General features: G+C 38.8%; 1 protein-coding gene across 2 annotated transcripts; it reads right to left on the bottom strand.

Annotated features, from left to right (window-relative positions):
- Positions 1 to 6,444: 6,444 nt before the first annotated feature.
- On the bottom strand, positions 6,445 to 47,686 carry Gimd1 (GIMAP family P-loop NTPase domain containing 1). Of its 2 annotated transcripts, none has more exons than XM_028760339.1 (3): positions 47,365 to 47,686; positions 17,498 to 17,892; positions 6,445 to 7,409 (listed from the first exon to the last, which is right to left on the bottom strand). In XM_028760339.1, exons 2-3 carry the CDS (start codon positions 17,888 to 17,890, stop codon positions 7,149 to 7,151), a joined length of 654 nt encoding a protein of 217 aa, XP_028616172.1. In that variant the 5' UTR covers positions 17,891 to 17,892; positions 47,365 to 47,686; the 3' UTR covers positions 6,445 to 7,148. The 2 variants fall into 2 exon arrangements, with proteins under 2 accessions (XP_028616172.1, XP_028616173.1); XM_028760340.1 differs by lacking the exon at positions 47,365 to 47,686 and adding an exon at positions 24,552 to 24,575 and having other exon boundaries at positions 7,149 to 7,409.
- Positions 47,687 to 72,089: the final 24,403 nt, after the last annotated feature.

Raw genomic sequence — 72,089 nt, forward strand, 5'->3', positions numbered from 1 at the left:
GCAGCCCCATGGGGAGAGCAACAGTGTCAACCAGCCAGACTTCCCAGAGCTCCTGGGGACGGACCCATGGCTCCAGCGCATATGTGGCAGAGGATGGCCTGGTTGGACATAAATGGGGAGTGCCTTTGGACCTGAGGGAGTTCGATGCCCCATTGTAAGGGACTGCCAGGGCAGGAAGGTGGAAGTGGGTGGGTGGGTGGTGGAGGGGCAGGAGGAAGGGGAAAGGGATGGGGGTTCTGGAGGGGAGACCTGGAAAGGAGATAACATTTGAAATGTAAATAAAATATCCAATAAAAGGGAAAAAAAAAGACTGAAAGAGTATGGGAACTTCTGAAGTTGGAGGGATGCTTTTTGCATCATCATACAGCTACAAACCTATGGACACCAGGGAGTGCAATGTGGTGGCTTGACTGAAAATGACTGCCTTGGTACTGAGTGGAACTCTCCAGGAAAGGTTAGGAAGTGTGGCTTTGTTGGATGTTCCAAAAGCCTATGCCAGACCCAGTCTCAGTCAGTCCCCCTCTCCCTCTCCCTCTCCCTCTCCCTCTCCTGCCTGCTGATCAGGATATAAGGCTCCAGCACCATGCCTGTCTATTTTCCACCCTGATGATCGTGGACTGACAATCACACTGTAAGGAGGGACTGTCCTTTATAAGTTGCCTTGGTCATCATGTCTTTTGACAGCAATAGGACAGTATCAAGGACAAAGGGTTATAGTTTGTTAGTAATGGATTGGTGTGTTGAGTTGACAAATCGTCAATTACTCTCTTTGTTTTTATGTCAATTTATTACACGCTACGGTTACCTAGGAAGAGGAATCTGGATTGAGAAAATATCTCTTATTGCCTGCACACAAATCTGTAGGGCATTTCTCTACATGGCAATGACTGACGTGGGAAGTTCCAGCCAAGAGGAGGAAGCCAGTAGGCCACATTCTTCACTGGCCTCTGCTTCAGTTCCAGCCTCTAGGTTCTTGTGGGTCTGTTCCCAAGAAAGTTAAATGATCTCTCCCCTAATATAACGATAAGGGGAAACATTAAGTTTTCTCTCCCCAATTTGGACAAAATTAGCAATTTCTGTTTTCCATTTGTTTTTTTGAAATATGAGGAAAGTAAGGGAGTGGATTATGACCCTAAGTGGCTGGTAATATATTCGCTGGGCTCAAGAGAGATAGATGGTTAAGATGGATAGATGGCTTGTAATAGGAACAACTCCTTCGGGATACGCCCAATCACAGAAGAAACCTAGTTGATAACCCTAAATGTTTTAACGGTGAAATGGAAGAAAAAAAAAATCTCCATAGAGCTGCATGTTCAGGCAGTAGCTCACTGACTGGGACAGGATGGAACAGCATGCTCTCATCTGTTTGTTGTACTTTAGAGTTGTGGATTTTCTTCTGAATACGTCTTGGCAGCGATGACTTGTAGGAGTTAACTCCATAAGTATTTGGAACAATGAAATAATTACTGATTTGAAAGCAAGCCATCTGGGTTTTTTCAGAATGTGAGTTAATTAGGGAGACTGTATTTTTCACTCTAATGTATCCCTTGTTTGTATTTTGTTCTTTCATCCTTCTCTTCTACCCCACCCTCCTCCTGACAGGCTCTATTCCCAGTTCTCCAGATCTCATGTGAAGTGTTCTTTTTTGCCTTCATCATCATCATTTACTATCTGGTGAGCTATTGTCCTTAGCAACAAGAGACAAACAACCCTGGGGCTCTGGAATCACAGAGAAAATGAATAATCCTCTTTGATGAGGGGGTGACTAGCCTTGCTCTCGATCTACAGTGCCCACAGAATTATCCACATATCAGTTAATGTTTGTTCATCTGCCTCCAGGGCCTCTCTGGAAAGGCCACTCTGGACAAAGTGTTACATTTGTTTTTGTAAATTGCCTCATTAGAATATTATACATCCCCACAGAGAAATGCTTTTGATATATACATCCCTTTACAATTTTAGCCGTAAGATTACATATTTGGCTGACCCTGGTTCATTAAAACCCTCTCAGATTTTCACACCTGGGAAATTTGGAAAGAGCAGAGAAGAGTCATCCAAAATCAACACCATGCCTGAATTCCTCTTTTAAAGACCAATGGAAAATGCAAACTAAAAGCCACTTTCAATAAGTTAAAAAAAGAATAATTGTGATTGAAATAACTTCTTTCTATAACCTTCATCTTTCATGTGAAAAGATAACATTATATCCTTAAATAGCAGATATATTAAAAACAGAAACATCCAAAGCTTGTGAAAGGAAGCTTATTTTTAAAGCAAATTAAAAGATAGCAATACTGTTATCAGTGCCTGGCTATCCTACTACCAGCTGCCCCTGTCACAACAAACCAGAAGGTAGAGATCAATGGCTACAGGAGATACTTTTGTTCCAGCCCTAATTTGAGAAAAAGGAATAGAGACCATATGGCCCATAGAAAAGGAATTCCCATTTTAAAATGGAGAGGTGGTTCAAGGTATCTTTGTGCTACAATAGATGGGGGAATTTCCTGCTTGATGCTCTCCGCTCTCCTGTGGGAGTTCTGTGAAGGCCAGGGATGGTCTGATTCTTTGCAGTTTTCCAGGCCCTTCTGCAGTCTGCATCCCTATTAACATACTGGTAAAGGAAGGCTGTCCCATCCAGTGAGGGCACAAGTATAAAGGGTTAATTTATAACTGAGTAATGGAGACTGGTGAGTCTTCTGGGGCTTTGGTTACTTCCTGGTTCTCTCTCCACTGAGGGAAACTATTACTTCCTAGTATGGCCCCTCTCCTTTATAAATTTATTTTCATCTTTTCTGCAATCTTTAGTCTATCCTCTTACAGTAATGCTTGAAAATCTTAGATTTTTCTTTTCCTTTGAAGACAAGATATGACGTATCTAAAAGCTAGTAACTGGTAAAGGGAAGAAGTACTTTAAGATAAAAGGCAGAGTACCCATAACATGCTCTGGGCCTGGAGAGATGGCTCAGTGGTTAAGAACATGGGATGTTCTACCAGAGGTCCTGTGTTCAGGATCCAGCACATGCATGGCTGCTCACAAGTGTCTGAAACTCCAGTCCCAGAGGATCCGACACCCTCTTCTGACCTCTGAGGGCACTGCATGGATGTTGTGCATGAACATACATGTAGGAGAATCATCCATATACATATTAAAAAAAAAAATGAAACAGTGTGAAGGAAAGTCTCTAAAATGAGCCTCGACTTCCACTGAGCCTTCCGCAAGGCTGACTAACTGCTGAGAATTTGAATGATGTGAAGAGGTTGGAATGTTGTAAGTCCAAAGTCAAACTGGGTCATCCTTATCCCGCTTTAGAAACCATTTATTTTCCTCCTCAGAATCAGGCTTAACATCTTTGTGGCCATTAGGTAAATCCATTGGAAAGTACACATGGTCCTAGTTTTCAACCAATGGGCAAAGATTGCTGTCAGTAGCATCTGAGGCTCACAGAAGAGTTCCGCCTGCTTTGCTGTAACTTACCTGCCTACTGCCTCCACCATGGTGTCTGAAAGTGCCTTGATTTATGATGCTCTTCATTCTGTTACCATAAACAAGTCATTGAACTGTTATCACCTTGGAACATGGCATTTAGGGTATGAAATCTGCTCCCGGGCCAAGGTCATTCACATTAGGCTCCATTATAGAATATCAGGGATGCACTTTGAGGGGGCAGTTGTGGGGTTTTTGCTTCCACAGTAGATTAAAAAAGGAAAAAATTAAAAGTAGGCATTGAGCCAGAAAATGTTCGTTGAGGCTTTATATCTAGAATTAAGTATTAGAGCTGGGAGTTTTGGGGGTAATCACTAAGGTCCCCCAAAGAGTACATGCTAATGTGTCTCTGACCCCAACTTTTCAGTAACAACAAGGATACTATCCTAAGAGCTCAAAACCACCAAGATTATTATCCTATGAGCTTTGAAATGTTCAAAGAAATTTCCAATCTAAAATTCAGCAGAACTCTCTTGTCATCCAGATGAAGCTAGCATCTAGATTAGACATCTGAAGAACACAAGCAAAGAGTGCAAATAACAGACTCTAATAGAAAGGCAACAGGACACCAAAGTACAGCTTCCAGAATACCATTTATTTTTCCCAGAGCTAATCTTGCTCACACAGGTCTCTTGAGAGTCACAATTATCTCCAAAAAATGGCTAAGATTGTGGATAAATATAGGTACTGTCATCGAAAGAGGTGCACAACTCAAGCATAGCAGCAACAGTTCACTTCAGTGAGTCGTTCCCCATACCCAGCAGACACAGTATTTACCTCCCTTCATCATGCTGATTATTATGAAGATGCAATACTAACATTGCGTAGTACTGTGTTCCAGGGTATGGTTGGAATTTAATAGTGACTATGCAAGAATGCAGGGTATATAAGGGGAAACATCCACTTGAGATGTTGAGGACGATGAAGACAAAGGGAAAGCATGGTAAAGAAGAGAGTTTCTAGTACTGAGGAGGGGTCAGGAGTGGAGGGCAAAAGGCAGGAGTCAAATCAGAAACAAGTTTTATTTGAAAATGCGTAATGAATTTTAATATTATGCATGCTGATAAATAATCTTTAAGATGACATAATTGATAAACTATGAGGGGTGTTCAGCTTAAGTAGTATGAAATGGCTCTTGAAACAAACGGGACAGCCCATAAAAGGAAATCTTGGGCTAATTGTCTTGCAAAACACAGCTATATGGTGGAAAGAACCATTCCTAAGATGTTTTCTGTGGGGAGAATGATAGAAACATTAAAGAAGAAGGAAGAGATGAGAGAATTCTGTAGGTCTTAGTTCCACAGTTGAAAGGCTTATCCGTGAGATGTTTCTTGGTTGAATAAATAGTTGTAACTTTGCTATCAAGCAACAGTAGAAAACATACACTATCCTCATTCTGCATATGAATTCTAGTAGAATTTCCAAAAAGTTAAAGAGAAAAGTAGGATTGAATACTAACATTATCAAACTAGAAAAGTTAGAAGAAACAGCAGGGAAATGCAAGAAATAACAGGCACATAAAATAAATAACAAAGGCCAAATGAGGAGAAGCACCCATGTGCTTTAACAAAAGAGATAATTCAATAGCAATATTATTTGACAGAAAGCATGCATATAACTGAACTACAAAATAAGCAGGAAAATGTTAGAAATATCAACCTGATAATAGCAGGAAATCTTCTAAGAAAAGAGAAATAACACGGAAAACTTGAACTTCTATGTATCAAAGAGGTTAGCATATCACGGAGTTGGAGAGATCCCTGGTGCTTCTCACCCAGTTCAGTATAACTATTGTAAATTATGACATATATTTTGTTCTCTATTAAAGCTCTTCTGTATCACACATATATGAAATGCATGCCTACCACTTTAACCTCACACCTCCCAAGACCCGTCCATCCTTTGTTGCTTTGGTTTCGCCTTCAACAAGATTGAACCTAGGGCCTTGTGCAAGCTGGGTTGCATCCCTAGCTTGTCTATGATGTCTTTAATACTGACTAGAGAAGTACAGACTTCCCAACATTTAAAAATGACAACTAATTGAAGAAGTCAAATACTTATTATCCTGATTTGATCATTACGTACTATATGACAAGCAATGAATTACCACAATACACTATAGAGAAGTACAAATATTATGTATCAATTAAGCATCCATTATGATTAAGTCTTTCTGGTGTTGACAGCAATATAATGAAACGGTGGGAGAGAATTAAGGCTGAGTCTCTGTCACTGTCCACCTGTAGCTGTCTACCTAAGAAACAGGAAGTTAATGACTAACTTAATAAATATTGTCTGTGCTATGGTTCAGATAACAGTAGTCCTTTGAGAACTGCCTTGGAGGAAGCCCACTAGTTTCTAATGGAAATTACTACTGGTTTTCACAGTAGGAAAAATAAAGTAAAATAAACCATGAATTAGCTTTATGAAAAGAGTTTATGAGTTAGTGGGTGTCTGGGGAGATTCATATATGATCACATGCGAAAGGGATATGATTCTATGTTTGTGATAGACATAGCTCTTGATAACTACAATTGCTTTATTTTCACTATCACCATCCCATTAAAACCACCCTGAAGAGCTCTCTCAAGTGGCCAAATCATTCTGGTACTCATAGCAATGTGAACAAGTAAGAATCATCACTTCGCAGTCAAGTCTGCAGGTATAGCCTACTCTGATAACTATTGTAGGGATTTACTGAAGGATGTGATCTGAGTTTTCCTTAATATTTATAAACCAAAATGGGGTTAGCTGGTCTCTCTAAAGCAGAAAAGAGAGCAAACCTGGAGTCTCTGTCACATGACAATTCACTTAATCATTGCAGTTAACTATGGAGAACACATTTAAGTGTACATTGTGTACACAGTGTACATGAGAAAACATACTCTGGCATGGTTACACTATCTTCCTTCTCTTGCATCAAGTAAGCAGTGACATACATCTCTTATAAAGAAAGAAAGTTTATTCATTAACAATTATACTCACAAATGCAGTTATGAGTTCATACATTACAAGAAATTTTGTCACTTTCACAAGGTACACATCCAATGAAAGCAGCTTCTAAATCAAGCAATAGCATTACCAACATCTCTGCAGCTACCCCCACAGCATCCTTTTACTTTGCTGATTCCCAGCACTTCTTCGCACCAGAGAAGTTGGGTTGCATTCGTCTTTGACTGTTGCTGACCTTCATACAAATGGAGTCATTGAGCACATTTCATGTCTGGCCTCTTTCTCTTTCTCTTGGTGTTGTACTTAGATGGTTGATTACTACCATTACAGGTGATTGAGCTTGTTTATTCTCACACTGTATATCTCAGTGGATTAATATCACAATTTGAATATCATTCTATTAATGAACATCTATATAGTTTTCCGTCTTTAACTATGATGAATGGTAGCACGGTGAGCATTCTTGTATATGCATATTTCTAAATGCACAAATGTACACTTTTCTGTTGGATAAATACTTATGAGTATAATTCTGATATCAAGAAATGTTGAATCCTTGATATTAGTTTTTATTTACAATTTTTTTTCCAAAATGGCTCAATGGCTGAATAGGGAATTCTCATGCCCCATATGCATGTGAAGAAAGGCAGGTTTTAAAATCAGATTTCGGACCCTGATTAATACCCAGTGCTCTTTCCTTTTCAGTTAAATTTTATGTAAAATTAAGAACTTGAAAATGATTTTCTTTTATAAATTCCATGATTCTTTCTAAGATTTTAATTCTTTGTTCACTACATAAGTTTCCTCTTTCATACAGGAAGATATATCTGTGCTGAACAGAATTTAGCAGGGTTAACAGTGTGTCAGAAGCCTCTTGCAAATATTCCTCTTCACTCAACCCAGACTCTTCGAGTTTTTCTGCATGGGTAAAAAGAACAGTCGTGTAATTCTTCCAGGAATCTCCCAGAAGTTCCTGAAAGAGAGAGAAGTTAAATGACTATTTGCCTTGGACTCTACTCCTCAAAAATGAGCAAAGCCGTTACTAAAGTCCAATGTCGTTAGCCAACAGATCCATGTGTCATGATGTCTCTGAAAGGTGATATCTGAAATGGGAAGCAACTATGAGCTCAAGTGTTGTTAGCACATTGAGGAAGATGGATGGGGTTTCTGAACAACAGCAACAAAAAGGCTTTGGTTCTCTGTTTTACTTTACTGTTATAATTGATATGCAAACGCTTAATGCAGCAGTGCATCTGGCTACAGTGAATGTGGTATGGCCAGCGCTCAGTGATCGCTTATACTTACTCCACAACCAGAGACCCTGTTAGAACCCCTCAAGTCCTTTAATTGATGGTACCTTGAGCAAGGTAATTCCTACAGAATCTTTTTTTTTAATTTTTGGATGTTATAGTATCACCACTAAAATATCTACTAAGGGATTAAAATGACATAATCTGGCTGTGCTTTATTGATTAACCAGATGACAAGTAACGGAAAAGCTAAGATCAAAATCTATTTGGTGAGTTGGAACAGCTACACAAGATTACTGTAATCCTCATGTTCCTCTTTCCATATGCCTGGAGTCAAAGGCAATTTATCAAATGGCTTCTTCTAACGTGCTCGAAAAGCACTGAAGACAGTTGTCCCGTTGTTTAGTGATATGTGCAAGCTGGTTGTGCAATAAATTCTTGCTTGATGAGTGAAAATTAGCTGATAGAAAGCAGAAGCCATGGCATGTGGCATATTGTTCATGTAATGCAAAAGGCATCTAGGAGTAACCATTTAACTCTTGGACGTTTCCAAACTTACAAGAAATCATGACCAAGTGACAGTAAAGTGACATTCTCTTCCTTCTATATGCGCCTGTGGATGAAATACTTACAGAGGCATTACTGGTTCATAACACTGTTTTTAAAATACAAAATGTCCATGAATGAATATAGCAAGAGTTATCAAGGACTTCTAGCAATTAGAAGCAAGCAATCAAGCAAGCAAGCAAAAATGAAGAACTGGTGTCAGATATTAAGCTTTTTAGGTCACAATTTCTTTTCATCTCTCATCTCCCCCTTCCTCACTTCAGTCTGATTTGGTTTGGTTTGAGTCCTTTGAGATAGATTCTTACTATAATCCCAAGCTGACCTCAAACATATCAACCCTGCTTTTATCTCCCTAATGTTGGGTTAGAGGTGGGCATCTGCCATGCTTGGCCATGCCTAACTTTTTGATGCTAAACATGAATCTTTGCCATAATACTATTACTCTTCTCGTTGTGGCATTGAAAATTGATACACGAAGATGTTGAACCATATTGTGGTCGTGTTTTTATTAAAATAGTCTGGGAAGCTTTGTCTTTAAATATATACATATACATACACATATGTATACATACATACATACACACACACATATATATGTATACATACATATACACACACATACACACATATACATATACACATACAAACACACACATGCACACACAAAACACACATATATAGCTATTTATTGTATAAGGAGAAGAAAAGAGTGGGACGAAAGGAGTAAAGGAGAAGATAGAAAAGCATCTGGACAAGTATGTCTAATATGAAAATACTCATATTTTCTGAGAACTGAGACATGGATTTTAAGTCAGAGATAGCAATTGCCATTACTACTAATTACAACCATGAGAGCAGCCAGACTCCCACCTGAGCCATTTATTTAAGCATATGTTACTGAAACTTAGCAGTGACTTCTTTGAAGGTACATTATCTGCGTCTGCATTATCATGAGAAGGTTTCAAATGGACATTGGGAATTCTCAACAATATTTTAGAATTATGACCCTCCTGATTGAGTCAAATAGTAGGCTCAATTAGCTTTGTTTTGAGGGTTCAGTTCTGAATTTTATTCTCTGGGACACAATCCTGTACTTCTGAGTTCAACAGCTCACTGTGGTGGCTTTCCCACAGACTGTGTTTTCCCTCCTCAGTTGAATCAAATCTCTGCAAGGCTGAGATCACCTGTTTGCCCTTTCCTAATCAGAATCTGTCTACCAATACCACAGAATTATGGGTTCCCCTAAACTATACTGTTTCAAAAAAACATGAGCCAACTTTCTAAGATAAGTATATCAAAAAACATTATCTTAAAGGTAGATACATGAATTAACAGGAAATTCACAAAATGGTGCTCCATTTCTCACATTCTCGTCTGCTTTTCAATCCAAGTCCATTAGAAAACTTGTGTTTGTTTATTAAAGGTCATAACTCTATAAATCTAAGTATCATAAGTATTATGATGTCAACAACCCACTGTAGATGATGGTAGCATGTCAAAATAAAGGACATTTGTGGGACTCTGTTGTGCTTGCAGTGTATTGTACATATCTCTGGTAGAGAAAAGGCGCAGGTTGCAATGTGAATAAATGGTGAGATTATATTTGAACTCTGTCCTTCCCCTAATTCAATGCCCAGTTCTAAACCTCACCCCCCCCCCCCCGTTCCTTACTTAGAATGTGACCTTATTTGGAAAGAGTGTCATAAAAGATGTGATTAACTTAAAGTCATTAGGTTTACTTCTGATCTAAATGTATTAATGTCCATGTAAAACAGAAAAATTTGAACAGAGACACAAATATAAGGAGATGGTGCCTTCAGTTGACTGAAATTAGTCATTTGCAGCCAGGAGAAGCCCAGGACACATTGTTTGTCCCCAGCTCTCAGAAGAAACCAACCTTGCCAATTCTGTGATTCCAGACTTCTGACCTCAAGAACCAAGAGACAATAAATATCTATTATTTGCTACAAAGGAATTAACATGGCCCTGCAAGATGGCCTAGGGGATAAATGTGCCTACAGTTTGAGCCTGTATGTCTGAGTAACAAAAAAAAAAGACTCCTTAGGAGAAACCATGTTTTTATCAAGAGAACAAGCTTTCTAGCCTGGGTAGAAACCTAATGACCCAGCTCTATTAGGCCAAGGGACTACCTCTTGGAATGTAGGCTCACCTAAGCCATGCTAAAAAGATAGGTGCAATAATTTTCCCTTTAGTAAGATACTGTGTCTTTCCTTCCCAGAATCACCCAGAATCTTTCTATTTCTTTGGAAAGTATGCTCTCCCTAACACTTTGACTTTCATTTTGGGGCTCTCTTACTCTTTCTTGAAAGGATCCCTCCCTACCAATTGACTGCTTTCCCACCATGTGTCTGATTTCCACACTTGCATAAAGAGCAAAGGGTGTGGCTTCTTCCTTCTGTCCTTCGTTGCTCTCCTCAAGCAACTGCTGAGATTTTCAGCTTGCCTGCTCTGATTATTTTTTTTAACTAATAAAATTGTCCTTGAGTTTTCATTTGAACCCATTCTTAAATTATTTTTCTGAGACTAAGAACTCCACAAAGGGACCTGGATTTCCTCTGTATCATCAGGCAACCATGAAGGAGTCCCCCAAATTCCAGTATCATGATGACCTAAATTAGGTCCTTAGAACCCACATGAAAGCCAATCCTAGTTGTCTTCTGTACTCATGCTATGGATGCACACATGTGCATATGCACACACCACACACACACACACACAGAGAGAGAGAGAGAGAGAGGCAGGCACACACACACAATGATGATAGATAATGAAGTTTAAAAAAGAAATAACAATTGAAGAGTAGGGATTGTATGATATTGGGGTTTTATTTCCACCCAGGTCCAGATTCTGATCTTTGATCACACTCATATCTGAGAGTTTCTCACTTTTGAGACTCAGCCTACCACTCAGGGGTCACGCTAATTGTCATACTAAAATATCTATGTACAGGTTGGTAAAGAACTAGTGCTCTTAGCCCTTGAGCACCACCAAACCCACCGTCCTGATGGCTCTCGTTTGACCATCTTGCCATTAGATATTTCTGAGTAGTCGCCAAAACAAAAGTTCATGCTAAAATACTGCTTTGTACAATATCGCTTAGCAGAATGCTTTTCTTACTACGTTAATACTTTAAGAAGTAAGTAGTGCGGCTCTCTTAGTTCCTGGTTTTCTGTAACAACATGCTTCTTTGCTTTTATTTTTTCCTCTTCAGGTGGTTCTTATACTCCGAAGTTATCTCATTCTGGATAAATGAGTGGAAGCACTAAGTGCCCTGCCACTCACAGGCCCATTTGTTCAGCCACTGGGAAATTTTTACAGATTGATAATTTTTTTATGAAAGGATATTTACCTCTTAAACTGTGAGAGAAGTTGTTCTTTTGAATTACTGCCCAACCCAGAAAAGAATGGCTGATTTACTTTATAATCTTTAGATTGGTCTTTGGCCAGGAAATAGTTGAATGTTTGAACATAGTGTCGCTTGGTAATAGTCACCATGTCAGAAGCCAAACATTTTCTCTTGGGGCCCAGAGACTGAACAATGATGGCTGATCGATGTCTCAAAAGAAACTCAAGGGCAAAATAAGTAAAAGATAATAATTTAAATATAGTCCTAAGCCGACTGGAAACGCTAAAACCACGGATTGTCTGGTTTCACAGTGCTAGTGGGTAGGAGGCCGTCTCGTCCTTTTGGGACAGCGAGTTAGGATATAAACTTTGTTTTCCAGGAACTCTTCATTTTCTCAGGACCTCACCAGCCCTGCCCCATTTGTTTGTGGTTGATGAAATCATAGCATCTGGACCTTTCAGGGGGAAACTTTAGAAAAAAGCCAACAATTACATCAGCTGAGAAAAAAGTTATCAAGGAACAGGAGAATAATAAGGATCATACATGTGGTGTGTGTGTGTGTGTGTGTGTGTGTGTGTGTGTGTGTGTATGTGTGTGTGTATGGTATTCCTTTACTCTCATTCTACTTAAAATACCAGTTTTTCTTTCCAGAGAGTTAAAACTTAGTGATAACATCTCGAGTCAGATTCAGGGAATAGTCAACATTAGAAAGCATCTAATTGCCTAAATTGCCTCCTTTTAAAGATGAGAGTTTTAAGGCCTTGTGGCTTAATCAAGTGGCTCAACTGGAAGTCACATGGCTGATTACGCACAGACCTGGGCCTTTAAGAAAGGTTCCCAGACTTCCAGAGCCTTGACTAATAGTTATATAGAATGAGAGTCCCCACAGGTAACACTTAGGTGTGCCACTGTCTCAAAGGATTTACTAGCGCCGGACTCATGTCAAAATCCAAAAAGAAATTTGAGTTAAATACTTTTAACACCTACTGCTTTCTTTTCTTTTTTCTTTTCTTTCTTTTTTTATTTTACTTAGCACATTGTTTATTGCAACTTATTCATAATAGCTAAATTACGGAACCAAAATAGACACCTAGCAACAGAGCAACGAATGGATAGTGAACATGTGGTATATACACTTAATGAAAGTTCTTCAGCCATAGAAAAGAACTAATTCATATCATTTTCAGGAAAATGGGTGCAACTGAAGATAATCATATTAAGTGAATTAAATCCATATTAGAAAGACCAATACACATGCTTTCCCCCATTTGCAGCTTCTGGATTTTATGTTGATAAAATTATGTATATTAATATGACATGAAATTAAACTGCTGAGAAGGAATAAAAGAGGACTAATGGGAAGAGGGAGCAAAAAAAAGGGAGGAGAAGGGTTTGGAGGTAAATATGCTTAACATACAATATATACAAGGTTTCTCATTGTGACCATTCCTCTTTTTGCGTACATGACTGTCTGTCCTATCTCAAAGCAAACCACTATATTTTACGGTCAGACCTTATCCCAGTACTTAGTAAAAGTAGGAGGATTTGGCACTTACTTGGTACTTAATGTGCATTTGGAGTGAAAAACCCCTAAAATGTAAACCTTGTGTTTTCTTCTTTTCCATCACTCAAACTTACTTCTTCATTTCCATACTGTGGGATCAGTGTAGCAAATGGAAACCACTCCAGATATTGGTAAACAAGCAAGGATTTAATGCTAGAAATTCAATGTTTGTCAAATGGTCAGATGAGCTAAAACTTTGTTCTCTAGGTTAGAATCCCATGAAAGACCACCCAGGAAACCACTGGAATGATCAGTTCAGCATCCTGCTAACTTCGTACGTGTGTTCTTAGGACTGGAAGCCACCAGTGAAGCTGACACTCAGGACATGGAGAGAGCTTCAGCTTCAGAAGACACTTGGTACACCCGTGTCCTTGTTTTCCAGCAGAAACAAGAAACAGCCAAAGGAAAGAAAAAATGGCCGTTGTCTCACTTTTGTTTTTTTAATCATTATTATTTTGGGGGGGCTGCTTGGCAAGAATCTGACATGGGCCGAGGACAAAGAAATGGACTGCTTGGCAGGAATAGAACATTGGCCAAGGACAGGGAAGTGGGCTTCAGGCAGGAATCTGACATTAGGCTAGAACAAAGAAGTAATTTCAGGCAGGAATCTAAATCTTAGGCTACAACAATGAAGTAATCTCAGACAGGAATCTGAATTTTAGGCTAGAACAAGGAAGTAGTCTTCAGACATAAAAATGACTTTGGGTTAGGACAGGCAATTTGGCTCTGATATTTTGGCCATCCTGATAAGCCCTTAGAAACCGTGATCACGTGAGTGTTCATGGAATTTTTTTTTATTGCCTTGGTTGTTCTATTTGTGTTTATTGTCTTGCTTGTTCCTTGACTATTTGCATCTATTGTATTGCTAGTTCCTCAACCTAGAACTGACCTTAATACTTGCATGTAATTAAAATGGTATAAAAGCAAAAAAGAGGAGGGGAGATGGAATAAGGGGTTTCTGGAAGGGGGAAAAAGGGGAAAGGGGATGGCATCTGAAATGTAAATAAATAAAATATCCATCTACAGCTTTCTAATGATGTTCAGAGAAGTTCCTTGCCCAAGGTCACCATGTAAACAAGTAGTTAAGAAGGAGTCTGAACACAGGTGTGTATTCCAGACACCATGTTCTTCGCCTCTGTAATAAGCCATGCCTCGATGTGCTTCACTTGAATGACTGAGCATCTCAGTGCAGAAGAGTAGCAGTTATAACAGGACCACTTTGCCATTTTCAGTGGCTCTCCTATAAGGTGATCGAAGTGCTAAGAATGCCAGATTTACTAACACTAGTGTGTAGAAGTCTTTAGTATCAATAAAATCAGCATTCTTTGTGACTGTGAATCAAAAACAAGAAAGACTCGTAATGTTAGGCTTGTCTTTGAGTAAGTTCCGACTGCTAAATAGACCCATGAGGTTTGTCTAGTACAATCAGACCTGTCACTGGCCTTTGTGAACCTATTTATGAGCAACCACTACAACATAACAGCAGAGCTGTTGATTCTAAGCTAAAAATAATTTCTTAATTTCTTAAGCCTGCTCGCTCACAGTAATTATAGTGTCTATGATAGATTGTACAAAAGAATATCGATTCTACTCAGTTCATAGTTTCAGTGCCTAGAGTGACTTTGTCTCTCTCATGCTAGTTCTTTATTGGAGGAGTCTGAATTATGTCTTCTCTGATATATTTACGGATTTTCTTTTTAGCATTCAAATAATATTCCTACAAACACTCACGTGAGGCAATTCTCTCCTTTCTCATTTTGGAGGATATAATTCTCATCTCTAAATTATTATGGACCTAATATAAATAAAGAAGAATATCATTTGGAGGAATGTTTCAATTGTTACGGCTGGCACCCTATGACTCCTCTGCAGAGTATTAAAGCACAAACCAGGAGACAAAAGAAAAAGCATGGGAAAGATGAAGCCAATCCTTCCATGCCAGGATTCCTCCCTTTTCTGGAAAAGAAAGGATAGTTACTCCGTTCTCCTTGTTTATCAGCCAAGAAGGAAAGGAAACCCAGGGTAAGCCTGGAACCCATGGACCTTAACCCCTTTGACATCTGCTCTTGGTCCTGCCAAATATGAAGATATCTGGCAGCTGCTCCTGATCTGGGAGCATACATCAGGCTGCCATGAGTAACTGAGACACATTCAGGAAGAATGTTATAAACATCAAGCCTGTGCCTCAGAGTCCATCACTGGAAGACAAGAGGTGCTCCAAGTAGGTCTGTAATCTCTCCCTGCACTCATGGGGCTGTTCTGAGGATTGATAAGCTTTGTCTGATGATATTCAGGAAAAAAGAGAAATTATTTATTGTATTAAAAAAATCAGGATCTGAACTTTGTTTCCATCCATCTCATGTTGGTCTTCATTTCATGAGACAAAGACTCAAGGAAGACAGCTGTTGGAGAAAGCTATGCAGAGACCATCTCGGAAGACAAAAGACAAGAATGAATTAAATCACACTGTAGGAAAACAGTGGATTATGATGTTTTGTATGTTGACACTAATCCTGTGGCCCTTTAATACAGTTTCTTATATTGCAGTGACCCTCTAACTATAAAATTATTCCATCGCTACTTCATAACTGTAACTGTTTGCTACTGTCATGATTATTAATGTAAATCTGATATGCAAGATATCTGATATGTGATCCTGAGGGGGTTACTACTCACTATTCAAGAACCACTATTTTAGAGGAATTCAGTCAGTTATTCTACAATCAGTCATAGACAGAATTTTTTTGACACTAATTTACAGGAGATAAGCCTTAAATCCTTGAGAACCTTGATCTTGAGAATGTTTGTAAAATGTAACCCCTAGATTATCCACACCAGAATCAGCTGGGTAATTTGTTGAAAATTCAAACTCATCCATGACTGTTGAACTAGCCTCTCAAGAGTGAGATCAGTGTATCTGCATTTCCATGTTTTTATATGGGTTTATGAAAACAAGGTGAGGTTCAAAACCACCAACTGAAATGCTCACAAACCATGCAACATCAAGAGAACAACTTGTTATTATTTATCAACAGATGCATATCTGTTCACTGATGATTATCCCATGTAGCACTGTGAACTTTCAGGAACAGGAAGCCGAAGTGCAAAAAGCTCATAATGTAGACGAGGTAGATAAATGTCAGGAATGACAATGTGTTAACTGCTCAAACAGCATAATGTGTAGGAGGAGCAACACAAGACTTAGCATCGTGGCAAAGGTCACAGGAAAGTTGTGCATGATTCACAGCAAAGAAATCTGTGATTTCCCATATTTACCTGCTACAGCACGCATATATAGTTCTCATTCCATCCATGAACTAGAAGGACTTCAGGCAGAACCTAGATGGCATATGTTGTATTTGTTTATACCAGTTCATTTGCTCACTTGTCATCAATTGCTAAGTTGGGGGTTTCATTCATTTCATTCCATCAAAGGGTCTAGGTAAGGGAAGGGGGTTGACATGTCCACAGCTAGGAGGGATAAAGAGTATGTATTTATACTGCCAGAAATAGTATAGTAAAGGGACTCGTGTAGACTATCACGTTCAATTCCTGGAAATCATTTATTGACCTGCTCTATTCTGGCCAAGTTCTTGATTTTCTGCACAGGGCTCAACCAAGTTTAACTGCGGGGCCTCATGAGTAGAAGTCACTGAGTTCAGACGATGAATATCCCCCTGTCCCTAGTGAAGACAAAAGATTAGCCCAAATGGCAGACACAAGGTTTGTTTCTCAAGGGTTATTTTTAAAAGTCTAGGGGAAATCTATGTGTGTGATTACAAGAAAACAGTGGAAAAGTTAGGGCGACTAGAGTAGAAACTTTGTCATGCAACTCCTAAAGTGTCAAGTCATATTGTCAACAGTAAACAAGATGGTTGCAACTATGATTCAATGTGAAAGCTAAGGCCACCATGTAGCTCACCATACTATAAAACTTGTATTTCAAAGCATTTCTGTTAGAAATTGTCAGGGAACCTGTATTCAAATATCAGGATAATTTTAAGGACAGATTTAATGTTCTCTAAGGCTGCTTTATATAAATTCAGTAAATTCACAAACAACTACTTCTCAGAAGCCATCTTGGCTCGTATGCTTCTCATAGGCATCATCCTATGAAGAAGGTAGAGAACCACTGGTCTAAAAGAAATTACAAAATAGAACTCTTGGCAGAAAAATCCCCTTTACTGACTATTGCTGTATGGCTGATACCTTATACTTCAAGTATCTTTTGAACCAGTATTTTCCAGGGTCTTGCCTATGAAGATAATGCTCCCAGGTGGGATGGTGCCAATCTGACTTCATCTTTGTATTACCTGAATCAATTGGATTGAGTTAGATGCTTCCTGTCCAAAGAAAGGCACATCAACTCTCTGGACCAGCAGAGCAAGATGGAGACCCTCTTGTCCAAAGTGATGCACCAAGGCCTTCTTCACTTCCTGTTTTACACATCTTGTGCTCAGCTTGCTGTGTGGATACCCTGGAGTGTCCAATACCTGTATCTGCAGGCTTATTTCTTGACCTCCTCGACGCATGAAGCCATGGAGGTGACAACTACGACTCAGGCTGCAATCTTTGGTTACAGAGCCTGGAGCAAAGCTGCTGTAGAAGTCAGTACTTCCCAAAAGAATGTTCCCAGCAGAACTTTTCCCACTCTGAGTCCTGCCAAAGACAGCCAAATTGATGATCATCTTGTTGGTGTCTGCCATAGCTGTAGATAAACACGCACCACAAGGAGAGTTAGGTATCTATACTTATCAAACACAAAGCCTCTGACCTGGCCTGAGATATTTTGTGTACAGTTGTTCCTCAGTGTCTATGGAGGATGACTTACTGCCACAGAATTTACCAAAACCTGTTCATACTCCACCTACTTATATAAAATAGGGTAATATTTATATAACTTAGGCACAGCACCCTTTATAATACTCTAAACCAGTGGTTCTCAACTTTCCTAATGCTGTAACCCATTATGGTGACTTTCAACCATGAAATTATGTTGTTGCTACTTCATAACTACCATTTTGCTACTGTTGTAAAATTTAATGTACATAACTGATATACAAGATATCTCATAATCGACCCTTGTGAAAGGGTCTTAGAATCCCAGAGGGGTCAAGGACGAGAACCACTGCTCTAAATGCTGCATTTATGTCTAGATTATATTTAGTATAATGTAGCAGTAAAATTAGTGTAATATAACAGTAAAATGTAAGCACCATAATACTTTATTGTTTGAGGAACAATGACAAAGACGAAGGAAGTCTGTACATGACCAATGCAGACATGATTTTCTCTGAATATTTTCAGCCTATGATTGGGTAAATCTACTGATATAGCATCCACAGATGGAGAGAGCTTCCTGTGCTGCCCGTAATGAGCTTCCTCCTTCTTCGTAGTAACTGAAGCAGGGCCATGTGATCACCACTGATGTCTCGAGACAGAGCGGGGATTGGGACAGTAGTAACTGATAGTGGGGATGTAGAGCGAAACCAAATAGAAGCAAGGAAAGTCTGAGGAAGGACTGACTGTAGGAAATGGAGGGAGGAGCCAAATCCCATGAAGACAAGTTCACTTAGCGGGAACATCTTGGTGCCCTGGTATGGTGGAAGAGAGAATTCAAGACTGAGATTACTGAGTTTAGGAACCCATGGAGAGGATATAAAATCCACTCAGTGTTGAAGGCTTGTAGAAACAGAACAGTAGAAGAAAACAGCCAGTTCGGCTCTCTTCTTTTTCTGTTTTCTTAAAATTTTAATTTATCTATTTTTATATCTATGAGTATTTTTCCTGCATGACTGTATATGTACCACACACATGCTTGGTGCCTATAGAGGCCAGAAGATGGGTGTTGGATCCTTTCGAACTGGAATTAAGAATGGTGGTGAGCTACCAAGTATGAATGCTGGGAATCATACATTGGCCCTTGGGAAGAACAGCCAGTTCTCTTAGCCACTGTGGTATCTCTCCAGCATCCCCTAATCTTGAGACAAGAGTCTCACTCTTGCTCAGGCTGTCCTTGAACTCACTATGTTTCTTGGACCGACTTCAAACAACTTATCTGAGTTCACCTGCCTCGAATGCAGTGCTTGCAGGTATGAAGCACCATGTCCAGCCCATTCAGCTTTGTTTAATTTTAAATAGGAGACTTAGAGTTAAAAGAGATTTTTAACATAGTCAACTTTGTCACCTGTGTTTTTGATCTTAGCCATTCTGACAGGTGTAAAATGGAATCTCAAAGTCAATTCAATTTGCAGTTCCCTGATGGCTAAGGATGCTGAACATTTCTTTACATGTTTCTCAGTCATTTTCTCTATTTATATCTGGACCTCATTTTAAAATTGATTGTTGAGATCTAGTTTCTTGAACTCTTTATATATTTTGTATATTAGCCCTCTATCAGATGTGGAGTTAGTTGGTAAAGAACGTTCCCCAACCTGTGGGATATTGTTTGTCCTATTGATAGTGTCTTCTGCTTTACTGAAGCTTTTTAGTTTCATGAGGTGGCATTTATTAATTATTGATCTTGATGCCTGTACTATTCATGTTTGTTTCAGGAAGTTGTCTTCTGTGCCAATGGGTTCAAGAGTATTCCCCACTTTCTCTTCAGTGAATCTGGTGTTATGTTGAGGTCTTTGCTCCACTTGGACTTGAATTTTGTGCAGGGTGGTAGATATGGATTTATTTACATTCTTCTATATACCAACACCCAGTTAAACCAATGCCATTTGCTGAAGATCCTCCCCCATTGTATAGTTCTGGTTTCTTTGTCAAAAATTAGGTGAACATAGGTGTGTAGATTTACATCTAGGTCTTCAGTTTTATTCCATGGATTAACATGTCTGTTTTTATGCCAATATTATGTGGTTTATATTACTGCAGCTATGAAGTATAATTTAAGGTCAGGGATGGTGATACCTTCATATGCTCTTTTATTGAATAGGATTGTTTTAGCTATCTTGGGGTTTTTTGTTGTTGTTGTTGTTGTTGTTGTTTTCATATGAAGTTGAGTATTGTTATTTCAAGATCTGTAAAGAAATGTTTTAGAATTTTGGAGGGGAGTGTGTTGAATTTATAGATTGCTTTTGGTGGGATGGCCATTTTTAGAATGTTAATCCTACTGATCCATGGGCATGGACTCAACAAACAATCGAGTATAGCTATTCTAAAATTTAAGAAACTAGATGTTCGAGCCAAAATTAATCAAAAGTGATAAAGATACTTCATACACATCAAAGGGAAAATCCACCAAGGTGATATTTCAATTCTTAACATTTATGCCCTAAAGGCAAGGCACTTCATATGTGTAAAAGAAACATCATTAAACCTTAAGTCACACACTGAATTTCACACACTAATAGTGACAGACTCTTATATCCCACTCTCACTAAGGGGTAGGTCATCCAGATAAAAGTTAAACAAAGAAATAATAGAGCTAACAGATGTTATGAATCAAACTGACCTAACAGACATCTACAGAACATCTTACCCCCTCAAAAGAATATACCTTCTTCTTAGCATCTCATAGAACATTCTCAAAAGACCACATACCCACCCACAAAGCAAGTTTCAACAGATACAAGAAAATTGAAATAACCTTCTGTATCCTATCAGACCATGAATTAAAGCTGGATATTAGCAATAACAGAAATAACACAAAGCCTACAAATTCATATAAACTGAACAACTTCCTACTGAATGACTATGGGATCAAGCCAGAAATAAAGAAATTAATGACATTCTAGAATTCAATGAAAATGAATATACAACAAACTCAAATTGAGCAGACACAATGAAAGCAGTGATAAGAGGAAAGTTCAAAGCACTATTTGCATTCATTAAAAAGTTGGAGAGATCTCGTGTTGGTACCTTAACAGTACACCTGAAAGCTCTAGAACAAAAAGAAGTAAACATTCCCAACAGAAATAAATGACAGGAAATAATCAAACTAGGAGCTGACATCAGTCAAATTGAAACGAAGAACAATACAAAGAATCAATGAAACAAAGAGTTGGTTCTTCCAGAATGCCAACAAGATAGACAAACATTTATCCAAATTTACTAAAAAGGAAAGAGAGAGAGAGAGAGAGAGAGAGAGAGAGAGAGAGAGAGAATATCCAAATTAACAAAATTAGAAATGAAATGGGGGACATAACAACAGAAACCAAGGCAATTCAAAGAATCTTTAGGTCGTACTTCCAACGTCTGTATTCCACAAAATTGAAAAATCTTAAGGAAATGGACAATTGTCTAAATTGATATCACTTAGAAAAATTAAATCAAGATCAGGTAAACACTTTAAATAGACCCATAATGCCTAAGGAAATAGAAGCAATCATTCAAAGTCTCTCAACCCATTTTTAGTAGGGTTATTTGAATTAACTTCTTGAATTCTTTGTATATATTGGATATTAGCCCTCTATCAGATGTAGGATTGGTAAAGATCTTTTCCCAAGATGTTGGTTGCCATTTTTCCCTATTGACAGTGTCCTTTGCCTTACAGAAGCTTTGAAATTTCATGAGGTCCAATTTGTCTATTGTTGATCTTAAAGCATAAGCCATTGTTATTCTGTTCAGAAAAAATTCCCCTGTGTCCATGTAAATAACCTTATTAAAAATGGGGTACAGAGCTAAACAAAGAATTTTCAACTGAGGAATATTGAATGGCCAAGAAGAATCTAAAGAAATGTTCAACATCCTTAGTCATCTGGGAAATGCAAATCAAAACAACCCTGAGATTACACCTCACACCAGTCAGAATGGCTAAGATCAAAAACTCAGGTAACAGCAGATACTGGGGAGGATGTGGAGGAAGAGGAACACTCCTCCATTGTTGGTGGGATTGCAAGCTGGTACAACTATTCTGAAAATCAGTTTGGAAGTTCCTCAGAAAATTGGACATAGTATTACCTGAGGATCCAGCTATACAACTCCTGGGCATATACCCAAAAGATGTCCCAACATACAACAAGGACACATGTTCCACTAAGTTCATAGCAGCCTTATTTATAATAGCCAGAAGCTGAGTAGAATCCAGATGTCCTTTAACAGAGGAATGGATACAGAAAAATTGTAGTACATTTACACAATGGAGTATTACTCAGCTATAAAAAACAATGACTTCATGAAATTCTCAGGCAAATGGATGGAACTAGAAAATATCATCCTGAGTGAAGTAACACAATCACAAAAGAACACACATGATCTGCATTCACTGATAAGTGGATATTAGCCCCAAAGCTCAGAATACCCAAGATACAATTCAAAAACCACATGAAGATCAAGAAGAAGAAAGACCAAAGTGTGGATGCTTCAATCCTTCTTAGAAGGGGGAGCAAAATACTCACAGGAGGAAATAATGAGACAAAGTGTGGAGCAGAGTCTGAAGGAAAGGCCATCCAGAGACTCCCCTACCTGGGAATCCATCCCATGTACAGACATCAAACCCAGACACTATTGATGATGCCAAGAAGTGCTTGGTGACAGGAGCCTAATATAGCTGTCTCCCGAGAGGCTCTGCCAGAGCTTGCCAAATACAAAAGCAGATGCTTGCAGCCAACCACTGGAATGAGCACCGGGTCCCCAATGGAAGAATTAGAGAAAGAACTGAAGAAACTGAAGAGATTTGCAATCCCATAGGAAGAACAACTCTATCAACCAACCAGACCCTCCAGAACTCTCAGGGACTAAACCACCAACCAAAGAATACACATGGATGGACCCATGGCTCCAGATGCATATGTAGCAGAGGATGGTCTTGTAGGGCATCAATGGGAGGAGAGGCCCTTGGTCCTATGAAGACTCGGTGCCCCAGTGTAGGGGAATGCCAGGGTGGGGAGGTAGGAGTGGGTGTGTGGGTGGGTAGGGGAACACCTCATAGAAGCAGGGAGAGGGGAGATGGGGTGGGGTGGGTTGGGGGGAAAACCGGCAAAGAAGATAATATTTGAAATGTAAGTAAAGAAAAATCCAATAAAAAAATACAAAAACGAAAAACAAAAAAATGCCTCTCAACTAATAAATACCTAGGGACAGATGGTTTTAAGCAGAGAATTATAACAGACTTTCAAAGAAGAGCTAATACCAATACTCCTTAAATACTATTCCACAAAATAGAAACAGAAGGAACATAGCCAAACTCATTCTATGAGGCCACAGTCACCCTGATACCTAACCCTCACAAAGCTTCAACAAAGAGAACTTCAGATCAATTTCCCCTATGAACATTGATGCAAAGACACTCTGTAAAATGCTTGCAAACCAAATCCAAGAACACATCAAAAAGTCACCCACCATGATCAAGTAGGCTTCATCCCAGAAATGCCAGGATGGTTCAACATACAAAAATATGTCAGTGTAATCCACCATAAAAACAAACTGAAAGAGAAAGGTCATACGATCATCACATTAGATCCTGAAAAAAACCTTTGACAAAATCCAACATCCTTTCATGTTAAAGGTATTAGAGAAATCAGGGATACAGGACACATCCCTAAACACAATCAAAGCAATATACAGCCAGCCAATAGCCAACATCAAACTAAATGGAGAGAAACTTAAAGCAGTTCGATTAAAATCAGGGACAAGACAAGCTGCCCAGTCTCCCCCTATCTACTGCATACAGCACTTGAAGTTCTAGCTAGAGCAATGAGACCACTAAAGGAGATCAAGGGGATGCAAATCGGAAAGGAAGAAGTCAAAGTGACACTATTTGCAGACGATATGACACTAACATAAGTGAGCCCAAAATTTGTACCAGAGAAGTCCCACAGCTGATAAATGCCTTCAGTGAAGTGGCTGGACAATATTAACTAAAAACAAAACAAAACAATACAAAACAAGACACAATAGCCCCCCCCCTTATACAAATGACAAACAGGCTAAGAAAGAAATGAGAGAAACATCACCCTTCACAATATCCACAAACAATATAAACTATCTTGGGGTAACTAACCAAGCAAGAGAAAGACCTGCATGATAAAAACTTCAAAACGTTGAAGAAGGAGGCTGAAGAAAGTATGAGAAGAGAAAAAGCCCTCCCGTGCTCACTCTCCATTTTCATTGATTTATAAGCAAAGCTACTGGCAAACTGTCACATAACCTCAGTAACACTTCAATAGGTAATAGCTATTATTTCACATGTGACTGACAATTCTGTTACACTGTGTTAAGTAACTCAGGTTTCTCTTGTTCTCTAAGGGTTTTCACCCCAGGATTTCCAGGTCTTGTTGCAAACACCGTCAAGAAACCACACAGTAGGACAGTATGTAGGCAGCCACTCAGGTAGCTCATTTGACTGAATCACAGCACCAGGTTGCCATGCATTTCTGCTTAGTCCCGATCACATATATAATACATTTTAAATCCACTTACCCCTTTTGATCCTGGAAATGTATTCTTTACAGACTTCCTTGGAGCAGGTACAGTTTATTCTTCGAAATGAACTTTGGTCTCCTGACTGTGTGGTACCAGCCGGGGACTGATACTGCATCAGTTTGTTTAGTTAATCTGTCACCAGACATCCTCTTTATAAGTGATTAGCTGTCTTCTAGTCAGAGCCTACGTATGTTATCTGACAGGACTATCCTTCTAATCAATACTTCCTGAAACCTATATTTCCAGAATTAAACTATGAGTGTGTTTCTAATAAGTAACAAGGTACTCAGAGCAAAAGAATGAAACATTCTTAGTGACAGTTAAAACTTCTCCATTTTAACGGATACACCCTACATTACTCCATGAAAATGCCAGTGAATATATGAGTGTGTATAATAATTTTCAGATATGTGACAGTAGTAAATTCACAAATTCAAATTGTTCTATGAAAATTCTCTAGGTTATTTCCATATATTTGAAATGTATCATCTTAGCCTGTCAAAACCTCCCGTGTGCTCGAGGACATGCAATGTCACAAGCAACTACTAACGATGTATTTAAGGTGCAGAATGAGTTGTAAGTCACCAATAAGTAAGTTTTTCTTTAAATTAGTTTTGCTTTGATGTTTAAAGTCTCACATTTAATGTTTAAAGTCTTCCTCCTCTTGTTGTCATACAGCCCACACTTCCCCAAACTCATTCACATCACATGTGAGATACAGAAGCATCTTTGTAGTTACAGTCTAGTTCCTTCTTACAGCTCTCAAGAAGTCCATTTAGTACTTCTGTGAAGGCAATCTGGAGACAGCTGGGACTTCCTCTTCCTGTGTGGATCTGACAAGGCAGATGCTAATGGAATCCATCCTTCATGAACACTGGTTCTTTTCAATGAAGTAGAAAAGGGCCTCCCCCAGGTGGCAGTAGCAGCGTGTTCCTGCAGAAGGAACTTTCAACCAGAGTTTAAGTTGCTGCCTCAAAGTGTAAACTGACGTCCAATCACCTACAGCACCATGTACTCATTGTAGAGTGGATTTTGTTTTTAAAGAGTGGGAGCTAGCAGACCTTCACTTCTGTGTTCCTTTATGGAATACAGGGAGCACACATAGACCCTAATTTTTAAACCTCTTACCTTTGAGATGAGAGTTTAGGTCATTTGCTGAATACAAAGGAAAGGAATATAAAAGGAAATTTGATGTTTATAAAAGGAAGTGGGCCGTTCACAAGCATAGTTATAAATGTCATTGGATCTGCAGACGTTTAGACACATTGTCTAATGCTATATTAGATTTGAGACTATTTTATGGATTTGTAGGAGGAAAGTGACAAATATTAAACAAATTATCTAACAATATTATTGTTTTTTACTTGCTGTTTGCTTTGGTAAATCGGGGTAAAAGAACAATTTGAAAAAGTCCCTTTCCACTGACTTTACTAAATATGCTGTGTCACAGGAATAAAAAAGACATTCTCCTTAATTAGATGGTTCCAGGTTGTGTGTTAGAAAGCAAAGATTAGCTACTTCAAGTTAAAAAAAAAAATTAAAGTAGATCCTGAAAAACTGAGATAAAGTCACGAAAAGCAATGCCAGCCTGTTGGTGGCTGAACAGGGAGAGTCAAGGAAACAGATTAACACCTGGAGGAGAAGGGCTTGTGGGCCTGGGATAGGGATCTCAGCATTGGAGCCTGGGAAATCTCCTAAACTGGAACATGGAAAAAACTCAGAGACAGCTTCAGAGCTGAAAGGGCTAAAGTTAGATTTCTATCCCTTTGCATCTGTGGGAAGCAAAGCTACCTGTTTTTGTAGTTTCCTCATGCGATGGCTTCCCATTTTTACTTTAGTTTTGATTTTTATTTCATTTCACTTGGTAGAAGTTAAAGAAAGGTTTCGGGTCTACCTGTTTATTAGCTCAGGTATAGTACGGCACAAGTTGGAGGTGGCAGTAGGACATATGAATACATGTACATCAGAAACAGGAGGTCTGCAGTAATATCCTCATTCAGAGGATATTAGACCTTCCATAATCTATGAAATCATATGTTTTAGAGACGATAACACCATAGCTGCTGATTTCAAACTTATATACATATATAATACACATATACACATATACACATATATACTGTATATGGCAACAGTTCTCAACCTATGGGTCATAACCCCTTAGGAGTCAAATGACTTTTTCACAAGGTCATCTAAGACCATTAGAAAACACAGATATTTAAGTATAATTTACAATAGTAGCAAAATTACAGTTATAAAGTAGCAACAAAAGTAATTTTATAGTTTGGGGTCACCATAACATGAGAAATTGTATTGAAAGATTGCAGTGTTTAGGGAGGTTGAGAACCACTGGTATATAGTTAATATTTACACACATGCACAGATGAATATATCTCTGTGTATATGCACATATGAACAAAGCTTATAAATTGTCTATATATTCAGTAAAATCCCACATCTTCATCAAATGAATTTTGTTACAAGCAGTTCTTGCCAGACAGCAATTTGATTAATGAGTGTGCTTACATTTTAATAAATCTTCATTTTCATTGGTTCAAACTGAACCATTTTATCTGATTATATTTTTTTATAATAAATAAGACCCATAGTGTATAGGTTGGTCAGGTTTTCTACAATGGCCTATGCTTTCATCTTGACCAGTATTACACAAATGTGAACTTTCTTTCAGCTGACTGGAAGGTTGAGGCTGACTGTGATTTGGATGACATGGTCCAACTTGGTTTTAGAATAAGGAATCAGATCTCACTTTTATTGAGAAACTGATCAGAAGTTCAAATATATTAGACAAATAATCTTAACTTGAATATTGTTGGAGCAATGAGGAATGTTCAGGTTAGACAGGACTGTGGGATCGAAGCCTTCAGTCCAAACCATGTTTTCTATCTTGTAGCTTCTGGCATTCACATCCCCATGCAGAACAGCCAGGATGTTTGGAATTAGTTCTATTGTTATTTGTTTGCTTATCTTTATTCTGAACAGTTGTACATCTTTTCAAACTAAAAAATGTAATGCTTTTCTTTTTTCTTTTTTTGTTTTTTCAAGACAGAGTTTCTCTGTGTAGCCCTGGCTGTCCTGGAACTCACTCTGTAGACCAGGCTGACCTTGAACTCAGAAATCCGCCTGCCTCTGCCTCCCAAGTGCTGGGATTAAAGGCGTGCGCCACCACCAAGCTTGTAATTCTTTTCAAAGCATTAAATATAGAAAGAAAAATTACTAAACTACAGGGAGGTAGAATTACTTTTGGATATTAATGGCTGGGGGACCATGAAATGTTGGCTCCTTTGGGGACATTTCTTGTTTCTAACTGTGCCCTCCTTCCATTAAGAAGCTCTTTTGCGCCTGACCACATAGGAGTTGATGTCAAAAGTATCCCCTCTCCAGGAAAAAGACATTGGGACGGGTATGGCCCTCATGCCTCACTGGACAACAACAGGGGGACTGGAGCCATTACAAGGTCCCGTTCAATTACTGGAGGTCAGGCCTCTATCCCCGCCTTCGCAAGGTTAGATTCGCCACAGCCCATCTATACTTAGAGAAGGGAGGAGATGTCAGGAGCAGCCCTGCTTACACACTGAAGGCCTAAAATCAGCCATAGGCCTAAAATCAGCAATAGGCCTGTCACACATGTATACTAACACCAAGTCTTGGGTCTTTGTGGATAAAACTGAAACAGATGGCTATAAGCTATTGTAAACAGGCAGTTTTTGTGACAATTTACCAGCCTGAGTAGTCATAGACCTTGTAAATAGGTAGCCTTGGCAGATATTACCAACTTAGATAAGGACAAGTGAATCATAGGCAGAGTCATAGTGACCTATCCCCTGAACCCTCATCCAGCCGATACGCTGTTCTGAAAAATATCTGTATTTCCCCGAACACCCACGCTCCAGTGTCATCCCCTTCCCCACGTCCTGCCTTTTTGTGTTTATAACCCCTGTGTGAATGAGTATAAATTACAATTTGAAAAAAATAAATTATGTATATATATATATATATATATATATATATATATATATATATATATATGAAGCACTTTTGCAATGAGAAGCATCCATGAGCCTTGGTTTTTGAACTCCATGGAGGCCAAAGCAGTTTTTGGCAATCACTTAAGTCACACTGCTTTTTAATATACTATTGCATTCAATTTTATAATATTCAAAATTTATAAACTTTATTAATAATCAGACTTATTTATAGCAGTATATATTTAAAGTGCTATCTATTTTATGTTTGTGGTGTACATGTGTATATGCATGTATGTGCACCAATCTATAAGAAGGCTACAAGTTGATGTTGTTCTCTACATTTTCTTTGAAAGGGAATCTCTGTTATGGAACCTGGGGCTCACCATTTCAGCTAGAATGGCTAGCTACAATGTACCCTTACCACTGGGGTTAGAGGCTCACACCACCATATCTTGCTTTTATGCGGATGTTGGGAACCTAATGAGGTCCTCGTGCATAAATAGCAAGTGTTTTTCCCAGGAAACCATCTCTTCAGTCCCTGAAACATTCTATTCATCTCATATTTGTCCTGTTTTATGCTCAGCAATGCGCTACCCTCTTAAAAGAAATTAGGAAAAATTCTCCCTTGTGTAGAGCTTTGTGATAATTTAAAATCTATATCACATACCCTCAAAAGACTTATAAAACACCCAAGAAGATAACTGAACTGAACAGCATTCTAGAATTGATTCTTAGACAGCTTAAAAATTCTACCACAGTATTTTGAACTTTCTACATTTCAGTGATTTGTGGAATACACTTATTTTACCCACATCTTAATATTTTTTTTAATTTTTAATTATTTTTGTTTCTAGAACTAGTTCTTCATTTTTGTTCAAAAGTGGCTAATGTGTTGAAGTTATGTTAATGTGTTGAGAGATTATATTTACTTAACAAAAATGCTTTCTTTGTGTGTAAACACAATTAACTTTTGTACCTTTAATTTTTAAAATGGATCTTTAGGGAAAAAAAAACATATACTAGATTTACAACTTGGTTCCTTTAGTGTGTGTATGTGTGTGTGTGCAAGTTAACTGTACATATAAAAAGAGTTTTTCTTTTTGTTCTTCTTTCCTTAGAACTATTTTGAAGGAACAGGTAAAGCAGAAAATCAAGGACCTATAATAGAATTGTCCAAAGATATTTTAACACTGGCAATAATGTGCTTGGCTTCTGTTTGGTACCTATCTTGTTGATCTCAGTGTTTGTAATCATACAGACCCCAACACACAAACAATCATAGCAATAGTATTAATAACAGTAATAAACAAAAATAGACTTTATGGGACAATTACCATGAAGCACGAATGGGCTAAGTGCTTTATAATCATTTTTTTTAAAAAAAACCTTCAAATAATAAGTGTGTGTTGTAGGCACAATTGTCATTCCAGATGAAGAATCTCTGGAAAAGATTCCTTCCCAAGTCACAGTTTAGCAGCAGAGAGGGATTCAGGACATACCCCAAAACTATTATAAATGACTCTATTGTTAAAATCCACCCCCTACTGATTTGATACTAAAGCTCTGTAATCAGGGCCTACACAGTTCATCACATCCTGCTTGTCAGCCAAGACTCCACAGAAATTAGTAAGTGTGATTTACAACTCAGAGGCAGAGCAGACCAGAGAGTGGGTGGGAAGTTTTAAGAATGGTTTTCAGGCACTTGCCACATGAGCTGAGCACAAAGAGACAAATGCGAAGGCTGATGTGTTGTGTGGTCTGTGAGAGATGAGGTCAGTATGTAGCAATGGAGTGGTAAATTTTGAAAAGAGACATATGATATTTACATAATTCCTAAAAGGTGAAACGGAATAGGTCTGGATAAGAGCCACTGTCTGTGCCAAGCGTGATTATATGAAATTGAAGTCACTGCTTTACAGTAATACTATAAAATTGCTGGGCTAAAAAAGAAACCGTAGCCCATCCTATTTGGGGAAACGCATCTGAAACATATTGTTGTTTCAGATGCAGTGGAAGAGTTGAATTTCACTTTCTAGCCAGATGGGGAAGGTATACAGGATATTAGAAAATGGAATAAAGACTGCGTTCATAGGAGCTTGATAGGAAGCTTAACTCGGCCAACTGAATAGTGAGAAACAGATTACACATGTCACGGAGTAACAGCTTCATGACACATGGTGGTCCTTTGTATGATGCTAGTTTTATCTTCAGTCCTTGGTTATACTACTTCCTTTTAAGGTCTAAGTAAGGTATTATTAAGAGCTATTTCTAAATTCTGTGGTGTACATAAAACTTACATTGTAATCACAGAATAAAGGATGATATTTAGAGTTGTTATGTTAAATAAATACATAGATGGATTTATATCTTGGCCGCATAATTAAGTATCATGACCAGCGTTCACAGCACACAATGTGAAAGAATACATCTTACTTTTTTTTTTTTTTTTTTTTTTTTGCTTGTATACCTTAAGGACAATTAAATAGATCTCACTGTTATTTAAAGTGGATATATTCTTGAAATAATTTTATTTGAAAAGTAAAACAAGATACAAATGTTTGTTACAGCTCATGTAGAAGTTGTAGATATCAAACTCTGGAGTTTCTTTACTCCCAGCGTATAGATGAACAATTAATTGATAAATATAAATCATAATGTTGAGTGGCTTCTGCACTTTGGGTGTGTGATTTATTTTCTAGAAAGCAAAATGTGGAGCAGCTTAAATTATACGCTGGGATTATTTGTAAGTCTGTATTCCCAGTCTTGTGTGTGTTTCATAAAAGAAAGATTCATTTTAAAAAGATTTATTTATTTATTTATCTATTTATTTATTTCATGTACATGAGTACACTGTAGCTGTCTTCAGGCACACCAGAAGAGAACTCATGAAATGGCTGTGAGCTACCATGTGGTTGCTGGGAATTGAAATCAGGACCTCTGGAAGAGCAACCAGTGCTCTTAACCACTGAGCCATCTCTCCAGCCCCAAGATAAAGATTCTTGTTGAAACTAAAATGAAACACACTCAGGTTTAAGATCATTTTTATCACTCAGTGGGTAAAGGTGTCTGCTGGCAGGTATGATGAGTTCAATTTAATCCTGGGGACTTACATTGTGAAAGTTAAAAACTGACTCCTCTGATCTCCTCTTCCCAACAACAAAATAAAATGTAAAAAAAGACAAAACAAAACAAAACATACCACCAACAACAAATGAACAGAAATCCAAAGGCTTCATTGTCTTTTTTCTTACCCCCTTTTTACCATGTATAAGCAGAATCAGTGATTTAAATAAATATTAAGTGGATACTTCTATGTGGAGGCATAATAGGAACATAAGAAGAGGCAATAAACAAAATTATGTGAACACTCCCATGATCACTGTTTCTAGGGGCTTATCAGAATGACCATAATATCTGAGCCAACTTCTCTGTCCTAGTCCAAAGTCATTTTTATGTCTGAAGCCTACTTCCTTGTTCTAGCCTAAAATTTAGATTCCAGCCTGAAATTACTTCTTTGTTCTAGCCTAAGATTTAGATTTCTGCCTGAAGTTACTCTTGGTTCTACCCTAATGTCAGATTCCTGCATAAAGCCTACTTCCTTGTCTTTAGCCCATGTTAGATTCTTGCTGAGCAGCCCCAAAGGCTCTCCACATTTCCCCCTATTTCATTAACAAGACTGAGCTTGTCTTGGGTCATTCTGACAAAAGTGTCCTCCTTACCCATCATGGAATATGCATTATCAAAAGCAATGCACTTCTGTCTTAGGTTGGTAAGGCTCTGTGCAGAATCTTACCCGTCCTTGGCTTGCCAGCCTGTTAGTTTAATAACTCTGTCTGGGGGTCCATTTTCAGGTTCAAGCCATGTACTTTGGCTGCCAACATGTTGATGCTGTTAAAGACAAGCTTTAACATGATGGACAGGAATAAAAGTATTCCCAGGACAAAAAGGGCTAGCATGATCAAGCTATATATGGCATTCTTGAAGCTTGACCAAAATAGAAATACTGACCTCAGGCCATGAGTAATTTTATCAGCAGTATCTAACACATCAACACTCAGCAGAGCAGCATTCTTGAAATTCTAAGCTCATTATATGAAGTTAAAACATCCAGAGAGGTGTTAGAATTATGCCAAATACACTGCAAGGGTGTTTAAACTTTTTCCTATTTATAGTGACTACCACTGTAAATTTTAGAGCTAACATGAATCCAATGGTATTTGGCATAACACTCAAGATGGCTCCTTACCCTTAAATTCTGAACCTCCTTCCAACAATTTGAATAAAATAAAGAACATCAGTTCATTCTTCCAAATGCTTATCTAAATCCTCTTGTATATTCAACACATTAGTAATTTTTTTTGCTAAATGATTAACAAAAGTAACTTTGTAAAGATCATGGGAGTGTTCACAGAATTTTGTTTATTGTATTGCTTGTTCTTTGACTATTTGTGTTTATTTACTTGCTTGTTCCTTGACTATTTGCATCTATTATATTGCTACTCCCTCAACCTAGAAGTGACCTGAATACTTTCATGTAATTCAAATGGTATAAAAGCAAAAAGGAGGGGTGGGGATGGGATAGGGGTTTCTAGGGAGGGAAAATGGGGAAAGGGGATGAAATCTGAAATGTAAATAAAAAATATCCAATAAAAATAAAAAAGGAACATAAGTAGAAAATTGGTTAAAGAAAAATATCCAATAAAAAGTGAGAAGTGAGCTAAGTGTAATTTGAAGGCATCTGAGATTCTTTTTGCATCTTCTTGTATTTTACAGTATTACAATGTTATATTGCTTTTTAATTTTTTTAAAAAAGATTTGTGTACTTTTATTTATGTGTATGATTGTTTTGCCTGCACAAATGTATGTGCACTGTGTGTCTATTGTTCATGAAGGCCAGAAGGGAGCACCAGATACCCTGAGACTTTGATGGCGGTGAGCCATAGCCTGGGTTCTGGGAATGGAACTGGATCCTCTGGAAGATCAGTAAGGGGCCATCTCTCCTGCCCTTTGCTATACTTTTACAACTCCCATTTTGAGAAAAGGTTTTTTTACATAGGCCTAGTTGGAGCTTACTATTAGACCAGGCTAGCCTTAAACTTGTGTGATCTTTTTGCCTCTGCCTCCCAAGTGCTAGCATAATGTGTGCCACTGTACCAAGCTTATGTTGCTTTGAACTAGTGGCTATGAGTGCTTTTACTTTGTATAATATATGTATTTATTTAAAAATAAAGTGCTTGGCATGTATATAAGTGTTATGTACTTATTTATTGCATAGCTTTAGTGTTCTGCCAATATGCCAACTTTCAAATTTTGGCAACCAAAAAAAAAAAAAAAAAAAAGGAAGAAAGAAAGATCTCTCATGCTCTCTCAGTGCATGATATTGTCAGATCACACCCAGAGAATGTGTGAGTGGCTTCCAGTTGACTGAAATCTCTGCAGCCCTACCTTAGTTACACTGGGAATGATTCCCAGAGGCCACTTCTGTTCTTCTTAAAAGTATTCCATTGAAATGCTGTGCCTGTTTTCATGACCCCCCTATTCCTACAATGCTCCCAAGCACAGCTCTATCTTCTTGGACTCACACCTTGGCTCTTGAGTACTGTCTTTGTTCTTTCCTGATGAGTCAGAGAGTCACCCTCTCTGCTCTTAGCCAAAACAGAGGCTATGGCTTCTTTGTCAGAGTGTGGCATCTCTCAGATAAGTCTAAAAAGGGTATGATAGCAGTGATATCTCCAATACTTGAGAGTCTCTAGATGACAGGTCACGACAGTTCCTAAAACAATTAAGGGTCACTTGGAATTCCATAAGCGGTCCATGGACAAAAATTAAAGAACTCCTTGTTTCTCGAAAGCTCTGTCTGCACACATCCTAGTTTAAAGGAGAGACCAACCCTAGGGTTACAGGCCAGTGCAGCATCTATGTTCTTGTCAGAGAGACTTCATCTCAGGGTGAAGCAGGTGTTAAGCAGATGAAAGAAATGTCCCCCTTGTTGCTCCCTTTATTGAGTGCTGACTTGAATGAATAAGCCAAGTGCAGTAAGCTTGGTGCCTTCTACTGACTAGAGAGCCTAGGCCAGCTGAAAGCACCTTCTGGACAGCCGACTCATCCAGTCTATGTACTGAAAGGAGGGCAAACAAGCAGAAGTGGCAAATATGAGTAGGGTTGCCCAGAGGAAAGAGAATCCACATGTTATACAATTCCAAATTTTCTAGTAGTCACATTAAGAAGTAAATAGAGGAATTAACTTTATTATTATATAAATAAACATAAATATACAAAAAAGAAATCAAGAGCACTTCTAAGCCTGTGTTACTTATGTAAATCGGGAGAAACAATGATTCACTCCACAGGGCTGCTGTAGGTCAGGGAAGTGATCTGAAAATGTGTTTTACAAAGTCTCTCTGAGGTAGATGCAAGGGTTGGATTTGGCTTAAATTTCATCAAGGCTCATGAAGTCTGGTCGCAGCTTCATAAGGGCATGAGTAATCTGGGTGAAGAGATCTCCTCAGAGAAATGAGATTTTTCTTGAGCGAGTTTTCATGCTTGTGGGATGGGATTAGTTATGGTGAAATAGTAAACCAAAGCTGGCCTTCTTGCTTCTCCTCTGCAGGTGCCAGCTTGAGTACCCTCCCCCCAGCTCTTCTTTTCCTACTAAAAAGGATGAAGGCAAAACTCTTGTTATCTTGACTGTGGATTGAAAACTCATGAGCTAAAACAAAGCTTTTACTGTACATTAGCCAGACCTGGGTATTCTGTTATAGGAAAAGAACAGGAAGAGGAAGAGGAGGAAGAGGAGGAAAAGGATGAGGAAGAGGATGAGGAAGAGGAGGAAGAGGAGAAGGAAGAGGAGGAGGAGGAGGAGGAGGAGGAGGAGGAAAAAGAAATAGTACAAGCTTAATACATAGCTGTTAAATTCATCTCTGCAATATGACACTTTAAACCCAATTCTTTTCTAGTCTTAAGATCATTCCAACCTATTTATTCACGTGTCCTTACACATGAGACCATCAGAAAAACTGTAGTGGAGAGGAATATAAAGAGGAAAAACTGGCTAGATTTTATATATTGAATTTATATATAACTTACATCTTCTACAATAACTTTCCTGAAAGAAATATAGTTGAAAAGGTTATCTAAATTTATTTAAAATTTACAGATATTGGTTTAATATTTCCCCTGTAATACTGACTGCCTATATGAAATGGATATGCTTTATTATTTTCTCTCTCCAAAGTGGATTCAGTAAAACTTTGTGGGACTAGTCAAATAACATGTACACAAGAACAGAACAACTGATATCAAACCAGTGGCATAATGCTTAATGCATTGAAAGCATATGTAAGCATTAATTTAGAATAATTGTATTTTTGCTCTCATTCTTCCACTCCCATTTGCTATTTGGTGACCAGTATATGTCCATGGAACCTGAGCATGTGCAGACGTCTTCACAGGCTGTGTGTTTCTGTAGGGTAGAGCTCTGACTCTTTAGTCCTAAATCTAATCTCTCTTGGCCACTCCCTCTCTCTTGGCCACTCCCTGTTGTTTCCCAGCCTCTTTGTGCTGACTAAAGCAGACTTCCTGTTCTTGACCACTGTCTGTAAAAACTCAAAAAAATATTTAATAGCATATAAGAGACATTAAAACTCAAAGTACAAGAATAAACCATCATTTTGTTCCAGGGTCTCCAGAGAATTCAATGAGAGAAAGAGTTTTAAAACAAGAACAACAAAAACAACAGCAAAATCCAAGTAAATCTTGGGGTGTCTTGGCATAGGCCTTTAATCTCAGTACTACGAGGTCAGAAAGCAGACATGGGTGAGTTTGTACCCAGTGTGGTCTACATAGTGAGTTCCAGGCAAGGCAGGACCTTGTCTCAAAAACAAAAAAAAAAATCCAGACCAACCCAATCCAACCAACCAACTAACCAACTAACCAACTAACCAACCAACCAACCAGCCAACCAACCAACCAGGTTATTGTAGCTCTATCAGCAAAATTGACTGGAATTCATGTACACATAGATGTGAACAAACTTTGAGTATTATTTTATATTATACACAAAATTGACAAACACTGGATCATAGACCTAAATGAAAACATAAACTATGTAATACTTGAAGAAAATATGGGAATGTGTCCTTACAAATTCTGCCTGGCCAATGGTGTTCTGGATGAAATTGCAAGCACATGAGTGATGAGAAAATTACTAGATCAGACATCATAAAAGTTAAAAATATTTTGCATCAAAAGACGTCATCAAGAAAGGGAGAGCGTAACTCACATAGCCTGGGAAAAATCTGCAGCTCGTATCTAATAAAATAATTAAATAGAGAATACATAAAGAACTATTATAACTCAATGACAAAAATTTAGTTAGAGCAAAGGATGTGGACAGATACTTGCCGGAAATGAGATATAAATGACTGATAAGGACATGAATAGATGTTCAACATCATTGCACTATGTAAGTGTAAATCAAATCCAAAACAGGATACCAGACAATCTCCCCAATGGCAATAAAAAGAAACAGATAATAGCACATGTTATTAGTGATACAGAGGTATTGAAACCCTCCTATATTATTCATGCCACTGGAGCCAGTTAGGTAGCAATCTTATGATTTCACAAACTGCTAAATTCAAGGTTACTGTATAATCTAGTAACCCACTCTTGATATATATATATTGATATCTTGATATATATTCAATAAAAACGAAAATATTTGCTCATACAGATCGTTCTACATGAATATTTATAGCAGCATTACTCATTGCAGGCAGAAACAACCTAAATGTCCATTGATTAGGTTGATTAGCTAATTGATAAAATGAGATACTTTTGGGGGTTTGGCATATTTGTCATCAACAAATAATAGAACATTGATACAGTATTACCACACAGATGAATCTTGGAAACAATACCCTGAGGCAGCCAGGAAGCTTCACATATTTCACTATTTCACTTATACTAATTATCCAGGATAAGCTAACCCACAAAGAGAAAGTTTAGACATTTTCTGAAGCAGGGATAGGACCAGACTAGTATGTATCCTTTCTTGTAGAATAATGGAAATATCCTAAAGTCAGATAGAGGTGATGTTTGCAATATCATGAATGCAAATGATATGATATGGAAATGAGTCTATGGAAATGTACACTTAGAATGTCTGATTTTAAATTGTGAATGAGCTCATCTATCAATGAATCTGTTATTAATAAAGGGGATACGCTTCAAGGGAAATCATTTATTTTTCTCATTTGCTTCAATACTCTACTGTAGTTATATCTTCAGTGGAGACTTTATCATCTGTCTCCCAAGCCTTTGTCAATATTTTAATGATAATTTGTATGTGCAGGCACTATGCTTGGTAAGACTTTTATAATTTTCTTTTGCAGTAACATATGGCAGTTATTTACACACCAGTATTTTCTGTGTGATTTTAGCATATTCAAAAGCAGGGCTGGGAGCCAGAGGGGATGGATGACACGAAAGAGACTGTCTTCCAGATGCAACAGAACAGACACACTATCAACTCAGGAACACTGTGGTAGCATGCACAGGGCCTGTACAGGTGTAAGTCAGACAGACTCCCAGCCTCAAGATGGAGAAGTAGACCCAAGCTCCCATTGCTAGCCAAGAAGCTATCTCCAACTGACATCTGATTGCAGAGGAAAACTTAGTTTTCTCCAGTGGAGTCTCACTGGGAATGTTAACCAGATTAAGAGAAGGTCTATGCCCAGCAGTTGATGGCCAACACAAAGTGAACTCAATGGTATTTGTGTAGGCTTTTTGTCTCAAGTTGTTTTGTTTGCGCATTTTTAATCTTACTGGACTTTTGTTTTATATTATGATTTGTGATTTTATATTCTCATAGATTATGTTGTTGTGTATTTACATGTCTATGTGTGTATTTATGTTTCCTGTTCTTACTCCTGGTTATTTTTTTTTGTTTAAATTCTGGTTTGTTTGGCCTTTGTGATTGTTTTCTAGAGAGAGAGAGAGAGAGAGAGAGAGAGAGAGAGAGAGAGGAGCATGGAGGCATGGAGTTAGGTGGGTGGGGGTGGGGAAGATCTGGGAAGAGTTGAGGAAGAAGAAACTGTGAGCATATGTTGGATGAAAAAATTATTTTCAGTAAAAAATGCAAAAAAATCAGGGTTGGTATGTTACAGTGTTTTGTTTTACTTCGACTTTATTTTTTCTATGTTCTGTACATGTCAAGGGAACTGAACACACTATCCCAATATATGCATATAGCAGTGGATTGAGTTCATAACCCCTTGAAGGGATCAAATAAATGTTTTCTATATCAATGAAAATATTATAATTAACTCCCATGATTCCTTCTCCCTTTCATCGAGCTATTAGTTAATACTTTCCTTTTGTGTCTATGAATATATGTAGTATTTGCTATTGTCCTACATTAAATAACTATTAATGCTATTGTCACTACTGAACATTTATTGATATGGCTTTAGGGAGTACTATAAGACATAGTGTGCATATGGCAAAGTATAATAATTTTTAAAGAGCAGTAACGACCGAAGGGAGACCTATGTCTGTGAGATATTTGGCTTCATTCAACCTCTTGGGCTTTGGACTAATTTACACATCATTGGACCTTGACATTTTTATTTATAAAATAGAAATAAAAATATATCGTGTATAAATTATGATATAGCAGTTGAATTTGGTTAGTTAGACACAATGACTTTATATATCCCATAACTGCTCTACAATGTTCTATTATATATGCTATAGAGCCATATATGTCTATGTATGATAATATTTCTTAAAATACATTGAGTGTAGATACAAACACATATATACACACAGTAACTATTCTGGCTATTTTGCAGTTCATTTGTAGGCTAGGAAATATACCATTGTAGTTTTATATGGTACAACAATGTTTTGTATATCTTTTCTTTATACCAGTTAACTTGTAAATTGTGTTAACAATATTATTCACAATATTCTTTCTGTTTTTGAATCTACTTGGGAAAATTGAAGATTCGGCTGCTATTAGTATATCAGTTGCGTAGGACGGAGAAACAAAGCAGTGAGTGAAGACAGGGCAGAGCTACCTGAGCCTGCTCTACATTTTCAACCTTGGAAGTAGCTCTTAGACCTATGGAAAATGAGTGCCCTTAGAACCAACTAGTTCCAATTCAGAAATTGTGGGAGGAAAGCTGGAGTGGAGAGGCTGGGAAAGAGGCATGTGTGTTTATTAAGCATCTCTTACATAGCATTCACTAAGTTATTTTAAATTTAGTCTTCACAGTAACCTGTTGCAGCAGATATTATCTTATCTATAAAATTATAGCATTCTTACATTACTTGTCCCAGTTTATTTAGCCAGTAAGCTTGTAGTTCAACTCCCAGTTTACCCTAACCTCATTTTTTAAAAATTGGGTTATGTTGGAATGGCAGCAGATGTCACACATACATGAAGGAAATGACAAGTGTTAACAAAGGACTTTCTATAGAAGCATAGGTAGAGACTAGAAGAATCTACAGAAGATGCTATGGTGCCATGGAGTTAGCCAGAGTAGGAAGCAAAGTCACTGGAGGGGTAAAGGAGGAAGTAGTCATTTGCTCTGAGAGTAGATATTACAACTGACAGTGGTTTTCAACAGAAAAATGAAGATAGTTCTAATCCAAAATTCTCTCAGTAATTTAAAAAACAAAAACAAAAAAACAGGAGAGCTTCAGGCAGCCAACATCCAGACAACCTGAAGGTTCATGAGTAACTCTAGTCAAGATCTGTAGACCTTTGTAGTTTACTACCTCAGATGCAAGACAATAAAGGCTCATTAAATGCCCCTAAGGTTGTATGGGTTTTGTTACACAGCATTATTGTAGCAATAGATAACTAATATACTTCTTTTCTTCACCCCAATACATCTGACACATAAAAAAATGTGATAAATGCTTATTAAAACAGAACCTATATATGATAAGTTATTTTCTTGAATTGGACATCAGTGTAGTTTTATGTCAGAGTTTTAATTGAACAACAAATTTCTAGATATGAATATTTAGCAAATGATTTCAGATGTGGAACTAAAGTGTGCTCTGGGGAAAAGAAGGTTTAGAGATAAAAATTTTGAAGCTGTCTTCATAAAAGCAAAGCCAAAAACAAATTATAACAACATTTATTGAGTACATATCTCATGTCTGGCACAATATGGAAAGTTGGAATAGAATAGAAAACAACACAGACACAGACGTGCTCTTTCTCCTTAGGCAAGACCTACATAACATTGCTACAAAACAAATAAAGAACTCCAAATTGCAATTGGGGGCACAGAAAAAAAATGAGCAAATGGCTGAGCCACAGGGTTATTGGATGATTAGGATAAATGCTGGATTTGGTGGTCAGAGAAAGCCTTCTCAGACAAGAAACATGAGTAGAAAGGCAAGCCATCCTGCAATAGAGATGCGCCCCATGTAAAGGTTCCAGGAGAGCCAAAGCCATGAAAAGCAATTCTCTATGAGGGGGTCCATGGAATTTGTATGATGATGGTGGAAAGGAGACAGTGTTCATACCATTGGGTGAACAAAGAAGTTTGGATTTAGATTATAGCCCCAGTTTGGGATTTTAAGCAAGAATATAGTAAGACACACCTTAGCAGTTATATTTGAGGGTCATTTTAGGTAGGGATATTGTCTACATGTAACAAGGGTTACAAGAACAGTAAAGTTGGTTTCCACTACGTTACACTGAACCTCCTATTTCCACTCACTATGATCACTAATAATGGGTGAGCAGGTCCTATATCTTTCTGATATAGGAAGTTAGGAAGGTAGGGGGCTGTGTTCAGGTTTTCTACTTTTTTTTTTTTTTTTTTTTTTTTTATGAAGCAGTTGGGTTAGGGCCACCAACATTTAGTGACATATCGGCACTCACTGAAAGTGGTCCAGCACTGCCTTTTATTGTCATTCTTGGTCCTCAGCAACTCAATAACACTTGAAAAACATCACTCTGTGACACAAACTTCACACATAAAACCAAAGCTCTGAAATGGAGAAAGTTACCCAGAGCTAAGTGAATAGCAGTCAGAATCACGAGTCGCACCTTTACACATTTTCAGGAACCTTTCTCTTCAGATCATGAAGGTTCTCTTGTCATCCAATGACTTTGTTCCTTTTCAAACGCTCTGTGCATCTTGCTCTTGAGAAACAGCATCACTCCATCTGCTCCAGGACACATCCGCATCTGTCTTTCTGGAAACCATGTTCTGTGTGCCCTAATTTGAAGAACTCATTAAGAAGAAAAGAAATAGTAAGAACTGAGTGTAGTCAACATTCTCATAATTTGTAAGGTCTTAGTTTCTAATCCCACTGAAGAAGAAAACTGCTCTCTCTGTTTCAAATTTGGATAATTGAATAGTGACTTATGTGCAAACTGACAGTGGTTGTCGGAAAGATTTCCATCGGACGGATGATTAAAGCAGTAAGAGTTGGTTTTCCTTTAATTTAATCTCTCCTTCATGTGCTTTGTCAATCACAGCAGCTTTTTTTGATTTCCTCTGCAATAGGTGGGAAAGCTTTTGTCAAACTCCTTCCATTGTTTTGTAAGTAATGTAAGTTTTTGTGGTGGCAATAGTTTTAAGAAGAGGTTTTTTTTCTTTCTTTTTGACTTTGTATAATATGTCATGATTAAAGTTCAGACATGTTTATCATTTCTACTCTTTTCGATGATAGCTCCACTTACCAGATTTGTTTTTGAGATAGTGTTTCATTATGCAGCTCGCCTTTGATCTTGGTCTTGTGATTCTCCTGTCTCAGCCTCCCAGGTGGTGGGATGGCAGGCAAATGCCACCATGCCCAGCATAATGGAGTGGGTGAAGGCAATACAATAAGGAAGACCTGGTAGCGTGCTCTCATTGGCTTGCTTTGCTTTCAAGTCTTGAAACAGTTCATTTTCTTCAATTCCATCCTGTAACCTGTGCCAGAAGTCTTAGATTCTAGCTGCGGAGTTGCTGCTCAAAGGCTGTGTAAGCTGAAGCAAATCACCTGCCTTTTCTGGGCTTTGGCTTTCCCCACTAGAGAACTTAAGAGCCAAAGACTAGATACTTCTAAGGTTATTTCAAGTTCAGAATTTAAGTTGCATTATTATTGAAAAGTGACCATCCCAGGCCAGGCTCATGCATTACTGGAGTTTGGCAGGTGTTAGCTGTACAAAATTGCAGTGTCCAACGAGCATTCGTAGAGGGGACCTACAGGACAGAAAGTCCGACTCCCACCAGGATGCCTGACCCTAAGTCTGAGCTGATACCGGTACCTAAGAATCTGACAAGGAAACGAAGCCACTCGTCTCTATGTTCAGAAATGATGGAGGAGAAAGGGCCTATAACCATTTCTTGGGTTTTACTCCCTCTCTTCCCCATCCTCTCCGCCTCCTGTTTCCTGCCCACAGCCCATCAACATCCCACTGATGTAGGAGAACTGTCAGCTGCTGGGAGTTAGTGGCAAGGCTGGGGTTTTGCAAATGACCTCACCTTGTTTTGAATTTCTGTTTTCCATCTGCTTTTGGCAAACATTGCTGCATTTTTAATAAGTCAATCCACTTTTTAATATAATTGATGAGCATTCCATTCTCTTTCCAGTTCATACAGAGATTGTTTTGTATTGAGGAACAAGGACGGCTGGCTTCTTTCCCCATAAGGTCCCAATGGTTCCTATTGCCATTCATAACAACGTTGTAATTTAGTTTCTCCTTTAACCCAACTAGGAGCATTTTCTGTGGACTGTTTCTATTGTCTCTCTCTCTCTCTCTCTCTCTCTCTCTCTCTCTCTCTCTCTCTCTCTCTCTCTCTCTTTCTCTCTGTCTCTCTCTCCCTCCCTCCCTCCCTCCCTCTTTCCCTCCTCTCCTCCTCCTCTTCCTCCTCTTCCTCCTCTTCCTCCTCCTCTTCCTCCTCCTCCTCTTCCTCCTCCCCCCCCCCCTCCCCTCTCTCTCTCTGTCTCTCTAGTGTGTGTGTGTGTGTGTGTGTGTGTGTGTGTGTGTGTGTGTGTGTGTGGTGTGGTGTGTTCTTTCCTGCAGGGGTTGAAGATGAGAACTGTGGGTAAATAACCAGTTCTCAAGTACATCCAAGGACCAAGGTAGTCGCCTCTCCCATCTTGAAATCCTTGCTTCCTTGACGCTCTGCCACTTTCTCTAGCAAGGAGAGCAGAATGCTTAGCTTTAGCTGATTTTTTTTTGATATTTTCTTTATTTACATTTCAAATGTTAGCCCCTTTCCCGGTCCCCCTCCTCAACTCCCTATCCCATCCCCCTTCCCCCTGCTTCTGTGAGGGTGTTCCCCGACCCACTTTCTACATTTATTTATTAATTGACTTTCCATTTCCGATCACTTTCTCCCCTAGCTTTAAAATCTAGCTTTTCAAGATGGAAGGCACAAAGGTTATGTGTTGGCTCTTATCCACTGGGTGTCTGTCTAGAAACGCTGAGAAGCGAATCAGAATCAGAGCTCAGCAAGAATAATTCCAGATTTTTAAAAATCAGTAGAAGAGAAGGTATCTTGTTTTAACTATTTTACTAGTCCTACCTTTGTATTCAGCAGGAATCCTCTCTCCCCTGAATCTTTACTGTTTGAGTCTGAGTCCTGCGGTTCATATCTGTGCTTGCTTATAAAACACTGTCTACGGGGTTTACATCCTCAAAGCCCCGTTGCCATGGGGCTTTTAGTGCTTAAAACGATGACTTTGACAAGAAGCTAAGTTTCTCTCCTTTATCCCTGGCATGTGATCTGGAAGTGTAGGTTTGTTGTCTGATGGTCCTTACATCATCCTATACTTGTCACCGCCTGGACATCTTCCTTGTCCTTTCCTGTCCGCCATGGTAAAACATAGCCTTCAGGTAACCTCTGCTGAAATAGTTTTGTTAACTTTTAACCTTACTCCAAGCCAGATTAAATGCCTTTTCTGAGTGCTTCCAACTAAAGCCAGGACATAGACCTCACCAAATGTTTAACTGTGTTACTCTACTGTCTTTGGTTTTCCCGTCCAGCTTTCTCTTAGTCGTGAGCATCTTGAAGTCAGAAGTATAGTACCTGGCGATATAATACACAATGAATGGACTCTGGATAAGTGAGTAGCATTATTATATCTGTAAAGAGGTGCCAAGTTCAGTTACTTTATTTCTCAAAGTACATCCAAGACTAAATTTTGTTATATGCTAAAGGATGTATGGTCGTGACAGTTCTTTAGACAATGTTTTCAATGTAAGGAAATGTTCCTGTAGACAAGCATCTCTGGGTTTGATTGCTTCATGTCTGAGGTTCCTTGTCAGTCTTGTCTTCGTGGAGAAAAGTCAGAGAGCGTGCACTGAGCACCTTCACGGCGAGCATGCGCTGAGCAGCTTCACGGCGAGCATGCGCTGAGCAGCTTCATGTTGCCCTCACAAACTCACCACAGATAGAAACTTGTAAGTTCAAGGCTGAGGCCGAGAATTTCAAAACTCCAGCGATAAAATGAACATGCTGGATTTCTAAGTTCTCGCTGATCTCCTGCTCCAAAGAAAACTGCTCTGCTATTTTGAGCGACAATCAGTTACTGTGAACTCACTAGTGTAGAAATAGAGTAGAAAACACACACCAAAACAAAGAAGCAAGCAAGCAAACAAAAACCCCCAACAACAACGACAACAAGTAAACAACCCTACAAACACCCCTGCTTTCTCTGTTTTAATCAGTCTTCACAAAAGCTTAATTTCCACATGATTTTATTTTGATGATTTTTTTCTTACTCGATGTTGTATTTATAGACAAAACATATGTTGGAGAAACAGAAAACAACTTTCTGTGCGTGTTCCCATGTTTTGTTTTTCTCTATTGTGAACTGAGCATATGAAACCATTTGGGAAAATGGAAAGGAAAAGAAAATACAAAGTCTGAGTCTGCCATGTGCTTCATAGGGTATCCTTGCAGTTTTTCTCCTTAATTAGGCTCAGATTTAAAACAAACGGAGCTTTTCACAAACAACAACGATAGCATTGAAGGCACACGCAGATACACAGACACACACACAGAGACAGGGTAATGTACATGTTCTTGCCTTTTTCTCCCTCTCCATGTTTGTCTAAAGGGAATAAAAATAATGATGTTGCAAATTTACGTTTTGCATGATATAAAAGTGACTTTTAACCTCGCATGTTGAGTTATTTTTAAAGCAGCTTCCAGACTGCATTTATCATACCCTCAAATGAGAACTAGCGTAGTACAGGCTTTATTGTGGCCCGAATTTTAGTTTTGTTCAAATTCAGAGGCTAATTAATCAGATGCTTCATAGGAGAATCTTTGCTAGTTAAATCTTTGAATTGATCATCCTTCAATTTTTAATTGTGGTAATAAGCACATTTATTAACCATCTTACTCATGTTTTATGTGTGGGGCAAGCGAGATGCATGTAATATGCACATAGAGCTTAACCATACATTTACTCGTGTTTCATGTGTGTGGCGAGTGCTATGCACATTCACATTGTTATCCAAGCATTGTCACCATCTCTTCATTCCTATATTAATTAAGTAGTGCTATTCCATTATCCTGACCCCTCCATTCTGTTTTTTTTATCTCTTTGCTTTTGACTATTTTAAGATGCTGTGTAAGTTAAGCAGCATTTGTCTTTCTTTGACTAGCTTACTTCACTTAGTGTAACATCATTGAGTATATGTCGCTTTTTCCCCAATTTTAAGGCAGAGTATTATCTCATTATATATGCAGACTACGTTTGTTTCTGTTTCTCTTTCTGTTTTTGTTGGTTTTTTTTTGTTTTCATTTTTGCTTATCCACTCAGTTTCTGGGATATAATTGGGTTGCTCTCATGTTTTATCTGTGATGAGAAAGATACAATTACCACAAGAGACACAGATATCCTTTCGAAGCTCCGCTTTACTCTCTCATCTCTTCCTTGATACGTTTTTTATTGTTGGTGGTTTTGTGTTGTTAGTTTGTTTTGAATGAAGTATTATGGGAAATTCTTTGCGTGGGGGTTAGGGCTGGGCCTCCTTAAGCAATAGCGGAGCATCTAGTCGTCTGTTAACTAAAGAGGCTTTAGTGCTGAGGACGTCTCTGAGGGAAGGATGACCCTGTTTAACACCATCAGGTTTTGACATTTTCGATTTTTTTCTCTTAAAGTATTCTTTCTATGTCTTTGTTCTAGTCTTCCAAGACTCCCATTTGATGGTGCCCCATATGTCACTGGACTCTTCACCTTTACTTAATTTTTTTCTTTCTTTCCCACAAATTTTGGCAATTTTAATTTTTACTTCTGTCTACTCTGTTCTACCCTTGAAACACCATGAGCTACATTTTCTGAGAGGAAAGAGCTGATCACAGGCCTGAGCACTCTATTTTGTTTTTCTATGGCTGTTTTACCCTCTCTCTTGAGTCACTCTTTTCTAGAGGTACTTTAGATTTATGACAATACAGGCATCTTAATGCTTGTTATAGAACAGCTCACTCCAAAATTAAACCTTCTATCTTGGAAGGAAGCTCATTAAGACAAAGGATGTTACAAGATATTCTAAGAGGAGGTGAAACAGTCCTTCATAGGGAAGTACCCTAAATTTAGAACATAACATCTTAAAGGTTTCAGGAAGTCCCTGAAACTGAACAGATTCACTAGGCTCCTCCCTCCTCAAGCATGTATAAACTGCAAGAACAGCTGAGAGACACTCTCAGACCACCTGCGCTGTCAAAAAGAGCAGTTAAGTTGCCTGAAAGAAGCAGAGACCAAATGAGTCACATCAAGGAAGAGATTAACTGAGCTACCAGTAGAGACAAGAGCACTTGAGTTAACTGAAAGAGACACTTTCCAACCTTTTAAGAACCTGCAAGTTGTGCAGTGTGCCCCAGATTGTCACTCATGTTGGAGTAATGCAGCTGTTTTTGAGTAATTTCTGCTCCAGTAATTAAACCCTCATCCATATTCTGCTAATTAATACCAATAACACAATTGGCTCAACATGTTGGACTTTAGTAGTATTCCTACTTGCTCTCTATTGGCTTCCTCTCTGAGGTGAGTAGATCTTTGCTCACTTCTTCCTAGGAATTGTGTCACACAACAATGGTAAGAGGTCAAAAATACTTCCAAGCAAGGTGAACCTCCAATGATAGATTACTGTACTACTGAGGTCAATTTCCTAAGATGGGAATAAAGGCCACACCCTGAAACAGGTGCCATAATCTCATAGAAATGTTCCATTAAGTGGATACAGAGATGATGACTTCTCCATAACGTTTTACAGAGTCAGAGTGAGATAATGATAAGCCACATCACTGGCCTGACCAAGATAACTTGATAGACTACAGTGTAAAACCTAACCCTCTACCTTCTTTCTCTTTTCTACAAAATCATTTTGTGATGGCTAGTTTTATGTCAACTTGACATAAACTAGTTATCTGAAAGGAGGGAACCTAAATTTAGGAAGTGCCTCCATAAGATTCAGCTATAGAGAATTTTCTTAATTAGTAGTTGATGGGGGAGGGCCCAAACTATTGTGGATGATACCATTCACAGTCTTGTGGTCCAGGGTTCTATAAGAAAGCAGCCTGAGCAAGCCATGAGGAACAAGCAAGTTTAGCATGCCTCATTGCTTCTGTATTAGCTCCTGCCTCCAGGTTCCTTCCCTGTTTGAGTTCCTGTCCTAACTTCTTTCAGTGATGAACAGTGATATGGAAGCTCAAGACAAATGAACCTCTGTGCCCCCAGTTGCTTCGGTCATGGTGTTTCACCATAGAAATAGTAACCCTAACCCTAACAAGGAGAAGAGGGTATTACTGTGATATATTGACCATCTTGTTTTCAGGAGGACTGTGGAAGAAGTTTGGGACTTAGGAAAGGGTATTGACTGTTGAGAGTTCAGTGGGCTGTTCTGAAGGACCTCAGAAGATGAGAATATTGAGAGCAGTGCAGACAATGGAGGTCTGGCTTGGGAAGTTTCAGAGAGAAACAAAGACATTTTGTATGAAGAATCTGGGGTGTCTGGTGAACTGGAGCTGAAGAATCAGTTGTGATTAATAAGAAACCAGAACTTCTAAAGTAAATCTTTTGCTCCAATGGATGCTGGTCAGCTCTGGGTGAAAGAAGAGTCAGCTGTGATTAAGAACAGACTAGCTTCATTGAGAAGAAGTCTTTTGGGAAATGTTTCCTCAGGTCAGCACACAGAAGCTCTATTTCAGAAGTGGCCAAGGTTTTGCCTCATACTGGCAGCAGAACTTGATAGTGTTAGAATCACCTGGGTGGTACTGGTTTTGAAGGCTTGAATGGGTCATGGAGCACAGCTGAGGACTGTCACTGTGTGGCAGGGATGGAGTCCCAGAAGATGCTATTGGTAAAAGTGCAACCCAATTGCAGCAAGGGATCTCAGACGTTTTGAAGATGTTGTTACCCTGGGAGGACCACCAAGAAGAGCAGCAGAGATGGAGTAGAGCCAGTGGAAGCCTAGAAGACAGATGGTATGTGCTGCAGAGGGCAGAGCTGGAGAAGAAACCCAAGTGCCTTGGAAAAGCCCAAAAGATGGTAAGTGAATCCTAGGCAGTGGACATTGATTTATTCATGCTATTGAAGTTTATGTTTGTTCTGTTCAGATTGTGACTGTCCCTGGTTCTTTCCTCTTAAAGTGAGAAAATATTTAATTTACTTTTGATTTTATAGGAACCCACAGTTGAGAGTCTTTGAATTTTAAAAGATTTTGAATTTTAAAAGAGATTGGCTATTTTGAAGAGACTGAATTTTTAAGTGTTTGAATTTTTAAAGACTGTGGGACTTTTAAATTTTGAAATGTTTACATTATAATGTAGATGCTAATGTTTAATATTAGGGAAGAACAAGAAAGAAAAGATTATGGCTTAATAGTGATGTGCCATCACAACAAGGTCAGTTGTGATGGCAAATTTTATTTCATTTGACACAAGCTACAGTTATTTGAAGGGAGGTAACCTCAATTGAGAAAGTGCCTCCATGAAATTCTGCTATAGGCAAGCCTGTAGGGCATTTTAAAATTTGTGGTTGATGGGGGAGGTCCCACTCCATCACGGGTAGTATGCTGGGCTAGTGGTCCTGGGTTCTATAGAAAACAGGCTAAGCAAGCCGAGAGGAACAAGCTAGTTAGCAGCACTCCTCCATGGCCTCTGCATCAGCTCCTGCCTCCAGGTTCATGGTCTGTTGAGTTCCTGTCCTGACATCTCTCAATGCTGACCACCTATATGGAAGTATCCTTTCCTCTCCAAACTATTTTGGTCATCATGTTTCATCACAGCAGTAGTAATTCTATCTAAAATGCATCCTTTGAGATAGATGTGCGGTCCTTAAACCACTTCATCTGTTTTTTCCACTATGGCCACACTGATTAAGGCTTCTCTCTCTATTCCTTCTTGACTACTGCTGCTTTAATTGAGTAATGGCCATGGGACAGGTGGATGAGTTGGTCCCCTGTGACCCCTGTAATTACTGCTTTCTCTGTAAAACTCCAGTAATAAATCTAGTCATTGTATTTTTCAGTTAAAATATTTTTATTTTGTTTGGAGACAGGATAGTACTGTGTAATCTGGTATGGCTTGGAATTATGTACAAGTTGGCCTTGAACCTGTGACAGACCTCCTGTCTCAGCTCTCCATGTGCTGAGATCATAGATCTGAGTCACTCACTATGCAAGCTAATTGTCTTTATTTTATTTTGGATTTCCTAGCTTCTTATCTATATGTTCATTTTGCTCCTGCACAATAATTTTCTTCATTTTATGGCTCCCTTTAGTTCACTGAAAATTTCAAAGAGTTGTCCTAAGACCTGTCTATTAGGTGTGCCATGTAGCCTTTCCTAGAGACTGGCTACTGATCTCTCCTTTTTTGAATGGGTATCACTTTCCTCTTTCATTGTAAGCGCTATGATGTCTTCTTGTTAATAACCGGGCATTTGAACCTGTGTTATATCTCTGAGTATTAGATTAGCTTCCTTTCCAGGATGTCCTTTTTTCTTGCTTTTTATTGTTATGGGTTGTCTCTATACAATCAAGAAGGGATGTGAAGTGGGCACTTGAGGCCAATATAAACCTTTGGCAAATCTGTATTTTTCCTCACTGAGCAAAGGTAGCAACTTTTTGCTTTATTTATTAAAGATGCTTCCAAGAACTCTGACCTTAATGTCTGCTTCCCTGAAGTGTTTAAAGGAGAAAGGGAAGAAGGAGGTTCTTGAAAGCCTTTGTGCATTGTTTGAACTAGGGAGGTGACAGTGGTGCCGCATGTGAGGAGAAGCTAGTACAGCTATGGCTGCCTGCCTCTGTGCCTGCATTTTAGTGAGAAGCAGCAGCAATCAAAGGTCACAATCAGATCTCGGCACTTGCACTACAGGGTCTTACTGCAACGCTGCTTCCCACAGCTGCCTGTAAGGTTTTCAGGGAACACATGCAAAGTCACCTGTCTCTGTGATGGGGAGAGAGTAGCTGCTCTAAGAAAAGCTAGAGGAACTCTATCACAATTTACTCTAAATCTTCTTTTGGACATTTCTTCTTTATGGTGCATGTGAGTGCATGTGCACACACACTCACTCACACACACACACACAGGTGCATGCATGTGTGTGTATGTGTGTGTTCATGTGTGCATGTGAATGTCAGAATTCAATATTGAGTTTTATTCCTCAAGCCCTCCTCCTCCCATCCCCTTCCGCCTCCCCTTCCTTGTCCTCTTCATCCTCCTCTTCCTTCTTCTCCTAAGGCCTGTGTCTTACTGACTTCACACTCACCTTGTCTACTAAGCTGTCCAGCAAACCCTAGGGATCCACCTATGTCCACCTCTCAACATTGAGATCACAAGCACGCTACATGTCAGGCTTATTTGTTTGTTTATATGTGGGCTTTATGGCTTAAACTCAGGTCTTCATACTTGCAAGTCATACAACAAATGTTTTATTGACTTAACCATGTCTCCAGGTTACATTTGGAAGTTCCAAACCTTCAATAGACTTGAGTCAAAAAAAATTTCCTTTTCTGGATCCTCTGCTAGAAAAGAATCAAATCATGAATTGTATCCTCCAGAATGTAGGTGTTGGGCAATACTGCAGCATACCTCTGTGAATAAAAATATCTTCCCCCTGTTCTATGCTATGCAGTAATGACTAGGACCTATCAGAGCCAGTTATTTAAAAATATATTTACATCTAGACAGCAATTTCCCTTCCTCCTATCCTACCAGCCACTCCTTCTTACCCACCTCCTGTTTCCCTTCAGAAAAAATGGCAGGCCACCCAGGGGTATCAGCTGAACAGAACATATTAAGTTGCAATAAGACTAAGCATCTCTCCTCATATTAAGGCCCAGTAGGAGAAAAAGGGTTGTAAAAGCAGGCAAAGAGTCAGAGACAGGCCGCATTCCCCCTGTTATGAGCTTCACAAAAGACTATGCTACACAACCATAACATCTATGCTGAGGGACCTAGGTCAAACGCATGCAGGCTCCCTGACTGTTGGTTCAGCCTATCAAAGCCCTTCTTTTTTTTTTTTTTTTTCTTATATGACTACATGAATTCAGAAAAGTTTTTATTTTGGCAAAATAACTAAAACATATACAAACATGCTAATAATTGTATAATATTTCCACATTAACTTTCCAGATTTAATTCTATTTTTAAAATCCCCATCCCATCCCTCCTCCTCCTGCTTCTATGAGGATATGCCTTCTCCCACCCTCCCACTCTGACCTCCCCACCCACGGTTTCCTCTGCACTGGGGCGTCCAGCCTTCACTGGACCAAGGACTTCCTCACCCACTTATGCCTGACAGTTCATCCTCCCCTACATATACAGCTGGAGCCATGGGCCCCTCCTTATGTGCTCCCAGGCTGGTGGTTTAGACCCTGGGGGCTCTGGTTGGTTGGTATTGTTGCTCTCCCCATGGGGCCGCAAACCCTTTCAGCTCCTTCAGTCTTCTCTCTAACTCCTCCATTGGGAACCCCATGGTCAGTTCAATGGTTAGCTGTGAGCTTCTGCCTTATCAGAACCCTTCTAAATGATGTTATTCAGAATGTTTTCTTTTCAGATTACGGCTGAGAAACTAATAAAAACCAAAGTGCTAATGACCCAGAATAGTAACAGAAAGGAAAAAAAAAGTTTACATCAGACAGGTTCTAAGTGGTGTCATAGTTATAGAAGAATAAAGTTATGCTTTGAATTCCTCTGCTCCTTGTCTTGCCCTGTAAACTCTTTCCCTTGCACATGCTACCACAGTAATGCCATCAGCCATGCCATGATAGCCAGGGGACCCTCACTAGAGCTGAGCTGGTGCAGGCTTCACACTAACACAGAGTAGCTAGTGCTCCCAGGCCAGGACAGTTTGCGAGCTCTAGATGCATTCTGTGTGGGTTACGTGTCCCTTGATTCAGCTTTCCCATTGAAGTTTTATGCATAGTACCAAATTCACTTTATGCAAATCATAGGCCACAAAAAAAAAGAACAATTTTCAACCTTTCATATTGAGCCAAATGGGTCAATAAACATTGGCTGAAGAGTGTCAAGTCTGAGCATTGTACTAGACACTATGCTTAACAGAGAATAAAGTTGAAAGAAGTTACTTAGGGAATTGTAGTTAGATAAGAAAAGTAAGAGTCAACAGTGGGTCTATGCAAATGTAAGAGAGAATTTAATTTTCTTTCGAAGCATTGTCTCCTATATCCCAGGTTTTGAACTTCACTTTAGCTTCACTTGACCTTGAACCTTTGATCTTTCTGCACCTTCCTAGTGTGGGGACTACAGCCATGTGCCGCCATGCTTTGGGACTTTGATCCGAAGTAGAGGCAAAAGATACATGACATAATGGATGGATTATTTTAAAAGTGTGTGTGTGTGTGTGTGTGTGTGTGTGTGTGTGTGTGTGTTGTAGAAATACTGGCAAAGTGCTTTGGAGTCACAGAGAAAGGAGAGTGTAACTCTGCAGTCCTAGTTATGAGGAAGATAGCTAGAACCAGGGTAATGGTACAAACCTCTAATCCAAACACCCAGGAGCCCAAGGCAGGAGTATTACCATAAGTCTGAAAATACATTGGGCTACAAAGTGAGTTTCAGACTAGTAGGGACTACATAGTGACATTCTGTCTCAAATCAAACAAACAAAGATGGATGGTGTTCGAGGAAGCTCCTTCTGAAGAAGAGCTGGCCTGCAGTGTAGAGCAGGACTCTACCAGTACTTTCTTGGTTGAAGTACAGTGTGGTTAAGGACACAGGTGTCAAGAAGAACAGCAAGACATGGGAAGCAGAAGGAACCAGAAACTCAGGCTGCTTTTGTGAGGAAGAAGTAAGAGAAGAAGAGATCTGAGACGCAAATGTGGGAGCTAGGATCTGATGTGTCCCATAGACTGGGCTAAGGAGTTCAGCTCGGTCTTGAGAATTAGAAACTGCTCAGTACTTAAACTTAAATATTTTTGTCTTGGAAAGATAATCAGAGCAAAATTAAAGACAGAATGAATGTAATTATCCCCAAAAGGTGATTGAAATATTTAGTGCCAGGTTTGATCACAAATGTGTTTGACTACACAAATCCAAACTTGTAGATATCATTTCTGGCTGTATTGTAACTTTCTCCTATACTCTTGTGGTATTCCTTCTTCGAGAGAGAAGCCTTGGGAAAAGCAGAGATCTGAGTGTGTTTAAATATAATCCATCACAGAGAGCATTCTCAGCATTTGCCATCAGGATCACATCCCTCACAAACCACAGAGTCATGTCACATGCAAGAAACGGATCCGAGATTCGTCATAAAAGTAAATATCTTGACTTATGCACAGAGCATATGAAACAATATACATCATTCAGTCAGGCCAACAGATTGATTTGAAATACCTTTTATAATTAAGCGTAATATTACTTAAAAAGATTATTTATTTTGATTTTATACCTATGAATGCTTCATTTGTACTGTGTCTATAGCGACCACTAGAGGGCATTAGATCCCCAGAAATTAAAGTTGTGAGTGCAGAAAACCGAACCCAGGTTCTCTTCTAGGTCAACAAGTCCAATTAACTACTGAGCTATCTCTCCATCCCTCAGATGTAATCTCTTCTTTAAAACCCAATTAATTTTTTAATTTAAAACTTCACACAATTTATTTTTACAATAGTCTTTCCCCTTGCTCAAACCCTCACAGATCCTTCTCATCTCTCTACCCACCCAACTTGATGGTTTTTTTCTTTCTCTGTCTATCAACACCCCCAACAATAATCAAAAGAAATGATCAAGCAAACAAACAAGCAAACAAATAAAAAAGAAAGACAAACCCATAAGATAGGACAAAACTAAAACAATACAAAATGTTCACATAAAACCATGGAGTATGTTTTTTATTGGCCAACTACTTCTGGACATGGGGCCCATCTTAAAGTGTGGTAGAGATGGCCACTGACAGTCTGTTGGACAAGCTGATCTTTCTTTTCTCAGCAGGTATCAGTTGCAAATAACCTCAGGGTTAGAATGGAACCTCATATCCACTTTCCCTCCTTAGTGCAGGGGCTTGTGCCATTGCAGGGTCTGTGGGTTAGTATGGATATCATTCCTGTTGCATCTGGGAGAGACTGTTTTCTTGGCAGCTTCTATTTCAGTCTTTTTACCTCCACATTTTTTTATAGCTCTCTAAGCTTTGAAGAAAGGATCTGATTAGAAACCTTCAGTGCTTCAAAGTTTCTTATCTCTGAACATTGTCTACTTGTGGGGATCTGTGCTAATTACCATTCACTGTAAAGGGGCATCTCTAATGTTGAGCAGTGTTCTGATCTATGGGTATTGCAGTATATCATTATTAGGAGTCATTTTATATATGTTACTAGTAGCAGTAGGTTTTCCTATAGTATCCATCTACTCTCCGCTTCTTGGCTGCTTTAGCACTTTCAAGTACGGATCGCATCTCATGGAGTGAGTCTATATCTAACTTAAAGAATGGTTGTGGTTACCCCTGTAAGATTTGTGCTATGGTTGTATTAGTCTATCTTGCAGGAAGATTGCTGCTTTTGATCACAAGTTTTGTAGCCGAGTGATGTTGATGAATACTTTTCTTCTCTAGTAGTCAGTCATCCAGCACCACAGTTTCTCCATTTCTATAACATGGGTAAGTTGTGTCTTCAGTAACAGGGCCTTACCATCACGTTATGAATAACAGTCAATAGTTTTGGGAATAGTCTGTAATGTTTGGGGGTGTCTATGACACCCCTTTTTGCCAATGACTCAACAAGGTATAACCCATTGCTAGCACTGGAAGTTTTACTTGGCTGCATGAGATGTGTAACTGGGATATTCTCTCTTTGTCATACAGGGACTTTATTAGAACTCCTTTCATATATGTATTTATTTTTAGGAAGTTTCTGCAGTAGGAGGTTTGTATATGTCTTTTCAAATGGCCCTTTTGGTGTTAGTTGACCCTTCCGTATTCCCTCTTTGACTCCTCTTTCCCATCCCTCCCTCTTTAACCCACTGCTTCCATTCCCGTTTTCCCATTGTCTCTCCATAACACTATCCTCTACTATATTCTATTTCCCCTTCCTTTTAAAGATTCCCTCCTCCCACCTTGGTCCCTTACTAGTACCTCACTTCTGTGGTTATGTAAATTAAAACACTCCCTTAATTTGATAGAACAGAAAGAAGGGAGTAGATGTGAGCTTGCTGGCACAGGAAAGGCTTTCTGAACAGGATATCAATAGCACAGGTATTAAGATCAACAATAAGTGGGACCTCATGAAACGGAAAAGCTTCTCTGCAGCAAAGGACTTCCTCCTTTGGGAAAAGTTGCAACTAATAGAAAAAAAACTTTAGCCATTATTCAACTGATAGAGAGTTATCTATAATATATACTGAACTAAAAAAATGAACATCAGGAAAAATTAACCCAACTGAAATGGGGTTCAGAACTCAGCAAAGTTCTCAGAAGATTAAACACAAACATTTGAGAAACACTTAAACATGTTCATTTTCTACCTCAAGATGCAGCTATGCAACTCTTTGGCATACACCCAAAGAACTCTACATCCTACTACAGAGACACCTGCTCATCCATGTTCATTGCTGTTCTAGTCATAAGACCCAGAAACTGGAAACAGCCTAGATGTCACCAACTGATGAGAGCACAATGAGAAGTCAATACGTTTGCACCATGGGATATTATCCAACTGTTCAGAAAAAAGGAAATTATAAAATTTGCAGGTAAATGGGGAGAGCTTGAAAGAATCATCCTGCATGAAGTAACCCAGGCCCCAGAAGACAAATACTGATGTTTTCTATTATTTGTGGATTTAAAATTTATATTAAATATTAAATTAGGTATGTCTGTTTAAATGTAAGCTTAAGTTATAGCCAGAAATAACTCAAAAGGAAGAAACCTATATCCTTTATTAAAACTAACTGTCTAACTAGTCAATATTTATAAACATATTATGTGTAAGTACTCCAGACTTGTGAAAAGTTTGAGAAATTGTTTTATAAGAAGACTTTCTTTTTTTACATTAGAACAAAATATTCAAATGATATAAGTTATTTCATAAAAATTAATTTTTCTTTTGTCTTATCACAGTAATGAGTAACTTTGGTTTCGGGCATAGTTTACTGGGTAACAGGCTGGTGAGATAGCTCAGCAAGGAGCTTGCTGCCAAGCCTGATCATGTGAGTTCAATCCTTGGGACCCACATAGTAAAAGGAGAGAATGGACACCTTTAAATTATTTTCCGACCTCCATATACATGCCTGTATCATGTACCCACCCACACCCACACAAAATAAGTAAATAAGATATATTTTTTATAAAGAATATGAACTACTATAAGTACTTCACTAAGTGCTTTGAAATAAATATTCATGTCAATAGTAACTGGTACACTAGAATAACAGTGATAATATTGGTTTGGATTTCTGATTATAGTGGAATATTTGTTGATGAGTTATATAAACAAAAGGTATAAATTTCTGTTCTTTACAATGACAATTGAATCAAGGAGCAAATATATGATTTAAAATTTGGTATAAATTGATAATTTCATCATACCATAAAACTTCAATCTGCAAATTTGAAAATAAGACTAGCCCTTTGGATTAAGCCTGTAAATATAGACAAATTGATTTCTGTTGTGTGGGTGAATACCTATGATACACATGTTTTATATAAAATTCTGGGGTTATTAGTATTGAAACCTCAAACTGTGAAACTATTTTGACACTCTGCTTGGGTACTTTTTGAATACTCATTTGCTAATAATTATTTTTAATTATTACTCCCATGGATGGTGAGCCATGGGAGTTGCAAGTTCAAGGATTGCCTGGAAAAGCAAGGAGACCTTACTTAACATCACAAGAAGGCCAGGATGTGGCTCAGTAGCATAGCACTTGCCTGGCACACTCAAGAGTCTGAGTTAACAGTGATTGTTCTCTATTATGTAGTCAAACTGCATTAAATTAAAGAGCTCATGTTTGGTGGAGGGAATGATTACCCGAGAGCTCTGAGCCACTTGGGAAAACTGTGGTATAATAATTATTTTGACATTGTGGTTACCAAAAACACCCAACATAGCTACCTTAAGGGAAGGAAGGCTATTTTGTTCTATGGAGTCTGGGGTGGGGGTTCAGTTCATCACAGAAAGGAAGCCATGGTGGTGGGGTGTGTTCTTTTGAAGCAGTAGTCTCATGAGACAGAACTTGATCATCTTGGTGGACTGAAAGACAGAGAAAGCAGGCTGGAACCAGGGCAGGTATGGCCTTCCATGTCTGCTCCCCAGTGACTTACTTTCAAATAAGCCCCAGCTCCCAAGAGACCCAGAGATTGCTCAATAATTCTGCAAGCTGGAGACTGACCATTCAAATGTAAGCCTATGGGGAACATTTCAGACTCAACCTATAGTCCATATTTTAAGAAATTATAGATTAATCACAGTGGCAGATAAAACTGTTGCTTACAGCTCTCCGTTGAATGCAGGGAGGGATCAGTATGTCAAGCTATTAATTTAGTTTCATAAGGTCCTTTAGGCTTGACTAAGTTTTTCCACCCCTTTGGTCAGTGGTGACAATATTTTTAAGAGAGGACTCTTCACAATACTCCTTCTTTGCCCTCATACTAATTTTATTTTTATCATTTTTGCTGATACTTGATTCCATGAGTTTGAAGGGAGTTATTACAATCTGCTATAAACCAGGTTTAAAAAAATCATATCTGATATCCATGTTTATTTATTGTCTCCCCCAGGAAGAATAGTGACTCACAAAATGTTGATATTACAGAACTCTGGTGCCTGCCTGGGATACAGCAACTGTCGCAGGACAGACACTGCCCTGAGACCTGGGACTTCTTGGGGAGAATGTCTTTAGGTGACAGAGGCATATTTTTGCCTCTGTTGCACCCCCTCATGTTGTGCTCCTTGACTGTCATCTCATGTTCCCTTGTTGAGACACATGTGAAACATCCCAGGTGAAGCCCATCTTTGCTCTCGCTCTTAGGAGAACCTTTCATTTTGCTGTCTTGTGGTCCCTTGACTGTTAAGACATATTAAGCCAATTTCCTCCTGTTTGGCTCTCAAGAGGAAGAATAGCTAATTAGCTGTTTCGGTGAAGTAATTCATTAGATTTCTTTTTCCATGGTACATAATAAAGCATGTCTTTGCTTTCATTTATGTCTTGACCAATATGAATTTCCTGTCTGTTTCTTAAAAACGTTGAAAGGATTCACTAACAATTACACATGAGTCTTTTTTAAACATCATGGAGGGAGGTTACTACCCATAAACACAAAATTAGAAATTAATATTTGAATGGCTATTTAAATATATTGATTTTTTTCTGTAACCCCACAGTCTATTTTAGATGCCAGACTTGAAATATTTGTTTTTTAATTTTTCAGTGTGGGGTCTATAGGAATAGTGGATTAAGCAAAAGAGATAAAGTCTGTAGTTTTCCATACCCTCAAAGGGTAATATCCACACTGACTTCAGTGATATCTAAATAATACCTAGATTTTCTTCCCTTTAGACAGAATTAGCTTTATTTTTGAATATTATAAGAAATGTTATCTCAGATACACAAAATCAGAAACATATGCTCCAGGACTAATACTATTGCAGTTTTGAGAGGTCAGCTACAAACTCTCCATAAAGTTTGCTTAATTTAAAATGAAATAGAAACAGCTGTGGAAAGGAATGCAGTATATAAGCTCTTATTTGAGGTTATATTATATTTCTCTTATTAATTTTAATTGTACATTTCAAGAGAAAGAACTTATTAAAGAAATAAAATAAAATCTGGTTTTGAACGTGTTCTATAACCTGACTAAAAGAGTACATACAATCGTAAAACCCAATTATGGTCTCTTTTGACTCCCTTTGCAGAAAGGGAGTGTAATAGTTTTTTTGCAATAGGGTATAAAGTGCGTAGGAAAACCAAGTTGTTTTTCTTACTCTGTGCTCTCCCAGTCACTCAACACTCCTGACACCAGATGAAGAGGGATTTCTCTTACACAGCAAGCAATCCCCTGGCTGATTTTCCAGAGGTCACCAGCTGAGTGTCCCTGAATTCAACTTTCACAGTCTCTGCTTGGAGATAATGGGAGATCCCACAGGTTGACAGCTCAGTGTTGCCAGACTACCTCCTACTCTAGATGTCAATTGTTAAGTGCAGATTGTAACCTGATTTTGATGAATCAAGTATGAGATAAGGTTTCCCATGATGCCCTTCTCGTGGGGTCTTGTTAACTAACTTCCTCTCTGGCTTTCTTTCTCCTTTCCTCTTTCTTTTTTTTTCTTTTTGTGTGCACAATGTGTACAGCCATGTGGACGTTCATGCATGTGAACCAGGTGTGTGGAGGTGCCAAGGACATGTCATGCGGTAACCCTTGCCTTCATTTAGTTTGAGATAGGGTCTGTTTTCGTTTCCCTCTCTACATCAGTCTAGCTAGCTTCAGATCATTCTACTGTCTCTGCCTCCCATCTCTCTGTGAAAGTTCTGAGAATACAGATGATCACGCCACATGTATGGCTTTTACACGAGCTCTTAGGATTTGAACTCAGGTCCTTACACTTACTTCTACAGCAGGCACATTTACACACTGAGCCATCTCCCCAGCTAGGTCCTGTTAGTTTTAAAAAGTGGTTCATATCACTGAAAATAACTTGTGTTTGCTGGTTTATTAATTAAGGAAATGATAGAGAATTTGCATGAGTATCCAGGTGCAGAAAGACACCTGCTCTGGCAAGGATCCTGAGTGAAGAAGATCTGACCCTGTGGAGTTGAAACATACCACCCTCTATCTACACAGATGTTCACTGTCTCAGATATACCTCAAACCCCACAGTCCAGGAATGTCTATGGTAGCTTTGTATTAAGCATGGCAGATTACTAACTCTACTTCCAGGCCTTTCCCTTCCTTTGGATAGAGGGGACTTACCCTGAAATCTCCAAGTTTAGAATATTGGAGTTCCTGGCACCTAGTTCCGTGCAGGAACTCCCCAAGAGTTGGTCCCATGGTGGAACAAAAGATGCTCTCATTATCTAGTAAGAAATTTCAAAGATCAGTGTACAGAGGAGCATCAAAACCTAAGCAGAGCAAAGACCATCCTAGTACTACTGAGCCAGAGGAGGAAGATACTAGCAGCTCTGACTCATGAACTGGGACAGAGATTTGCCTGCCACTTCCATCCACTGGATTCCAAGGGTTCAGAAGCTCTTGTATCAGGGACTGGAGCAGAGACTAGTGGGGTATTTCCTATTGTTGCACAGTAAGTTATTTTGGAGTTAATATTCCTCCAAAATAGATTCCTATAGTGGTTTGAATGACAATCTCCCCCACATGCTCATACATTTGAATAATTAGTTTGTAGTTGGTAGAACTGCTTGGGAAGGGTTAGGAGGTACGGCCTTATTGCAGAAGATGTGCCTCTGGGCAAACAGTAGATGCTAATATGCCCACCATATAGGTATGTACATCCACTTACAACATAAGAGTTGCTTGTGCAAATCATCTAATTTTCTTGGGGCCTTGAGCACTTAACTAGTAACTCACCTGTGGTTTAAACATGTTCATCCTCCTACATCTTTCAGTTTTCTCTAAGGAATCCCAAGGTGAATCTATTGGTCAGTTCTTATCTTCTTCCTGAAGCTTTTAGAAACTTTGGACTGTGTTGAGCATCTTCCTTCTGTGATGTGTTTTTAACATTTCAAATCCCAAATGTTAGCTCTCCTCCTACATCACTTACCTGTCTACTCAGACTTCTTTCTCAAGTGATTTCTTCTCCTGTTTCTTTTTCTATTTTTATTGAAGTTAAAATATAATTTTATCATTCCTTGCTTTTCTTTCTTCTACCCCTTTCCCTCTTTCCACACCCTGCCTTGTTCTCTCTTAAATTCATGCTCTCTCTCTCTCTTTCTCCTCTCTCTTCCCTTGATATATCTATATCTATATCTATATCTATATCTATATCTATATCTATATCTATATCTATATCTATATCTATATCTATATCTATATCTATATCTATATCTATATCCACACATCCTGTCCTGTTCAGTTCATATAAAGTTACTTTTATATCAATGCTTTCTTTTCTGTTTTCTGTTGGAGTGGCAGTTAAAGTGAATCTCTGATCCACATTTGATGTGATCCAGTTTCATAACTAGAAAGGCTATCCATAACAATGAGCCACTTGTGTGTTTTTATAATCCCCATTTTGCTCTGTAATTCCAGATTCATACATAAAATCTAATACTTGCTTTTTTAGCTACCAAGAGACATTCACAAAATTAGTGTGCTCATTATTCAACTACAGCTATTTCCTTACTAACTGGCTTCCATCCCAGCCTTACTCATTTCATACCCAACAATCAAGCAATTGGGGAATCCTGTTGTTTCTGCCTTCTGAATACATTCAGAGCATCAGACTATGGCCACTTTAAGAATTACTTTGATAGAACAACCGTGGCTTTAGTCGTCAGCTGCCCAGGATACCAGATGAGAACCCTACAAATAAATTTATGCTTTCCAACTTGTTCAATGCTATGCTTTTTTTTTAAAGCATAGTGATCTTATGTAAAACAAACAAAAAACTCCCAAATAAACAAAAACAGGCTATATCATGTAACTTCTCCTATCAAAAGTCTTCAATGATTTCACTTTTATTAAGCTGTAAAACCCATTAACTTATAATGGCCTGGATGTAACATAAGGATATTTTATGTCCCATATAAAAAAATGTGGTCCAGGGTCCTGTGGTCCTGTGTGACCTAGGTCTCTCCTGCTAATTCTCTGACCACTTCAGTTACCTTCTCTTTTATTCTGATGCTTTCTCTGATATTTCCTTAGTACTGTAAGCAATGTCCTGACCAGTTTCTTATTTATTTTTATTTTATGTGTGTGAGTGTTTTGCCTGCATGTGCATATATGTGTGTATTTCATGTGTACCTGGTACATATGGAGGCTATGAGAGGGCATAGGATCTCTTGGAACTAGAATTATGGATGGTTGGAAATCACTATATGGGTTCAGGGAACTAAATCTGTGTCCTATGCGAGAACCAAAAGTACTCTTAACCCCTGAGCCATCCCTCATCGGCCGGACTTGGACTTTTGCACAGGCTAACCCATCTACCTGAAACCCCACAGATATCCACATCAACTCCATTCTTCAAGTTTTCCCTGAAACATGAACATCCCAACAAACCTTTCTTCGTTCTACTTAAAATTAAATCTTGTTCTCTAAACTGGCTTGCTCTATTGTGGTCGTTTTCTTTTGGAGACTGGGTTTTACTATGTCACCCTGGCTAAACTTCAACTCTCTGTGTAAACCAGGCTGACCTCAAATTCACAGAGTTCTGCCTCTGCAACCCACGTTTTGGGAATAAATGTATGTGCCACCATGCCTGCTTTCTTTATCATGCTCCAAATTCATTGTATATACCTATTTTCATATTATGTGTCTTGTTTGTTCACATGAACTCTAAGCATGTAGTATGCAACATCCACTTGGACAGAAGCATGGTACATAGCCAAATAATACAATTCTGTATTATAATCAGCTAAGGTATTTTCAAACACACTTTCTTAAGAAATTATGACTCTTAAAAATTTTTTTGTTTTTAGAAATTAGCTTTAATTTTGAAACTTCTCTCAAGTAAGTTTATATCGTGACTTTCTTAATTGTATTTATCTTCAAAACAAATTTCAATTTATTATTTTGCATAAGTGTTCATGCCATAGTGTGTGTGCATGCGTGTGTGTGTGTGTGTGTGTGTGTGTGTGTGTGTGTATTGATTCTTTATACCTTTATATTACTTCTTGGGATTGAACGCACGTTTCCAAGCTTGCATGGCAAGCACCTTTACCTGCTAAGCTACCTTTCTGGTCCTGGATGTCATTTTTAAGTAAAGAATTTACTACAACTAAGAACTGGTGAATAGCAGTCAAGACAGACTTTGTGGAACACACCTTTAATCCTAGCACTGGGAGGCTAGGGCAGGAGAAATGTGAGTTCTAGGCCAGCCTGGGATACACAGCAAGACTCTTTCCCCATAAAGTAATGAATAAACAAGCTAACAAAGATGCACAGAGATGAAGTGAAGGGATGGAGAACAGTACAGATGTTGGGATTCTTTCCAACATCTTAGAATTTAATTAAAACAGTTAGAAGGTTAGAAGTGAATAAAAGCAGAAGTGACCGCGGTTGCTCTCCTGACTACAGCTCAGTACTCCAGAGTACCTGTGCTGAGTAAGCAGGATAAGATCATGGTAGCTAAGTTATTTGTTGAGCTTCAATAATCACATACAAAACCCCAACATGGTCCTTTTCAACCATTTCTGGAGTACTCTGTATCTCTACATGCCTGGCATTCATGACAATTTACATAATCACCAAAATATATTCTAAAAAACTAGCAAAAGCTTCGAGATAAATGTGCAGGCTTCATATACTACCCCACTGTCACATTTCAGCATTAAATAAAGAGAGCCTGTTGAAAAATAAAGGAGAAAAATGAGAAAGGGGAAGAAAATCATAAAAGGAAGTTAGAGTAAAAGGACCCGTCTACATAAACATTCTCTTGCTAACACAGTGTAGCAAATTACATCATGAAACAGAGGCCCAGAGGGAAATAGAGTGTTTGCAGTATTCTGCCACGCCTTCTGTTTAATTGACTTAGGAGCACTAATGGCAGTCTATAAATACTCTTTCTCTATGATAAATTAAACTAATCAGTGCTGTACCAGCATATCAAGCAACTCAGCCAAGCATGGCTAGATTAACCAAGAAGATAAACAGAATCATTTTTATTTTGAGGCTGTTTAAAGAACTGGAAGTTATCACAGTGGTCCATCTCCTAGAATTTAAAAGGCCAAATGGTCTCAGGAAGCTATTCATTCTCAAGGGATGATTCCAGGGATTTGAATTTTTACCACACAGTGATCATCCACAGACGGGAAATGGACAGTGACATTTCCTCATTTGGTGACTTGATAAGTAGAGTGGAAGCTTAATGGAAAACAAATTAAATTTGCCGGGTGCCATCAGAGGAAATATTCAAGGATACATGTTACAGCCACTTCTCCAGGATGGTCAGAGATTACTTGCTTCGTTACTATATTTATTTTAATTCTCTACAAATAGAAGTTTAAGCATACATAAAGAGCAGCCATTTGTAGCAGAGGGATATAAATGGCCATATACAATTTAGCCATTTATCACATTATGGATTTTATTAGACTGTTTGCTCCTGAGACTTACTGGGTCCTGGGAACCTGGCTGAGGCAATTAGGAAATGAATAACAACAGGCACACAGGCATATTTCAGCAGCATCTTTTAATAAGACAACTTAATGTTTGTGCCTAAGCTATCTAACTTACTTGGACACAAAGCCTGACCCCTAGCTATAACGTTAACTCAATCTCATTGAGAAGGCTCCCATAAAGATGTTAGAGTAATCAATGAAAGGCTTTAGAAGTCCATACAAGGCAGGCATTAAGGGGTGTAGGACCCAGCTCAAAGAGCTCTCCTGAGATGAAAGGCATTCTAGAGCTCTGGGCGACCAAAGAAAAGAAGCAAAGGACCAGTAAAGAAAAGGTGAGACTGCTGGAAATGTTGAGGACCGTAAAGAAAGGAGGAGAGGGAAGTTCTCCTTGGACAAGCAAACCACAGCCAAAACACAGGAGGCCCTGGAGAAGATTCAGGGGAGTCTAGGGGAAAGAACCTAGCAGGAAACATCAGAGTCGACAGCAGAGCGAGAGGATTTTAGCAGACACAGTACACACTTTCTGAGGCCAAGGGTTCTGTTTCTCAAAGTCAGCTCTACGGATCCTCACAGCCAGGCTGTGAGGCACCATCAGTGAACGCAGCAGCAGAGCCAGAGTGGCTTCATCCTTTCTAGAAACTTTCTTCTTCACTATGTGTACATCTTCTGCTGTGTAGTGCTATTCAGAACTGTGTACTTTCATTTAGTGACTCGATCTAAGTAAGAGGAGGAAGAGGACAATGTCTTCTGATTCCACATAGTTTTCTTTGAATGGCATTTTGTCTCACATTATGACTGAATAAGATTCCATTATATATATATATATATTCCTGTCTCCATAGTTCTAGCTTATTTATTCTTAAATATTTTCAGAACTTTATATATGTGTACTGCATTTACATAATTTCTGAACCCTCTCTCCCATCTCCAACTCCTCCTATGTCCACTCTCTCAAATCCATTACTTCTTTTTATTTAAGCATTATTGCTACACATACATACATGTGTGTATTCATAGGTTGTATATCTAAAACCCTCTGGCTCCATTTAGTATGACTTGTATATATTTCTGTTTAGGGATGACCACTTGGGGTTGGATAATTTATCAGTGGACATCTTTCTAAAGAAAATGAATTCTCTTTCTCTCAGCAGTCACTGATTGCCTACAGTTCTTCATCTGGGGTGAGGCCTTGTCCGTGTTGGTGTGTTAACTGGTGTAACCGGTGTTATTATGCAGGTCTTGTTTAGGCAGCTGCGTACTTGAGAAGTAAGGGGTATGGCTTGCCTGTCTGTTATGTTTAGAGGATACTACTAAGCAACAGGTGACAGAATGATCCTCTGTCTCTTAAAACTTTTTCTTCCCTTCGTCCAACATGCTCTCTCAGCCTTAGGAGGAATGACTGCATTGTAGTTGTACAAGTTTGGGTTAGACACCACAGTCAGTTATTTTCTGGCTTTTGAACAGTTGTGTATCTCTGTAACAATCTCCATCTTTTTCCACAAAGAATTTGATTTGATGAGGGTGATAGTTACACTTATCTGTAGGCATAAATGTAAGTGTTAAGGACACACTTTGAAATTATATTGGTGTAGAAAGATGGTGGTAGTGGGTTCTCCTCTTGAGTCTCCAGCCATAGGTAGTTTACTAGGTTTACAGCATCAGGTATGAATTGCCTTAAGTCAAACTAGACAGCTCTTGGTTATCCACAAGATAAAATTATCATTGGAGATTTTTTATTTAAATATTTTTATTTTCTTTTATGTGTGCGGTATGTGGATGCATTGTCTGTGTATGTGTCTGTGCACCACTTGCATGCCTGGTATTCTCAGAAGGCAGAAAAGGGCATTAGATTCCCAGGAATTATAATTACAGGTGGTTGTGCATTGCCGTGTGGACACTGGGTTGTGAATACATGTCCTTTGCAAGAGTGGTTAGTGTTCTTAACTATTGTGCCATCTTTTCAGCCCCTCTGGGGATTTCTTGCTAGGTCAGTTGTGGCTTATAGAATTTACAGCTGATAGGACTGTTGATTACTTTCCTCGCTTGGTAGCTTGCATAGAATCTTCCAATATTATTCGAGATAGTCCTCAGAGAGGAGGCTTCCTGGTCAATTCCAGCTCCATTTCTCCAAGTCCTGTGCCCAAAGTTTGTGGTATCTTCATCAGTTTGGCTCACCTTTAAGATCTGGAAGGGAACCAAGGGCAATGATAATAGTCTGTATTGTTTTGGGAGTGTCTTGTATTTCACTGATTACTGACTCAAGGGGTTTTATTATAGTTTATGGCCTTTGAGGAGAGCATTATCAACTGACGTATGTACACCCTGTGATGGTTTGAATATGCTTGGTCCAGAGAGTGGTGCTATATAGGGATGTGGCCTTGTTGGAGTAGGTATGGCCTTGTTGGAGGAAGTGTGTCATTGTGGATGTAGGCTTTAAGACCCTCATCCTAGCTTCCTGGAAGCCAGTCTTCTGTTTGTCTTTGGAATAAGATGTAGAACTCTCAGCTCCTTCTGCGCCCTACCTGCCTGGACACTGCCATGCTTCTGCCTTGATGATATTGGGCTGAACCTCTGAAACTGTAAGCCAGCCCCAATTCCATGTTGTCTTCAAAAGAGTTGCCTTCGTCATGGTGTCTGTTCACAGTGGTAAAAACCCTAAATAAGACACAGACACATGAATATAATATATTAAGTATGCTTCCAAAATAATGTTTTCTTGTGGCATTTTTAGATTAGTATAGAACATTTTCTTTATCCATTCATATGTTGTTGGTCACTTAGGCAGATTCAGTGTCTTAGCTGTTGTGAATAGTGTGTAATGAACATGCTGGTTACTTTAGGAAGAGGACAGGAAGAAAAGAAAAGCAAGTATGTGCATGAAAAATAGAAAGCATACTGTGTCACATCTGTTAGTGTCACATTTACAATGCTACATTGTTTTGTTTGTGTTATTATTTTCATGCTGATGTTGAAGCTGGAACACAAGGCTCTTGTATGTTAGACAAGTAGTCTGTCATTGAAATACATCCTTAGCTTTGGATGATCTTGAATAAGTGACAAACTTTTGTCCTTACCTGTCCTTTCCATCCCAGATCATTCTAGGGGCCTCCCTTGCATACTTGTGTCTTCTAACCAAGCCAGATCCCTAGGCTCAGTCACATTCCTCACATTCTTGCCAGCACTTGCAATGTTTACTTTATTTCCTAATACCTATTCTAATGAGCTAAGATGGCATAGTTTAAGGTAGCTTTGAGATAAATAGCCAGGCTTAATATTCTACTCCCTACTCAAGTAAATAAAGAGAAATTGTTTAAAAAATAAAGGAGGAAAATAAGAAAAGGGAAAAATAATAAGAGGAAGTTGGATTAAAAGGACCTTTCTTTTTTTTATTATTATTCAACTTTTTTGCATTTTTATTGGATATTTTATTTGCATTTCAGATGTTATCCCCTTACCCCATTCAGCTCCCCCCCAGGAATCCATCCCCCCTCCTCCTGCTTCTATGAGGATGTGCCCCTATGCCCCACACTCCCACCTCCCCACCCTCAAATTCCCCCACACTCGCTGTCCAGCCTTCATGGGACCAAGGATCTCCTTTCCCACCTATGCACAACAAGGCCATCCTCCCCTACATATACAGCTGGAGTCATGGGTCCCTCCCTATGTGCTCCCATCCTGGTGGTTTAGACCCTGGGGAGCTCTGGTTGGGTGGCATTGTTGCTCTCCTCATGGGGCCACAAACCCTTTCAGCTCCTTCAGCTCCTTCTCTAACTCCTCCATTGGGAACCCATTGATCAATTCAATGGTTAGCTGTGAGCATCTGCCTCTGAATATGTCAAGCTCTGGCAGACCTCTAAGGAGACAGCCATATCAGGCTCCTGTCAGCATGCACTTCCTGACATCCACATCAGTGTCTACCTTTGGTGATTGCACATGGGATGGATACCCAGGTGGAATGGTCTCCAGATGGCCCCTCCTTCAGTTTCTGTCCCACACTTTGTCTCCATATTTACTCCCTTGAGTATTTTGCTACTCCTTCTAAGAAGGACTGAAGCACCCACACTTGGTCTTCCTTCTTCATGAGATACATGTGGTCTGTGAGTTGAATCTTGGGTATTGTGAGCTTCTGGGGTAATATCCAACTATCAGTGAGTGAATACCATGTGTGTCCTTTTGTGATTGAGTCATCTCACTCAGGATGATATTTTCTAGTTCTATCCATTTACCTAACAATTTCTCAAATTCATTGTTTTTAATAGCTGAGTAATACTCCATTGTATAAATGTACCACATTTTTTGTATCCATTCCTCAGTTGAAGGACATCTGGGTTCTTTCCAGCTTCTGGCTATTATAAATAAGGCTGCTATGGACATAGTGGAGCATATGTCCTTGTTATGTGTTGGAGCATCTTCTGGGTATATGCCCAGGAGTGGTCTAGCTGGGTCCTCAGGTAATGCTATGTCCAATTTTCTGAGGAACCATAAAAGGACCTTTCTACATCAACACTCTCTTGCTAACATAATAATTTGTGACCCACTACTTCTTATTCTTCCCTGTGGCTAGATAAAATTCACATTGTATAATATAAAATATTATATATATATATATAATGTGTGTATATGTACACACACACAATACACTTCTTTGTCTATTTACCTTTTAATGAACACCTAGCTGACCCCACATTTTAACTATTATAAATAGTGTGACAATCAATAATATTCTTTGGTTATACATACAGAAGCAGGAATGGGATAGTATTACATGTGGTTCTATTGTTAATATATTTTTAAAATATTTAATTCCTTGAGAATTTCGTATAATACATTTTGATTATATTCACCTCTACTCCTTTCTCTAACTCCTCCTCATTCCACTCCATTCGTCCCATTTTTTCTTTCTTTCCTTTCTTTGTTTTTTTATTTTTAGACAGGTTCTCACTATGTAGCTCTGGATAGCCTGAAACTCACCATGTAAGCCAGGTGGCCTTGGACTCATAAGAGATCTGCCTACTTCTGCCTCCCATGTACTGAGATTAAAAAAGTAAGTTACCACACCTAGATTCATTCTCTTAAAAAAATAATCTCTTGACTCCAACTTATCCTGCCCACACTCTCTTGGGTATGGGGTTAGCTGTTGGAGTGTTCTGACCCCCCAGGAGCTGAACTGACTCTCCCATTACTATTCATAGTGACTAACTTAAAGGTAGGGCTTTGTGACATTCCCTTCTTACACTCTATGTTAGAATCTTATATTTTTAAAAAAGATTTATTTATTTATTTTATGTATATGAGTATGCTATCATTGACACACCAGAAGGGGGCAGGCATTGGATTCCATTACAAATGGTTGTGAGCCACCATGTGGTTGCTGGGAATTGAACTCACAACCTCTGGAAGAGCAGCCCGTGCTCTTAACTCCTGCACCATCTCTCTAGTTCTCCATGTTAGAGTCTTGATGGGTTTGATCTCCTGTAGGCAGAGTTCATACATAGTGATTCTGTTGTCTAGAAACCACTGCTTTGCTCTTATATTTAAAATAATGATCTTACAAATAACTGGGTGCTTTTGTTTTCCCTATCAGTTACACCTAAAATGATGGTTGTCTTTAGTCATCAGTACACATCTTTTTTTAAAAAAAACCAAAAATATGCTATTTAGATTTGCAGAGTGAAGACCATTTGCTCTCTACCTTTTCTCTTGTTGTCCTGCCATGTTTGGGTCACAGCCGTAAACGTTAGGTGTTGTTTTCAGTTAGCTTGGTCCTCTATATTGCAACTCCCAACATCTCCTGTAGCAGTGTATTCACTCCCAGGACTCTGAAGTACCATCGCTAGAATTGACAGTGACGTTTCTGGCTTCCAAATATGTAATCTTTATTTTAAAAATGTCTCACTCACATTCTCACCCAGACCATTTAATATTTCTTTTCAAAAAGAAACAGACTTCCCATTAGCGTTTCCCGGAGAACTCATTTTGGCGTTTGACAACTCGATGATGTGACAGAAAAGGGAAGAAGTCTTCTCCAAGAGCCGGGATGGTGGTCGTTAAGCAGACAGCTCAAGAGTGTGAGCGCTGACTCCTTAGCATGGTGAGGGAGCATGATACCTTTTCCACGTTCTCACCGTATTCCATGATGACAAGTCCCTATGTTTTCACATGTGGGGGCGAGAGGGTTTACTCACAGGAATCTGTTCATTTCAGGCTTCAGCTTTAACAATGGAGTTGAGGCATTGTACCAATCTCCACAGGAAGCCCACTCGAATCAGAATGCACAGTGGGATAAAATATTTTGGTCCTTATATCACATCTGGTTTGAGGTTAAGATAAGTCTGATTTTCCAAAATTATGTGATGAACAAGTAGCAAAGCAACATAAATAAGTAGATTAAAAAAAGAAACAAAACTTATCCCCCTTTCAGCATCAATACCTGCAAACCCCTGTCTTCCTCTATCTAAGATAGTGGTTATCTACAACGCACCCTGAATCAGCCTTCCTAAGTTAGGGAGGTCTGACTGACTAAAATAGTTCCAAAGAGACAAAAGAAAGAGAGTCAAATTTGTTGAGAAATCTCTAGTGAAATGGCAATTTGGGCATCTGGTGTTTCTGACAAGGAAGAAAAAACGCAGTGGGTGGCACAGCAAAGCAGTTTACAACACTGGTTGGAAAAAGGGGATGGTAACTTAAATATTTAGGCTAGCTACGCAACCCAAATAACCCAATACTCGAGTATATAGTAAATTCATTAGACTCAGAGTCGGTGTAGTGAGTATTAGAGAAGGAAATGTCACCATCATGTTTTCTGTTAGTTATGGTTTCCTTAAAAT

This window comes from Grammomys surdaster, unplaced genomic scaffold, assembly GCF_004785775.1.
Source record: "Grammomys surdaster isolate TR1022 unplaced genomic scaffold, NIH_TR_1.0 126531, whole genome shotgun sequence".
NCBI classification, from domain to species: domain Eukaryota; kingdom Metazoa; phylum Chordata; class Mammalia; order Rodentia; family Muridae; genus Grammomys; species Grammomys surdaster.

Bases quoted from the DNA above. Each gene is read 5' to 3' on its own strand.
- Gimd1 (XM_028760339.1), bottom strand. From the start codon at position 17,890: ATGGCAGACACCAACAAGATGATCATCAATTTGGCTGTCTTTGGCAGG. The intron at 7,410-17,497 runs GTAATACAAAGA...TCTCTCTTTCAG, and splicing joins ACTCAATCCAATTGATTCAG to GAACTTCTGGGAGATTCCTG.